Source organism: Hemiscyllium ocellatum, chromosome 32 (genome assembly GCF_020745735.1).
Source record: "Hemiscyllium ocellatum isolate sHemOce1 chromosome 32, sHemOce1.pat.X.cur, whole genome shotgun sequence".
Lineage (NCBI taxonomy): Eukaryota > Metazoa > Chordata > Chondrichthyes > Orectolobiformes > Hemiscylliidae > Hemiscyllium > Hemiscyllium ocellatum.
In genome coordinates this window covers 2,805,926-2,878,014 of record NC_083432.1, presented here as the reverse complement: position 1 = coordinate 2,878,014, position 72,089 = coordinate 2,805,926, and positions in this window count along the sequence as shown.

Genomic DNA, 72,089 nt, shown 5'->3' with positions numbered 1-72,089 from the left:
GGGAAAGTCAAGTGAACAGGATGGAGGTGAAATGAGGAGGTAGTGATATACAGATGTCAAACAAGCTGGTTTGAATGCTTAAGAATTGGTACCAGAAGCAAATACACAGTGATTCAGAAACACAAAGAAAGAACCAGGTCTGACTTATGTTGACTTTGAAAGCATTAAACACGGTAATTTTTAAAAATAGATAAGACTTATGAGGCTGTAAGAGAGATTATTCAGCAAGAGGAGTCTAAAAGCTCCCTCCTGAGACAATAAGAATTCACGTGGATGAACAGAAAGTTCAAGAATTGAGTAGAGCAGCAGAGATGGCGGATGAATATACATTGGTGCATAAGGCAATGTTTAGCTTCCAGCAAGAATTCCATCTGTGAGGGTGAGAAATTGGGAGAAGGGGAGGTCCTACACTACAACACACAGAGTAGAGAACATTGGGAATCATATACCACCGGTTAAAAAAGAAGCCCAAGAGGGTGGAAAGGAGGTGAAAGGCCTCATGTGTTTCCACTGCGGTAACGTGGGACACAGCAAGTCACAGGGCTGGTCAGTAAAGAAAGGCATTGTGGGAAAAGAGGCTAAGCCAGTGGCATTAGTGAAAGGAGTAAAGGAAACTCAGAACAATTTGAGGAATGCAGGAGAGTGCACAGCCTACGCAGGGGCTGGGTATGGCGGCTGTACCTGATCTCTATAAAGGATTCGCCTCAGTGGGTAAAGGTTACTCAGGAAGAACGGGGGAGAAAGGAAAGAAGTTATAATTTTGAGAGATACTGGATTTAACCAGTCCCTAATATTAAGAGATTTAATTACACTTTGTCTGACCTGTTACCCAACAGAATGCTACGTTGTGGTACAGATGGACAGAAATTTAGCATTTGTTGTGGAAGAATCACTCAATGTTGTATTTAAAAAAATTACCAGGAAATGCAGAAAATCCTTCATGAAATTAAACTTTAATCTTGCAAAATCAAAGCTGTGGGAACCAGCAAAATGTTTTCCTGACTTCCCACAATCCCTTTGATCTCCTGCAATTCATCCAGTTCTCCTTCCCGTGCTGATCTGAGAGCATGAGCATCCCCAATCACACTGGCTTGCTTCACCTTTCTAACCTGATCATCGTCTGCCACACTCGTTCCCTCCATCACATTTAACCCATCACATTACAACACCATCACCTTCAGCATTAGCTCATCTCCCAGTGATTTAACTAACCGATCACAATGCACTACCATTATCTGTTACTGGAGCCCTGTAACATGATCCCGGACATACATTGCAACACTAAGTTAACTACATAACTGCTAGAATAACGTCCATACCTTCCCCGATGTAAGATCAGGTTGGAGTGCCAACTCAAGGCTGGGCAATTTACAGTGGGAGTGATTGACAGAGTGTCAGTTCCAGGAATCCGGTTTGTTTTTGGGAACAATGTAGTAGGATCCAGGGTGGGATTGAGATTCCTTGTTGTAGAGAAACCCAAGGAAGACCAGGAAACTGAGGAATTAAAAGAAAAAATATCCTGGAATTTTCCCAGACAGTGGAGTAACAAGATCCCACTGTCATAAGTCACAGCACGAAGCAAAAACTAAAGAGCAAGATGAAGGAGTTGAGTTTCAGTGAGCGGACCCCCCTGTTTGAGGGAACGGTGCAGGAAAACCCTGACCAGGCAGAGGGTCAGGCAGAAGTGTTTGGTCCTGAAAGCCTCATGGCCTTACAGCAGAAAGGCAAGGCAATCAAAGTTGTTGCACCCTCTGAAAAGGAGGCAGAGACTATTCCTGAGGGGAATTATCTTAAAGATGACAATGGAGACCACGGCAGGTTAGTGTCGAGGAGAAATGGGCCGAAGTGCAACAGATTGTGTTGCCGGGAGCATACAGACAGGAAGTGACACGGAGGGTGGGGGGGTGAGGGGGTAGTACACAAATTACCAGGAGGAGGTCACCCAGGTGTATGGAAGACTCAGTCAAAGGTACAAAAGCATTTCTATTGGCCTGGAATGCACAAGGATGTGGGTAACTTTTGCCGTACGTGTCATACACGGCAAATGGTAGGGAAGCCACAGGCGGGAATAAAACCAGCAACTTTGTTGGCAATTCCCACAGCCCGAAGACCCTTTCACCCGGGTTATGGTGGATTGTGTAGGTCCCCTCCTGAGAACTGGAAGAGGGAACCAGTACTTGCTCACCGTAATGGATGTGTGTACCAGATTTCCAGGGGCAATTCCATTACGGAGTATGAACATAAAAAGGGTGGGAGAGGAGTTAGGAGCTGTCTTTGTGCAGTATGGGTGACCCAGAGAGATTCAGTCAGACCAAGGGGCTGATCCACAAGCCCAACTATCCTGCCTGACCTGTCGTTTTGGCACCGACCTCAACTCCATCCTCTTCCCCTTAGTTCAGGCACTTCCCACTTACATCCATGATTCCAACCATGCCCTTAATCTCTCCAGCAGCTTCCTGTTCCCCAGCCCCCAGCGCTTTATCTTCATTATGGACGTACAGTCCTTACATGCATCCAGACCTCACATGGAAGACCTCCAAGCCCTCTGCTTCTTCCTCTCCAACAAACCCATCCAGTCCCCCCTCCACCAATACCCTCCTCCACCTTGCTGAACTGTTCCCACCCTCAAAACACTTTCCTTCAACTCCTCCCATTGCCTTCAAATCAAGGGGGTGGCCATGGGCACCCGAATAGGCCCCGCCTACACCTGCCTCTCTGTTGGTTCTATCAAACAGTTCCTCTTCAGTACCTCCACAGTAACTGTGCCCCAACTCTTCCACCGTTACATCGGTGACTGCATCGGTGCAACGTCCTGCACCCAGGCTGATCCGGAGCATCTCATCGACTTCACCCACACCTTCCACCCCACCCTCAAACTCACTCGGTCCATCTCAGACACCTCCCTCCCCTTTCCTGACCTCACCATTTCCATCTTCTGTGACAGACTCCCATAACTACCTGGAGTACTCCCCCTCCCACCCAGTGTCCTCCATCCCATTCTCCTACTTCCTCTGTGTCTGCAGGACGTGCTCGGACGAGGAGACATTCCACACGCGAGCATCCCAGATATCCACATATTTTGAACAATGTGATTTTCCTCCCTTCATCATCCAGACAGTCCTCCTCCACACCACCTCCATTCCCTGTTCCACTGGTCCAAACAGCCTCTATTACATTAAAGACAGAGTCCCCCATGTCCTCACCCACCAATCTCCGCATCTAACGTATCATCCTTAAACAGTTCTGCCAACTCCACCTTGACCCCATCACCAAACACATCTTTCCCTCCCCCACCCCTCTCTGCCTTCCACAAGGACCACTCACTTCGACAATCCTTGGTTTGTGCCCACTCTCCCCACCGACACCCCTGAACCCCCAGGTACCTTCTCCTGCAACCAGAAAAGATGCCAAACCAGTTGGCACAGCACCCCCCTCACCTCCATCCAGGGCCACAAACACTCCTTCCAGGTGAGACAGAGATTCTCCTGCCTCTCTTCCGGACTAGTTTACTGCATCAGGTGCTCCCGATGTGGTCTTCTCTACATCAGGGTGACCGAATGTAAACTTAGGCATTCTGTTCACCGAGCATCACAGCCAGGCCCACAGGGGCCAACCGGACCCCCCAGTCACCACCCATTTCAATTCCCCCAACCACTCCCTTTTGAACATGACCTCTTCCATTGCGGCAATGAACCACAGCGCAACTTGGAGAAACAACACCTCATCTTCCACCTCGGCAGCCCACAGCCTGGAGGACTCAATATTGAGTTCTCTAATTTCAAATAACCTCCCTCCCCATCCCCCAACTCCCTTCCCAGCCTCTCCCCTCCCTTCCAATGGTTCCTGCCCCCACTCGGATTCATTCCACCCACTGACCTAATCAGGTTGTACCCTCGACCTGTCTTCACCTATCCCCACCTGCCACACCCTTTATCTGCAGCTCCTCCCATACCCACCCCCAGTCCTGAAGAAGAGTTATATCTGGAACATTGACTCTCCTCCTGCTGATGCTGCCTGGCTTGCTGTGTCCTTCCAGCCTCCTGCCTATCTGTTTTGGATTCCAGCATCTGCTGGTTTTTTTTGTCTCTCAGGCTGCTGAAGGAAGTCATGGATAGCTTCAGCAGACAGCACTTTAAATCAAGTGTGTATCCCCCTGAATCCCAGGGAGCTGTAGAAAGGTGGCATCACACCCTGAAGATCATGGGAAGACCATCCTGTCAGGATGACCTGAATGATTACCATAAAGGTATCCCATTTGTATTGTTCTCCATTCGAGATGCCCCAAATGAATCTGCACAGTTTAAACCCTTTGAGTTTATATTTGGATGTGATGTGACAGGGCCTTTGAAATTAATTATAGAGAATCTGACAGGAGCAAAGTCGAGATCTCACACTTGGATTATATATCAGAGTTGAGGGAGAGAGGAAATCAGGTTGGTGAGTTAGCTAAACAGCACCTGAAGAGGGCACAGTGTAGAATGAAGCAGGTGTCAGTGAACATTCTGGAATTTGAATGTTTTCCCGTTGGGATGACTTATTAATATTGTCATGGGTGATCAGAGATCCTTCCAAAGCAAGGTTTACCGATCCTGATCAAATTGAGCAAAAGCTGAGCCAGCTAAACTATCTGGGAAAGATGCTGGATCGGAAAAAAAATCTGTATTGAGTCTGTCATGTGAAGATGTTGAAACCTTATGATAATAGAGAGAAGGAAATGGAGGAACAGGTGTTAGTCACTATCCCACAGAGTGCGGAATCCAATCCAGATTTTGTGGAGTTTGATGTGTCTCAAATTACATTAAAGAATGAGGAAGTCCTTGAGGAGTGGGATAGGTTAGTGAGCTGTGTCTCAGGAGCAAAGAACCCAGTTGAAAGGCTTGTTGCAGCAGGATGAGGACATACGCAGGAATAAGATGGGGAGGACTAATGCTATTGTACATGAGGTAGATGTAGGGGATGCTGTTCCGATAAAACAACACCCCTACAGACTTAATCCTTTCAAAGACACACAGGTCCAGAAGGAGGTGCATGCGGTCCTCAATGAGGATATCATCGAACTGGGTCAGAGTGAGTGGAGTTCACCAATCGCCTAACTTCCCAAACCTGACGGGACTCAACAATTCTGTGTGGCTTATTGGAAGGTCAACGCCGTAACAAAATCAGACTCAAACCCAATACCGAGATTGGAGGACAGTATAGAGAAAGTTGGATAAACCAGTTACATCCCAAAGTCAGACTTCCTGCGTGGTATTGGCAGGTACCTTTCTCAGTGAGAGTGAAATAAATTTCTGTGTTTGTAACCCCAAATGGGCTATATCAATTCAAAATGATGTCCTTTGGAATGAAGAACGCACCTGCCACATCCCAAAGACTCAGGAACAGACATTGGAAAGGTGGGTTAACAAACTGTGCAGTCTGTCTGGATGGTGTAGTGATCTTTAGTGAGCCATGGAACGATCACATGGTACAGTCGGCAGAGCTCTTTGAACTGTTCTCAGGAGCAAAACTGATAATAAACTGAGAGAAAGCAGGATGAGCGAAGGCAAAGGTGATGTTCTTGGGACAAAGCATTGGTAATGGAAGATTGACCCGAAGGAACACAAGGATGAAGGATCCCGAGGAATTTCCACGACCAACCTTGAAGAAAGAGGGGCTTCGATTTGTGGACGAAGTGGATTCTCCCGGAAGTTTGTTCCAACCTTCACCAGTGTAGTCTCACCGTTAACACCGTTAACTGAAGGGGAAGACAACCTTTTGGTGGACAGAACAATGCCAGGAGGTATTGGACTATTTGAAAGCTGTATTAACCACCGCACCAGTTTCAGCGACACCAACCTTTTTGAAACCCTTCAAATTGCAATCGATGTCAGTGACATAGGATTTGGAACTGTACTGCTCCAGGAAGGTGTGGATGGAATTGAACTGCCAGTCGGTTACTTTTCAAAGAAACTCAACACCCACCAGAGAAAATACTCTCTGATTGAAAAGGAACTATTGAGTTTGGTCCTGGCATTGCAACGTTTTAATGTGAATGTCATGACAATGTGTTGGAGACGGTTGGGTACACAGATCACAATCCTCTTACATTCTTGGAATGATTTAAATACAAGCAAATGAGACCATTTCATTGGGGTCTTGTGTTACAGACTTTTAATTTCTACATTGTACATGTTGCGGGCTGTAAGAATGGGACAGCAGATACATTATCGAGAATTTAACGGATAAAGTATAGATAAGATTGAACAGATTCTGATGTTCTGTACATATATTATATGTATTTCACTGTAATTGGGTTAAGAATTAGGGGCAAATGAAAATCTTTTCATTATAATGGTTCATTTCTTTCTGAAGGGGGTAGGTGTTATGAAGCTGAAAGCATGGACTCTCCCATGAAGAGAGAGTGAGACTGTTTCGGCAGTGGGAATGTGCAGGCAGCTGTCATGTGACTGACGAGCTGTCTCAGAGTAGACCGGAAACTTGGAAATCTGTAACATTTGGCTGTAAACTATACCTAAGTTGTTTAGAGCACCCTTTGAATTTAACCAATCTGTTTAAATTATGCGAGGCGGAAGTGAGGCGTGCAGATGCTGGAGATCAGAGTCGAGAGTGTGGTGCTGGAAAAGCACAGCCAGTCAGGCAGCATCCGAGGAACAAGGGAATCATCAATTCTCCTGCTCCTCGGATACTGCCTGACCAGTAGTGCTTTTCCAGGACCACACTCTCGAGTTTAAATTATGTCCCAGGATACTAAATCCCAGTGAATTTTGAATTTTGAATTGTTTTGACAGCATCAAACCACTGAGATGAGTGATGTTTGGGGTAAAAATAATCTGGCATTTTGGAAGTTAGCCAGAGAGAGAGAACGAGAGAGAGTGAGAGAGAGCGAGCGAGAGAGAGAGCACCAACGGCTATTGAGAGACTGCATGAAAAACACTCAAAGGTATCATTTTCATTAGAAATATCTGTGCAGCAGAAGAGTGAAGATGATTCAGGATGATCTACAAACAGAGGAAGACGGACACTGGGGACCACAGCCACTGCCTGGTTTTGAAAATTAAGTTGCTGTAATTTTATTAGGGGCTTTTATTGGATCAGTATGTTATTATAGAGTGAGAGGTAAATAACAAACCTTTAAGGGAAAGGAGGTGGAAAGTTGTAAGTAGTTGTTGTTTAATGTTCATTTTTAGAGTTAAAGAATAAAATTGATATTTTTTTCCTTTCAACGGTGGAACTTGGGGAGTTCTCTGGATTTCACCAGTTTCCTAATTTCCCCTTCCCCCACCTCACCCCAGCTCCAACCTTCCAGCTCAGCACTGCCCTCATGACCTGTCCCCCACCCCACCCCAGCTCCAACCTTCCAGCTCAGCACCGCCCTCATGACCTGTCCCCCACCCCACCCCAGCTCCAACCTTCCAGCTCAGCACCACCCTCATGACCTGTCCCCCACCCCACCCCAGCTCCAACCTTCCAACTCAGCACCGCCCTCATGACCCGTCCCCCACCTCCCCCCAGCTCCAACCTTCCAGCTCAGCTCCGCCCTCATGACCTGTCCCCCACCCCACCCCAGCTCCAACCTTCCAGCTCAGCTCCGCCCTCATGACCTGTCCCCCACCCCACCCCAGCTCCAACCTTCCAGCTCAGCACCGCCCTCATGACCTGTCCCCCACCCCACCCCAGCTCCAACCTTCCAGCTCAGCTCCGCCCTCATGACCTGTCCCCCACCCCACCCCAGCTCCAACCTTCCAGCTCAGCTCCGCCCTCATGACCTGTCCTACCTGCCTATCTTCCTTTCCACCTATCCACTCCACCCTGCTCTCTGACCTATCACCTCCATCCCCACCCCCACTCACCTATTGTACTCTATGATACTTTCTCCCCACCCCCACCCCTTCCTCTCATTTATCCGCTCTGCAGGCATCCTGCCTCTATTCCTGATGAAGGGTCATTGCCAGAAACGTTGATTTTCCTGCTCCTCGGATGCTGCCGACCTGCTGTGCTTTTCCAGCACCACTCTAATCTAGACTCTAGTTTCCAGCATCTGCAGTCCTTGTTTTTACCTCGTTCTCTGTCACTCCTACTTTAACAGATGAGGCGGCATGGTGAGGTTTTCTGTGTTTTTTGTTTAATTAGCAGAAGGGTTTCCTATTGTGTGTAACATCAGTTTATGACCAACGGTAATCCACTGGAGCTGGAGTTTGGAAGATTGAGGGGAGTCGTTTCTGAAAGATAGAAGATTCTCAGGTGGAAGTGACAGAACTGGGTAGTCTATCCACCAAAAGCTGTCATACAGTGGACACAAACAAAATCAGAGACACCTGACTATCACTCAGAATGAACAATTATGTCCATACCGAAAGAAAACGGCACGACAAGACAAAATGACAAAGCTCACCAAAGCAGAGAAGACAACACGACAGACACCTGGGTAAGAACGCCAGTTATCATGGACCAGACCGAATATATTCAGAGAGCAGAGAAATTACTTGCAGATACCGACACCTACCTCCAGAGGGAGTGTGACCCCACACCACAGTAACCAATAGAATAAACAACACACTACGGAACCAACAAAAAACAGACTCATAACCAGAATTGACCGATAAAGGATGAAACCAGAAAGCAATAACACCCCAAGATTTTCTGGATTACCCAAAGTACACCAACCAGTCATCCCACTTAGACCCATTGAGGCACTCTCTCAAACTCCATCACATAAAATGGCAAAAGGACTTCAACAAAATCTGAAACATCTTATCAGCGGATCCAAATACTCCGTACAATCATCACAGGAATTCTGAAATAACATCAAGAACATAAACATTGACAAGGGCGAAGCAATGGTCTCATTGGATATAATGGCACTGTTCACTTCAACTGACATAACCCTAGCCAGAGAGATGCTGGAAAAGCACAGCAGGTCAGGCAGCATCCGAGGAGCAGGAGAATCAACGTTTCGGGCAAAAGTCCTATATCAGGATTTGCCCGCTCCTCGGATGCTGCCTGACCTGCTGTGCTTTCCCAGCACCACATTAATCTAAACTCTGGTTTCCAGCATCTGCAGTCCTCACTTCTGCCTTCTAGCCAGAGAGACAATAGCCAAACTCCTGGACAAACAGAACAGACAGCACGATGGGGAACCTATCAATAAGGATATCTCTCCCTAGTTACACTTTGGTCCTTAATGTATTTGTAAAAATCCTCCTTAACTCTATTTGCCAAAGCTATCTCATGTCCCCTTTATGTCCTTCCGATTTCCCTCTTAAATATACTCCTCCTGCCTTATTACTCTAAGGAATCACTCGATCTATCTTGTCTATCCCTGACATATGCTTCCTTCCTTTTCTTAACCAAAGGTAGAAGACAGAGGGTGGTGGTGGAGGGTTGTTTTTCAGACTGGGGGCCTGTGACCAGTGGAGTTCCACAAGGATTGGTGCTGGGTCCACTACTTTTCATCATTTATATAAATGGTTTGGATGTGAGCATAAGAGGGACAGTTAGTAAGTTTGCTGATGACACCAAAATTGGAGGTGTAGTGGACAGTGAAGAAGGTTACCTCAGAGTACAACAGGATCTTGACCAGATGGGCCAATGGGCTGAGAAGTAGCTGATGCAGTTTAACTTAGATAAATGTGAGGTGCTGTATTTTGGGAAAGCAAATCTTAGCAGGACTTATACATTTAATGGTAAGGTCCTAGGATCTATTACTGAACAAAGAGATCCCGGAGTGCAGGTTCATAACTCCTTGAAAGTGGAATCGCTGGTAGATAGGATAGTGAAGAAGGTATTTGATATGCTTTCCTTTATTGGTCAGAGTACTGAGGACAGGAGTTGGAAGGTCATGTTGCGGCTGTACAGGACATTGGTTAGGCCACTGTTGGAATATTGTGTGCAATTCTGGTCTTCTTCCTATCAGATAATTGTTGTGAAACCTGAAAGGGTTCAGAAAAGATTTACAAGGATGTTGCCAGGGTTGGAGGATTTGAGCTACAGGGGGAGGCTGAACAGTCTGGGGCTGTTTTCCCTGGAGTGTCGGAGGCTGAGGGGTGACCTTATAGAGGCATGGATAGGATAAATAACAAAGTCTTTTCCCTGGGGTGCGGGATTCCAGAATTGGAAGGCATAGGTTTGTGGTGAGAGGGGAGAGATGTAAAAGAGAGGCCTGAGGGGCAACTTTTTCACACAGAGGGTGGTGCGTGTGTGGAATGAGCTGCCAGAGAATGTGGTGGAGGCTGGTACAATTACAACATTTAAAAGGGATCTGGATGGGTATATAACTGGGAAGGGTTTGGAGGGATATGGGCCAGGTTCTGCCAGATGGGACGAGATTTGGTTGGGATATCTGGTTGGCACGGACCAGGTGGACCGAAGGGTCTGTTTCTGTGCTGTACATCTGTATGACTCTATGGGTGCACACTCAAACTACCAGACCTGTGCTTGATGACACACTTCATTTTCAACAACCAAATCTATGAACAGATCAATGGGACACCTCTGGGCTCACCCATCTCGGGGCTCACAGCAGAAGCAATGAGGCAAAGACTGGAACAAACAGCTCTCCAACAAATCCAGTCCAAACTCTGGATCAGATATGTGGACTGCACTTCCATTTTCATGAAGAGAACAGAAATCGCGAACCCACACCGGATTATACACATCATGTTCACAAGGATCAGATTTACAAGAGAGGGAAGAAACAAAATCAACTGCCATTCCTGGATGTGATGTTAGAAAGAACACAGAACAGTGAATGCACCATAAACCTATCCAGGAAAGGCACACACACTGAGCACGTCCTGAACTACAACCACAACCACCCGAACACACACAAACAAAGCTGCATTGGGACCCTCTCCAAAAGGGCTACAACACACTGCAGCGCTCCCCATCCACAAAGGGAAGAAGAAGAACACCTCGACAGAGTATTCCCCAAGAGCAGATATCCCTGTACCTTCTGTTACTACAAGGGTTAGCCCCACTCCGCCCCCGTTAAGGTAAACCTGCAACACCGAAATGATTTAATCCCTGCTGTAATCTGTTAAACTTTGAAAGGCAAGGAACTATTCCCAAAGTCACTATTTGAAGTAAAAATTAAGAATGCTATTTTTTAAAAGTCTAACAGAGAATAATTAATTAATAACTAGTTACAACTCCTTTCTCTAACCTATCTTTTACCTTCCCCTCCACAACATTAATCAGAAAAACCCCCGATTAAGATTTACCGGAAAATTCAAATTTCAAAACTAGCCAACAGCTGGATCTTCTCCTTGTACCTCCCTGTGTAGATTTGATCTCCAGGTCAGTGTTGATGTTTTTCTCTGTGCAAATTCCTTCTCTGGACAGGTCCCTCTCAGAGAGTTCTCACCAGCAGCCTACATGTGTTGGTCTTTTGGCAGTTCTCCTCCAACTGTTCAATTTTTGTTTCGGTTTGATACCCCAAATTATCGGATCATTTCATTGGTGTTAATGTTGTCAAAATACTAAATTCAAAATTGATTGGAGATTGGTATTTTGGAGCATAGTTTAAATTGATTGGCCGAATTTGTATTTGTTTTGTCTCATGGCAACCTAGGTACTGCTCGCTGCTGGACCACGTGTAACATTGTAAATTCTCCAGCAGTCTGTGTGCTTGCTAAGTCCTTCAACTCTCTTAAAGATATAGTACCCCTTACACCTTCATAATACTTCATCCAAAGATGCTGAACAGACAAACAACACAACAAGGCCATGAACTAACCCACTAGCCACGCTCCCCTTTATAAAAACCACCTCAGAACTGTCAGCCAGAATTCTCCAACCACTCAGATTCATGATAGGGCACAAACTGACAGCCACGCCCAATCAACAACTCACCAGGACAAAGGAGCCTCTACCCATCATGTGCAAGACAAATGTAACTTACAGAATCTCATGCCAAGCCTGCACACAACTCTGTGTAGGACAAACAGGCAGAAAACTAGCAATCCACATCCACCAACACCACCAAGCACTAAACGCCATGACTGCTGTCCCCAGTAGCCATACAGACAGGTGACAAAGACTGCAAACTCGACTGTGATAACACAATGATCATAGGACATGCTAAACAGAGGATAGCCAGAGAATTTCTAGAAGCATGGCACTCATCCATGAACTCCTTCAACAAACACATAGACATACACCCAATACACCGGCACTTCAATGAAAAACTGGAACTGGCATCTGGAAGCTGCAGGAATGGAACCAAATAACTTCCAGCAGACACATGACAGCAGCACTTCACAGGAGACTCCAAAGCACTGAAAAGGTCACTGAGACAGGGAACGAAACATCTGCAAATCACCATCCCATCTCAGCGAGCACACCCACAACCACAACAACTGGCACCCGAGCGACAATTCTTTACACAAGCCATGACCAGGCTGGGATTGGCATCTAGTCACATACACTAACACTTGGAATCTCTCAGTTCAGATCAGCATTCACTCTCTCTGAAAGATATAGTACATACAGAGTCACAAAGTCACAGAGATGTACAGCATGGAAACACACCCTTCGGTCCAACTCGTCCATGCCGACCACATATCCCACCCCAATCCAGACCCACCTGCCAGGACTTGGCCCATATCCCTCCAAAACGTTCATATTCAGATACCCCTCCAGATGCCTTTTAAATGTTGCAATTGTACCAGGCTCCACCACTTCCTCTGGCAGCTCATTCCATACACCTACCACCCTCTGCGTGAAAGCGTTGCCCCTTAGGTCTCTTTTATATCTTTCCGCTCTCACCCTAAACCTAAGCCCTCTAGTTCTGGACTCCTCCACCCCAGTGAAGAGACTTTGTCTATTTATCCTATCAATGCCCCTCATGATTTTATAAACCTCTATAAGATCACCTCTGACACTCTGCCTCTGACCCTCCAGGGAAAACAGTCCCAGCCTATTCAACCTCTCCCTGCAACTCAAATCCTCCAATCCTGGAAACATCCTTGTACATCTTTTCAGAACCCTTTCAAGTTTCACAACATCCTTCCAATAGGAAGGGGATCAGAATTACATGCATATTCCAAAAGTGCCCTAACCAATGTCCTGTACAACCACAACATGACCTCCCAATTCCTGTACTCAGTACTCTGGACAAGCATACCAAATACTTTCCTCATCATCTGATCTACCTGCGAATCTACCTTCAAGGAGCTATGAACCTGCATTCCAAGGTCTCTTTGTTCAGCAACACTCCCTCCAACCTTACTATTAAGTCTATAAGTCCTGCTCTGATTTACTTTCCCACATTGAAGCACCTCACATTTATCTAAGTTAAAATGCATCAGCCACTCTTCAGCTCATTGTCCCATCTTATTAAGATCCCATTGTACTCTGAGGTCGCCTTCTTCGCATTCCACTACACCTCCAATTTTGGTGTCATCTGCAAAATTGCTAACAATACCTCATATGCTCACATCCAAATCATTTATATAAATGATGAAAAATAGTGGACCCAGCACCGATCCTTGTGGCAATCTGCTGGTCACAGGTTTCCAGTCTGAAAAACAACCTTCTACCACCACCCTCTGTCTTCTACTTTTGAGCCAGTTCTGCATCCAAATGGCTAGTTCTCCCTGTTTTCCATGAGATCTAACCTTGCTAACCAGTCTCCCATGGGGGAACCTTCTTGAATGCCTTACTGAAGTCCATATAGTTCACATCTACCACTCTGCCTTCATCAATCCCATTGTTACTTCTTCAAAAAACTCAATCAAGTTTGTGAGACATCACTAATACCTTCAACTCCATAACACTGTGCAGCCTCAGAAATATGTTGAGCAGATATTTTGCGTCTGTGCAGACAAGAGAAAGGTGTTTTTGAACCAGAGTAGATCATTTATTGCAGTGAAAATGATAACCTGTCCCAAACTCTGTCACTACAGCCTCCCTTTACAAACCCACCCACCTGGATGAAACAGCAGCTGTTTGCTTTCCTTTCTGACTGACCGACCCTACATTTCACTGGAGAGCTATTAGAACCATCTTCTTTGCTTACTCTGGCACAGCCGCGTCTGGTGACCTGCCTGTTTTGTATTGAAATGCATCCCGGAATAAATAATCAAAAACAATAAATCAGCAATGTCACAAAGCCGATCCCTTTTTTTCTAAAAGCTGTTCCTTCTCTCAAGGATTCTGTGTCTGTGGTTTTTTCAGAGTGGTCGTAAACAGCCCTGGTTCCAATTCGACTGTTTTTTTTACAGAGAATAAAGAATATTGTGAGGTCTTTTTGTTTCTGTGTAAACAGATGAGACTTCAGGCCAAAGTGGTCATGTTTTAGAAGTGACCTGTAGAATGAAAGCGGCGTGGTCAGCTCTCGAGCTGAGCAGTTTAATCCAGAACAAGTTTGGAGTTCCGCTGTGTGGAAACAGGCTGCGAAAACTCTCTCTCTTTCTGCCCTCCTGGAAGCATTTGTTCCATTTTTACTGTTGTTTTTAAGGGGATTTGCTTATTGGGACTGTTATGTACGTTCACAACAACATAGTTGAGTCTAGTTTGGAGAGACTACTTTCTGAAGGGGATCTTTATTCTGTTCTATGTATTTCATTGTGGAATTTTGTAAATAAATGTTTGCCTGTTTTGAAACGTGGTGGTCAACATAGCTCCCTGACTCTGGGTAATGTTCACTGTACACGTACCAAAACAAATTGCACAGTTCTGGTCTGGGTTGCCTGCTTCAGAATGTTTTGAGTGGTCTGGCCTAGTCCATACCAGGAACATGTACACATAGAATGGACCAAACTTCACACTGTTCCCACTTCATCTGATGCTGAAGTAATAAGCATATGCCTCTAATATACCGTCATGTCCGAGCCCAGGTATCCTGTAAATGGGGCCAACAGTCATGTGGAACATTAAACAAGAACAAGATGTCCTGGCATGGTTTTAATAACAGTTTAACAAGACAGTGGGTGCAGTGGGAGAGTCGTTGGGCTTTTTTAGTTTTCTGCCGGACTGACCCTCCAACCCCTCCTTCACCCAACCCCCCACCCCCACCCCACGGTGGCTCAGGGGCGGCACGGTGGCTCAATGGTTAGCACCGCTGCCTCACGGCACCAGGGACCTGGGTTCGATCCCACCCTCGGGGTGACTCTCTGTGTGGAGTTTGCATGTTCTCCCCCCACCCCCTCCCCCCCACCCCGCCCCATGTCTGCGTGAATTTCCTCTGGGTGTTCCTGTTTCCTCCCACAGTCCAAGATGTGCAGGTTAGGGTGAATTATCCAAGCTAAATTGTCCCGTATTGTTCAGGGATGTGTAGTTGTGGTGTATTAGTCTGAGGGTAAATGTAGAATAATAGGTTAGGAGAATGGGTCTAGGTGGGTTACACTTCGGAGGGTTAGTGTGGACTTGTCGGGCCGAAGGGCCTGTTTCCACACTGTAGGGATTCTATGAGCTTTGCTCCCAGTGAGCGCTGCAGCTCCTTGAGCCTGGGACTGAAATGATCCACAGGAACCTCAGACCACAAGACCATCAGAGCAGAAGTTTGGCCATTCGGCCCATCGAGTCCACTCTGCCATTCGTTAGAGAGAAAGAAAATGGCAGATGCTGGAATCCAAAGTAGACAAGCAGGAGGCTGGGAGAACACAGCCAGCCAGGCAGCATCAGCAGGTGGAGAAGTTAGCGTTTCGGGTATTCACCCTTCTTCAGGACTGAAGAACGATTCCACCTGAAATATTGACTTCTCTCTCATAACAGATTTACCAGGATGTTGCTGGGGGTTGGGGGTTGGAGGGTTTTCCCTGGAGCGTTGGAGGCTGAGGGGTGAGCTTATAGAGGTTTATAACATAATGAGGGGCATGGCTAGGGTAAATAGACAAGGTCTTTTCCCTGGGTGAGGGTGACCAGAACTAGAGGGCATAAGTTTAGGGTGAGAGCGGAAAGATTTAAAAGGGACCTGAGGGACAACCTTTTAATGCAGAGGGCGGTGCATTGTATGGAATGAGCTGCCAGAGGAAGTGATGGAGGCTGGGACAATAAAAAGCATCTGGGTGGGTATATGAATAGGAAGGGGTTCGAGAGGTATGGGCCAAGTGCTGGCAAATGGAACTGGATTAGGTTAGGATATCTGTTCGGCATTGACGAGTTGGAACAAAGGGTCTGTTTCCATGCTGTATATCTCTGTGATTCTTTGACTGTAATAAAGGGGGAGAAAAAGACAGAAAAATATAGGATTGGACTGAGCCAGCCCTCTGACTTGGCAGGCTGTGATGAAAGTTTTCTTTAAAAAAATCAAATTAGTATGGTCATAATTCTTAAAAAATCAAATTAGTGTGGTCATAATATCACACAGAACAGTACAGCAAAAGGCCCTTCAGCCAATCATGTCTCTGCTGACAATAATTCAATGTTAATCTAATTCCATCTGCCTGCACAGGACCCATTTCCCTCTATTCCAGCCTGGGCACATCTCCATCTAAATGCCCCTCAGGTGTTACTATCACGTCTGCTATTATCATGGGACCTTCGAGGCATCTACCACACATTGCATGACAGATGATCTTGCCTCACACACTTCCTTTAAACTTTCCCCCTCTCACCTTATCAATAAAACCTTGTATGTGACATTTCCACCCTCAAAACATGACTCTGACTCTGCACTCTATTCCTGCTTCTCATAATGTTACACACTAAGCCTCCACGTCCTGCCTACCGTGTGATAACCAGAACAGCATTCCCTACTCCACTGGAACCTAACGGTTTACTCACAGCTGCCAACCGGCATCACTCGCCAACTTTTCTAATCAATGGCCCAATGAATAAACACAGACATGCCATACACCCTCTACAGCACCGTATCGACATGTACTTCCCCTTGTCGGGAGCTGTGTCCTGGCTCTCCGAGATCCCTCTGTATATTAATACTCCGAAGGAATCTGTCATCAACTAAATTATTTCCTTTTGCATTTGACATCCAAAAATAGAACACGGAACATGGAACTGTATACACAGGAATGGGCCCTTTAGCCCAGAACGTTGTGTTAAACTTGATACCAAATTAAACTAATCATTTCTGCCTGCCATAGCCCTCCATTCCTTGCATATTCATGCATATTTATATCTAAAAGACCCTTAAACTCCCCGATCATACCTACCTCCATCACAGCCCCCGGCCGCACGTTTAAGACTCCAACCACTCTCTGTGTAAAAAGATATTGAACTAACCCCCTCTCACATTGAATGCAGGCTCCCCAGTATTACACATTTCAACTCAGAGCCAAATACTGAGACGATCAATCCTATCTGTACATCCCATAATTTTAAATATTTCTATCAAATCTCCCCTCAGCTTCCACCACTACAGAGAAAGCAACCTAAATTTTCAAATCTCTCCTTATAGTTCATCCCCTCTAATCCAGACAGCATCCTGGCAAACATCTTCTGCACTCTCTCCAAAGCCTCCACTTCCCTTTTGTAATGTGGCGTGCAGAACTGAATGCGAAGCTCTAAGTGTGGCCTCTTAAGATACAACAGATGGGCTACAGTCCGATACACGCCCCTCACGTCTGAGTCAGAGACCTGAGGTGAGAACATCCCAGGAGAAGCTACATGATGAGGAACAGGCCTCCATCCCTGGGACTGGGGCCAGGTGGATTTCATTGACAATGCGATCTTTGCCTGGGCTTGTTCCCCTGGGCCAGAGAGCCCTGGCTAATAGGTACATTCAGGAGATTCAGAGAATCGCCTCATTCTAGGGCCTGGCTCTGAGCGAGGGAGGCAGACTCCATGTACCGTACACGTGTAAAGGAAAGGTGACTTGCTGACTGGGTCCCAGTCTCATTGGAGTGACGTCACCTGTCTAAATATTGATAATTATCAGGCACATCTATCAGATTGATTCTTCAGTTCCCATTTTGTCGATCTCGTCCTACGGTTCTCATTGGTTAGCAACTTATCGTTCTTGTAAATGTGTGGAATATCTATCATGCAGAATAGTTGCACATTCTGACAAAAATGCTTTCCATCGATATTCGCTGATTAAACACAATCTGTTTCTGACTTTGATTTGCAAAGGTATCATAATCCATAAAGAAAGTTATTTCATGAACATTTCACTTCAGCAATCTCGAAATATTTCCGTACAGATTCAGCCATGTTCATTTTCCATCTCCTGTCCACTCAGAAGGATTCTCACAGAGTCGAACATTGATCCTCAGCTGTACACAGGACGGAACAGAAATGAATGATCAAACTTGCTAATCTGACAAGGGAAGGAGGGAACATCAATGAAAGGAAAGGCCACCCATTGGTGCTTTCCATGTTTATAAAGACACGCTCTTTCATCACCGCAAATGTGTTCAGATGAAACTGGGGGAAAGACAAAGTAGTGAAGATTATAAAAGGGTGAGGCAATGTTGGGGGTATGTACCATCAAGTCTCAAAGCAGCATTGCATTGAGTGAGGCCTCTGGTCACTCATTTCACGAATGTTCATTCTCTGGATATTCTCCAGTGTGTGACTCAGCTCGGACCATGAATTCTGGCAACACGGCAACTTTGAGACAAATGTGGAACTTCATTCAAGGCTTTCGAGGTTTGAATTAAAGTTTTACAAAGCCCAATGCCTGAACCACTGAGGAGTATTACCGATCACAGAGTTAGTGTTCGGTCAAATCAAAGTCTGGTTTCATGATGTCTCTGAAATGTGTGCTGTCCATCAAGGAATCACCATGTAATTAAATACAATAAAGTAAAGCACTGCAGATCCGGGGAGTCTGAATAGAAGAATAAAGGGAGACACAGCAGGTCTGGCAGCATCCTGACCAGGAACTGCATTAATGTTTCAGAGACAGTGATTCTGCATGGAGTATCTCACGGCCAACTCAGCAGATAGCTCATCATTATGCTGTAGAGCAGCACAAAGACATTCCTGTTCACCAGATTGAGAAATGAAAAGTATTTTTTAATTAATCACGTCAGTCAAAAACTCCATGCAGTCTGAACAACTGCTGTGCTTTGATCTCCTTGGAATAAATATTTAAATCTATGTTTACATACCTTTCCTATTGATTAATTACTTTTTTTTTAATCAAGTAATTATTGATTGATTAATTTTGCCTCAGTCAGAGCTCAGTGTCTCTTACAGATTAAATCATTTCTACAAAGTCAGAATTCAGGACAGTTTTACAGAGCGATTTAACGCAGCACAAGAATGAGATGTGAAGGATAACATTTCAGGTATAAGTGTTACCTGCTGTGGCCCGATATACCTGAAGGAGTTTAATGCCTGGGTCCTGACAACAACATGCCAACCGATTTTCTCAGGGAAGAGATTTCAAACGAGAAGAAGATCAGTTTCAGGATGGACGGTGCCATGAGAGAAACACAGTCTGTGGCTGAAGTTCACTTCTTATGTTTGAGCTGAAAAGAAATATCAAAATGATTCAAGAAACAATCAAAACACAAACAGTGTAGGAAAGGTACAATCCAGTCAGTGTGTGATCTGTGTTTTGGAGGACTCTATTGTGATGATTGAAAAAGGCTGAGTTTCAGAAACCTGGGCACATTGTCTGATTTGGTGACCTGACATATTTAATGACTATCAGGTCCGATGGACCCAGGTGGAATATATGAATGTAACGTCAGGCTGTTTGGAATGAAACATCTCCAATTAACCAATTAGGTCATCAAAGAATATTCCAGCCTCTTATACAGTTAGATAAGTTGGTTGTCAGCCAAACCTAGATCAAAGTTCAGATATTAATTGTTCATTACTCCTGGACTTTATGTATTTTGATTTTTTTTTCATTTTTAAAAACGCCCTTTTACATTCATTACATGCCCAGACATGTGTTCCATAGGAGAATGTCTTGACCGACGATCAATTATTTTCCAAATGGAAGATGGAATCATAGAATCCCTGCAGTGTGGAAACAGGCCATTTGGCCCAACACGTCCACACTGACTCTCTGAAGAGCATCCTAAGTAGAATCATTCCCTACCGTACTACTCTACATTAACCCCTGACTAATGCACCTAACCTACACATCCCTGAACACTCTGGGCAATGTTACCGTGACCAATTCACCCAACCTGCACATCTTTGGATTGAGGCAGGAAGTTGGAGCACCTGGAGGAAACACACACACACACACACATACACACACACACACACACACACACAGAATGTACAAACTCCATACAGACATTATCCCGAGGCTGGAATCGATCCCAACTCCCTGACGCTGTGAGGCAGCAGTTGCTAAGTACTAAGCCACTGTGCCTCCCAAGGCAGACTCTTGTCTAACTATGGCAGTGCAGTATAGAATGGACAGGCCAGTCTGCCACATAGTGTTTCTTGCTGGAGTGTGGTTATCTGTCCATTTGATGCCAAGGAAACCCAGCAACACATCAACAATATCCTTCCCAGCATGCAGTTCACTCAGGAAGAAGAGAGCGACAACGCGGGTGCCTTGCTGGGTTGCTGGGGGTCCGTACTGGATCCACTGTTTTGTCTGTAATCGGACTCTCTTGGATGTACAAATGTCATTGTTACCGCTTTGTACTGATTGAAACGGGGATTTGAGGATTGTCCTCATTTCTTTAAACTGGTTGAACGGTTGGGTTTGAGGCCTGGCTTTGCTGCTCCTCTCCCTTGTAAATTTGCTGGTTTTTTGTATGCAGTGGTTAGTGTTGATTGTGTTGTAAACTGTATTGCTTAATAAAATAAAAATATAACCAAGAAAAATAAGACAGCAACAACTGTCTCCCCTTCCTGGAGATTATGCTGGAACGCAAGGCCAGTGGGGAGCTCCAGACCAACGTATACTGGAAGGGCACCCATACAGAGCAAGTATTCAACTACAACAGCAACCATCCCCACACCCACAAACAGAGCTGCATCAGACCATTGTTTAAGTGAGTCATAACACACTGCAGCACCCTGGAACTGTGCAAAGCAGAAGATGTACACCCACACATCGTCTTCAGAAACAAGGTGCACCCAAAATGTGTACCGACATGACAGGCTAGAACAGGAAGGTACAACACGTCCGGACCCAATCGCCACATTGCCATACATTAATGACCCATCAGAAATGACCACTAGACCACTCCGATCTCTGGGTATCATGGTGGCCCACACTACAACAGCCACTGACAATGAGAAAGGATCCCATACCCACAAACAACAGGACCAGCATTAGAGACAAAATACCACATAAAGACTCTCCAAAGTACTACATCAGGCAAACAGGAAGGAAATTAGCCACCAGGGTACACAACCACCAACCAGTCACCAAGAGACATGACCAGTTATCACTTGGACAGACACACAGGCAATGAAGGACCCCAATTCAACATGAGATATACATGCATTTGAAAAGGGAGGGTTTGATTAGGAGTCGGCAGCATGGCTTTGTGGGTGGGTGATCAAGCCTCACAAATTTGTTAGAGTTCTTTGATGAAGTGACCAGGAAAGTTGAGGAGGGTAGGGCAGTACAAATAGTCTGTATGGATCTCAGTAAGGCGTTTGATAAGGTTCCACATGGTAGGCTGCTCTGGAAGGTTAGATCGCATGGAATCCAGGGGTTGCTGGCAAATTGGATACACAATTGGTTTGATAGTAGGAAGCAGTGGGTAATAGTGGAAGGATGTTTGTCAGATGGAGGTCTGTGACTACGGAGTGCCTCAGGGGTCAGTGCTGGGCCCATTACTGTTTGTTATCTCCATCAATAATTTGAATGAGAATGGACTAGACATGATTAGTAAGTTTGCAGATGATAATATAATATCGTCGACCGTGAGGAAGGTTATCAGAAATTGCAGAAGGTTTTTGATCAGCTGGAGAAGTGGCCTGAGAAATGACAAATGAAGTTTAATAGAGATAAGTGTGAGGACTTGCATTTTGGAGAATAAAATCAAGGCAGGAGTTTCATGGTGAATGGTAGGGCCATAAGGAGTGTAGTGAAATAGAGGGACCTTGGGGTTCAGGTACATGGTCCTCTGGAAGAGGAGTCCCAGGCAGACAGGGCAGGGAAGAAAGCTTGAGGCACACTGACCTTGATCAGTCAGGGCACTGAGTACTGAAGTTGGGAAGTTATATTGCAGTTTTGCAGGTGATTGGTGAGGCTGCACTTGGAGTATTGTGTTCAGTTTGGTCACCTTGCTGTCAGAAGGATGTTATGAAACAGGAACGAGTACAGAACGAATTTACGAGGTTGTTGCCAAGATCCAATGGTCTGAGTTACGGGGACAAGTTGGACAAGCTAGAACATTTTTCTTTGGAGCGAGTAGAGTGAGGGGGGATCTTAGAGAAGGATCTTATGTAGGATCATAAGAGGCATGGACAGAGTGAATGCATCAGGTTGTTTTCCCCCAGGGTTGGGGAATCGAGGACGAGAGGGAATCAGTTGAAGTGTCGAGGTGAAAGAATAAAAGGGAACCTGAGGGACAACTTTTTTACACAGAGGGTGGTACACACATGGGATGGGTTACGCGGAAGGGTGTGAGGTGGGTACAGTAACAACATTTAAAAGGCATTTGGTCAATAACATGGGTAGGAAAGGATGAGATGGAGAAGGGTCCAGTGCAGGGACATGGGCTGGGTATTGATGAGAAGTTTGGTCAGCATGACCCAGTTTAGACCAAAGGGTCTCTCTCCATTCTGTCGGACTGTATGACTCTGTGACTGTATAACTGGAACAACGTATCCATCCTGTGACACACCAGTTACATTCACGGGAATTCCTGGAAGCCTGGCACCGAACCCGGAACTCCATGAACAAACATGTCGAGTTGGATCCCATTTACCAACCACTCATAAACAGAACCAGCAGCAAAGCTGTAAATGACACGACCGACCCCAGCAGACCCAGACACTTAAACAGCAAACAGGACAGAACACCAATGCTTCACCAGAGGCTCACTGATTCTGTTCCCTAGAATGGGGAGGAAATGTCTGAGAACAAACTTGCCAGCTCAGTGAGCAAGTCAACAACCTCATCCACAACCTGAGCTACAAATTCCCATGATACTGTGATCAGGGATTGTCTCGTGACTCTCCGTCTAAACTAGAGAATGACCATGAGGACATATTTCCTGCCACAGATGAGTCCAAAACAGGTTCCTGCTCCTCCCAGGGCACCATATTTACTACTTTTCCTTTCTGGAAACTTCAACATGAGGGTTGGAAAGATCTCCCAATTCTGGAAATGTCAGGAATACCCAACATGGCTTTGTACCAGGGAAATCATGTCTCACAAACCTTATTGTGATCCTTGAAGAGGTGACCATGAAGATACATGAAGGCAGAGCGGGAGACATTGTTTACATGGGCTTTAGCAAGGTCTTCACCAAGGTTCCACATGGTAGACTGGTTAGGAATGTTCAACCACATGGGGTCTATGGAGACCCAGCCAACTGGATCCAAAGTTGGTTTGATTGTAGGAGACGGGGTGGTGGGAGAAGGTTTTGGTTAAGGATGGAGACCTGCACCTAGCAGTGTGCTGCAAGGATCAGTGCTGGGTCTACTGTTGTTTGTCATTTATATAAATGATTTGTGTGGGAATATAGGAGATGTGGTGAGTAGGTTTGGAGATAACACCAAAATTGATGATATAGTGAACTGTAAATAATGTTATCCAAGCATTCAATGTGATCTTGATCAGCTGGTCTGGTGGGCCGATAAATAGCAGATGGAGTTTGATTTAGATAAATGTGAGGAGTTCCATTTTGCTCCGATAAACCAGGGGAGGTTTACACAGTTTCAGGCAGGGCCTTTGTCTTGAGGTGAGGGGGAAATATTTAAAACTGAACACGAGCTGCAATCTTTTCACACAGAAGTTGGTGCGTGTGTGGAACGAGCCACCAGAGGAGGTGGTGGAGACAGGTCCAGTTACAACATTGAAAAGGCATCCAGATGGGGAGATGGATGGGAAAGGTTTAGGGGGACATGGGCCAAACGCTGTCCAATGGGACTACCTCACTTTATGAAATCTGGTCAGCATGGGCACGTTAGTCTGAAGGGTCTGTTTCCGTGCTGTATCTATCATCCAGATACTGACAGACACACTCATGGAAATACTGTATAAGGTTCCAACAACTGAGTACAATAATCCAATGTAGTCTGACCAATAATTTGCAGGGGTGTAGTATTACTCCTGTGCTTTCATGTTCTATCCCTCTGTTTATAAACCCAACGATCCGATAATCCTTATTACCTGCTCTTGCCACTTGCCGGATAATCTCCGTAGAATTATGCACATGGTCCCCTCAGTCCCTCAGCTCCTGTATTCCCCTCAAAACTGGGACATTGAGCCTGTGGTTTCTGTCTGTACTTATTGGACCAAAATACACTCCCTCACATTTCTCAGCATTGACATTCATTTGCCAGGTATCTGTGCGTTTTGACCAACTTGTCATGGACCAATGGAGTTGATCGGTTTTGATAAGTTCCTGAATAAGAAAGCATTGGAGCAATATGGGCCTTAATATGGCAGGTGGAACTGGTTTAGTTTGGGAACATGGTCTGCATGGGCTGGGTGGGCCGAAGGGTCTGTTTCCATGCTGCATGACTCTATTCTCACAAGTCACAATTCTCCCTATCGCGGTAACATCGACACATTTAGAGAGTTTGCAACAACACCCATCTCTCAATCAGATGGGGCATGGGTCTGAATACCAATCCCTGGAAAACACTAATTCCAACTCAGCTCCAAACCGGAAAATGCCCACCTACAGCTCCACCCTGTCTCTTATCATTTCACCAACTCCAATTCCGTGCTGCCGAGGACTCACCAATCCCAGACATTTCTAATTTGGGAACCATCCTGCTGTGTGGCATCAAATGCTATTTGAAAGTTCCAATATATAACAGCCACAGGAGTACTCTCATTCTCTGCCTGTGTCACCTCATCAAAGAACTCAAGTTTCTTTCTAGACATGATCTGCTCTTGGCAAAGCCATGTTATCTGTCTGGTATTAACTTGTTTTTATCCAGTGGGTATTTACCTCAGTCCGTATTATATCCTCTATCAGTTATCCCACTATTGATGCTGAGCTAACATGTATACAGGTTGCTGTATTAACCTTTGCTCCTTTCTGAAACAATGGTGTCCCATTTGCAATCCTCCAGTTCCCTGGCACTAATCCTGTGTTCGGAGAATTTCTTTCAATGACCCTGCAATTTGCTCCCTTCAGCAATCCAGGCTGTATCCTGCCAGGATCAGGTAATTTCTCACTGGGAATGCTGCAGGCTTTTCAACTCCTCTTCATTAGCTGTGACTATAAATCCCAGCTGCTCAACGCTCATATTTTCCACAAGACCATTGTCACCATTTAGCAATTAGTAACGAATTTGGGAAGGACAGATGTAATGACTTCCTTTAGTACTCTCCCTCTTGCTTCAGTGAGCATCTTTGCTGTGTGTTCAGTCTGGGCCCTGCCAGAGAATTGTCCAATTTCAAATGAAGCCCCTACTCAGACCTTGTGAAATTGATCCGCTTTTTTATTTTACGATATCGTGGGAAGGAGCCAAAGATCGCTCACACACAGAATGGTCAGCACTCTACACAGAGGGGTCTCAGCCTCTTCCCCAAAGTACAGGCATATCCAGGTTTTAGAGGGATACAAGAGGTTGATGGCTGATTGTAAGACAATACAGTTTTAATTGCAGTGGACAGTTTTACTGTATTGAAAGAGAGCTAACAATGTTTAACCAGTATCCATCAGTTAAACAATGGCCCCAGGAGTGTCGCCCTGTCCACAGTAGGGCTCAGCTCATCCATGTTGATTAGTTTGGTGACATTTTGTCTGTGGAAGTATTGTGTCAGCTGGGGTCCCATAGAGACAGAGAGAGTCTTCGGGGCTTCTGGAAGTGCTGTGACATTATGAGGGAGAGAATCTCATTAGTGAGTTGTTTAGAGAATGTGTTCCCTCCGATTCGGTAATGTCCCATTCACAGTCAGTTCCTGGGTAGAGCTAACATGAGCCATCAATGGTATTATGGGAAGGCCCTCTTTTAGCTGGGGATAGACTGGCTCACAGCCTCACTCTATCCTTCACTAATATTTTATTATTTAAATGTTTGAAGGACATTTTACTCTCTATGTTGAGAACAACTCTCCATCCACACCTTCTGCTCCCTCTGAGCCTTCCTTGTTGTAGCCTTAAGCTCTCTCCTGCATTTGAGATTCCCTTTCTGATATTTATTGCTAGTTTCTATTCTGGTTTACATCATAAACCTCATCATTCTTCTTCATGTTCTTATCAATATCGTTAGTCATCCAGGGTCCTCTCGCTCTGGATCGCCAAGATTTATTTCTCATGGGGATGTATCAGTGATAAGTTGGAAATTGATATAGTGACCATATAGAAAATGGAGCTCAGAAATGTTAACTAAAATGGCCCCGGCATATTGGCTGTATTTCCCGGCATCCTAAGCGACAGGCTAAGCAAAACTAATTGCTAACATAGCAATTTGTAAGAAGCCAGCCTAGCAGTAAACAATCCTCCCCACAGGTCCAAGGATGAGATAGTACATAGCACTAGATCAAAGGGCAACCATCAGAGGAATACTGGAGCCTCATTGTTTTAGAGCTGTACTAATGAATACATGTGTAGTTTAGAGCAATTTTTGATATCTGAATGTTACCTTGAAAAGCAGAGTAAGAATAATGAGGGCTATGTCAGACTTTAGAGATCGTGTTAAGAGCTTAACCAGATGGCTGTTGGTATGTGTGTGTTAGATTTAGAGCACTTTTGATGTGTAAGCTTCCAATAAAGTATGCTTTGTTTAATTTTACACTGTGCGATAGCTTAATGATACGGGACTCTGTATTGCGTGAGAAGTTATGTATAAATGTAACAACTTTCCCTATCAACGGTGAGAGAATCCACTCTTTAGTACCCGGCATGGTCCAAGGTGGCTTTTCTCCCAAGCCTTGTTTGTATATTCGTATACTGACAGTCTTGAATAAAAACAGTGCTGTTGAAATGTGTTAATCAAGTGGTGGTTCTCTGTTCTTGGACAGGCATTCTCAAGAAGCCCAGGAGCTCAAAGCTGAGCTTCCACATCAGTTTGGACCCTATTCAACCCTCTTTTGGAAGTCTCCCATTTGACGACCCATCAAAGATATCATCCTTCCTCCCCACAATAAACGACGCCACAGCAGCCCTTCTACATTTGCATCCAGGATTGTCCTCTTGTAGATCCTGTACCTCAGAATGGGAAGTTCCTATTCCTGACCCTCTCTAGACCATGTCTCCCTGATGGGAACTACATTGCAGTTCCATGTAGAAATTCAAGCCCTTGGCATATTTCTATTAACTGCAATGCAGCAGCCAGTAAAGGAGAGGTTATCCAGCCTTGTCTAATACGGGTGAGAGGGATGAAGTATTCGGGAAATAATAGCTAAAATCCTCCACTTTGTAAGTCTCCTTTTCACAATAATTACTTGCCTTTTAAAATGGCCAAGCGCAGTGACCATGGGAATGGAATAAGGAATGGATGAATCTTGGCATAATCAAGTTACTGCCTGTTTCCCAGACAGTCACTATAACGTAATACAGATTGTAACCTCGGTATTATCTCAGTGACACAATAACACCACATTTACAGGGTTGTTTATTTTACATGCAAAACAACACTAGTGTATGAATTACCTCATGAGAATCTAATTAAAACGAGAAACATTATACAGTGGGAACTGGAGAAAAATGATATGATTGTGCACATTCAGGGTACAAATTATGCTGCCTCTTTTCTGAGAATTAGCGATAATCTATCAGTCATATCTGATTGATTACCTAGTCTTTTTGCCTATTGATCTCTCAGCTAGCTTGATAACAATACAAGAGGGCTACTTTGCAAACTCTGAGTGTTCCGAGAATTCCCAAGTTCACATCTGGTGCCGTGACTCGGTTCCCAACAGAGGGAACATCTCTCTAGGCTGACTAAACAACCGAAAGTTTGTGTCAGACGCAACCCTGTGGTGGGGTCCCTTCGGTATTTTACCTTCAGACCACTCCTTGTGTCCCAAGAGATGATCTGCCCCTTGCCGAGTGAGACTTGTCCCTTGAAGGGATCAAAAGGACCATGTGGTCTGTCAGTTTTAGATAACTTTAAGTCTGTTCTGTTTTTGTTTAATATAGTCTGTTGAAACGTGATATGTTTTGTTTAATATGGCCGTTTGAAATGTGAGACTTTTTGTTTATGTGTCCGGCTGAAATGTCTCTTTGTTTACTGTGGGGTGACCTTGGTGTTTCTGTGCTCCACACAGAGAACTGACTCTATCAGATATGGCCAGGGGAACCTTTTAGATCATTGAAGATGGAAGGGAGTCTTGGTCATTTTCTCACTCAGTTGTGTTAATATGGCCAGTGGAAGTTATGAGATATTAGATACTCCATTGCGTTAATATGATCGGTTGAAGTTATGAGGTTATAGAGAAAGGAGGACAAGGCCAGTTGGTTTTTATTTTGAAGAGCACGGAGTCACAGCTACAATGGGACAGCCCCTCGATGCAGTTGGAAAGACTTCTCCCTTTCAACGATGTAGGAGATGATTTCTGATCAGGAAAATGATTCCGAGTGTTTGGAAGCCCCTCAGAAAAATTGGACATTTTGTTAAATCCTTTTGCATGAATTGAGCAACTTGATAAATTTTAATTGACATTTAAAAGGACACTCTGTTTGAATCATTGAATGATTGTGACAGTGTGCATGTGAGAGACATGCATGGGGAAATGATTCCAAAACTATGACTTATTCAAAAAAAAGGGTGAAATGGACAGAATAAACTGAGAAGCCACTGCCACCTGATGGCACATTTAATTGCGATCGAATAAAACAATTGACAGAAATTTTGAATTCTTCCATTCGGCTAAGGGAACCAAGAGACAGAGACAGAGTGAGATAGAGAGACAGAGGGAAGAGAGAGACAGAGAGAGAGAGAGAGAGAGAGAGAGAGAGAGAGACAGACAGAGAGAGACAGAGACAGAGACAGAGAAACTTGCTGTGAAGTGTTAACTTTTTGTGGTCTGTTTTGAATGTACTTTCTGTTCGTTAGTGATTACTTGTGGTCCTCTGTAATTTTTTTTCTCTCCCCTGGAACTCCTGATCTTGGAACATTTTGATTTAAGTGTACGCTTTGGAATTCCTTGTTGATTTTAATATGTTGCCTGTGCCTTTTATAAGTTGTGATCGTGCATGTTTCATGTTTTTTTTTCCCTTTTGAAGGAATTTTCTGCACTAATTTACACCTGTATCTGCCAGGATAGGTTCATTGAAAGAGATTGGAGTGGAAACATTGGTTCAATTTATCTCTTGGAATTTGATTTCATCACATTTGGAATTTAATTTTCTGGCCAGAGTTAATTTCCAAATAGGATAAACTAATCTTTTATTTCCAGGAATGCAATCACTTTTGAACTAAATTTTGTTCACATTTTTGACTTTCTGAGAAAGCTGATGGAGATGTGGGGGTGAATTTAAATGATATTTGGATTTTGTGGGAGATGCAGGGACACCTGCCCTTGTATGTGCTGTTGGAGATTGATAATCAGTTATGCTTGCTTTTTAAGAATCTTTTAAGGCAATTCTTAAATAAGACTCTCCCTTCTCTGGAAATAAAATGTAGTCTTCTGCTGTGGAATTAAGATGTTGGCATTTCAGCCAGTATTCATGGTTAGAACAGGACAGGACAGGCCCTTCAGCACTTGATGTTGCACTGAACTGTGAGACCAATCTGAAGTCCATCTAACCTACAATTTAAAGCTATGCCCCTTAGTTCAAGCCATCACCATCTGAGGAAAAAGGCTCTCACTGTCCACCCTATCTAACCCTTTGGTCATCTTATATGTCTCAATTAAGTCACCTCTCAACCTTCTTCTCTCCAATGAAAACAGCTACAGTTCCCTCAACCTTTCCTCAGAAGACCTTCCCTCCATACCAGGAGAAAGTGAGGACTGCAGGTGCTGGAGATCAGAGCTGAAAATGTGTTGCTGGAAAAGTGCAGCAGGTCAGGCAGCATCCAAGGAGCAGCAGAATCAACATTTCCTGAATCCTCAAAAAGGGCTCATGCCCGAAACGTTGATTCTCCTGCTCCTTGGATGTTGCCTGACCTGCCGTGCTTTTCCACCTTCCCTCCATTCCAGGCAACATCCCAGTAAATCTCCTCTGAACTCTTTCCAAAACTTCCACATCCTTCCTATAATGTAGTGACCAGAACTGTACACAATACTCCAAGTGCGGCTGCACCAGAACTTTGTATAACTGCAGGATGACTTCATGGTTCTGAAACTCAATCCCTCTACTCATAAAACATAACTCATAACACACTGTATGCATTCTTAACAACCCTATCAATCTGGGTAGCAACTTTCATGGATCTCTGCACATGGACACCACAATCTATGGGCGGCACGGTGGCACAGTGGTTAGCACTGCTGCCTCACAGCGCCTGAAGACCCGGGTTCAATTCCCGACTCAGGCGACTGACTGTGTGGAGTTTGCACGTTCTCCCCGTGTCTGCGTGGGTTTCCTCCGGGTGCTCCGGTTTCCTCCCACAGTCCAAAGATGTGCGGGTCAGGTGAATTGGCCATGCTAAATTGCCCATAGTGTTAGGTAAGGGGTAATGTAGGGGTATGGGTGGGTTTCGCTTCGGCGGGTCGGTGTGGACTTGTTGGGCCGAAGGGCCTGTTTCCACACTGTAAGTCTAATCTAATCTAATCTCTCTGCTCATCTACACAGCCAAGAATCTTTCCATTAGTCAACTACTCTGCATTCCTGTTACTCCTGAGAGAATCACCTCACACTTTCCTGCAGTAAACTCCATTTACAACATCCATCGGCGCTATCCACAACTCTATCAAACTTAGTGTCACCCACAAATTTCCGTGCCCATCCTTCTCTGGCCTCATCCAGGTCCTGACCAGAACTGTATGCAATACTCCAAGTGCGGCTGCACCAGAATGTTGTATAACTGCAGGATGACCAACTGACAAACAGCAGTGGCCTCAAAACAGATCCTTGTGGTACACCCCTAGTAACTGAACTCCAGGATGAACATTTCTCATCAACCACCACCCTCTGTCTTCATTCAGCTAGCCGATTTCAGATCCAAACCACTAAATCACCCCCAATCCCATGCCTCCATATCTTTTGCAGTAGCCTACCGTGGGGAACCATCCCAAATGCCTTGCTGAAATCCATATACATCACATCAACTGCTTTACCCTTATCCACCTGTTTGGTCACCATCTCAAGAACTGAGAAAGCTTTGTGAGGCACGACCTACCCTTCACAAAACTCTGTTGACTATCCTCAACCAACTTATTCCTTTCCAGATGATTATAAATCCTAACTCTTATAATCTTTTCCAACACTTTACACACAACCGAACTAATGCTCACTGGTCTCTAATTTCCAGGGTTGTCTCTCCTGCCCTTCCTGAACAAGGGGACAACATTTGATACCCTCCAGTCTTCTGGCACCATTCCTGTGATATAGATGTTATCTTTTTTTGCTTCTTGACCCTATTCCTGACCCTTTCAGATAGTTTAACATGCAAATATGTCATTTATTCTAAATATTTAATTATGATCATTGGAGCCAATGAAGCAGCTATTTTGACTTTATTGTTATTTTTATACAATTCAGCATCTGGAATGTATAGATTGACCTGAGAATTCTAATCATTATCTGTTATATCACTGATTTAGTTTATTTTGTGAGAGGCACTTGCAAATGTTGTTTCTGCAAAAACCACAAGGCGGAATCATGAGGGGGGTGTGTACCAAGAAATAACTATCCGCAAAGGGAGGTGGTCGACTGGGAGTTAGTATGAACAAGATAACCAAATAAGGCATAAAATAAATATGAGTGGGGGGGCGGGGGTGACAGGCTGAGAGTAGTGGGAGATGTAAACAGAGGCGGTGTGAAGCTAGAGCTTGTGATAGGCTAGGCACAACAGCAAAAGCAACCAACGGGGTTAAAGGGGAGAACCGAGAGACTCATCTGAACTGTATAAACTGTAATGTAACCTTCTGATCGAGGTGCCTATTTGTTAGACACCCGTCTTGCAAGAACGTTTCAATAAAATCCGCTGCTTCAGAATTTGACTCGGACTGAAATAATTGAACAGTGAGCTTTGTTTCTCACAGCTGGAGCTCGTGTCCGGGATCCTGTTATCACCGGCGGAGTAGGCGACGCGACGGCTGGGGCGACGCATCCCGTTACCTTTTAGAATGGTCCTGTGTTTCTCAACGGTGGCTGCCCCTCCTGGTAGACTGACCAGAGTCCTCAGAGAGTCATTCTGAACCAGGAAGGAGTTAAGTGGGAATACTTGAACGGTGGGCTCAGGGAGACGCCAAGCCAGGCAACTCCGTGCACGGACCAAGGTGAGGAAACTGATTTTAAGGACTACTTTGGTGGCTGGGATTGAGTTACAGGAATTAATAAGGGACTAACGAAAGAGCTTTACATGGGTAGGGCCGGGAGTAAAGAAGGAGCCTCTAGGAAAAAGGAAATGGAAATAGAGGCGGGGTCCCTGGCAACATACCTCCAGAAAGTCCATTAGGGAGGATGTTGAGGAATTGGAAACATAATACTTGTACAAGGGAAAAGGATAAGAAGAAGATGATTAAATATTGCTGTTTTGTATGGACTAAGGAGCCCATTCTTCATCTCGCTGTCTTCTGGCCAAAGTACAGGTCGGACGAGGGCTGGGTTTATCAATATTTGAACTTATATGTCAACAGCAAACAGCCCCTCAGTCAGGAGGAATCAGATTATGCTTCATGTTGGAGGAGGGGTTCAGCAACAAATATTCATTATTTAAAACAGAGAAGAGAGACTCTCCCACGGCACTGCCTCCGTGGGAAGGATTAGATAATCTGCCGCCCCCAGATAACGAACCTGCAAATAGGGCAGAAGGGGTCTCAGGAGGAGCAGGGACAGGGGGGTCGGCAGCAGAGACAGGGCCAGAGCCAGAGTCAAAGTCAGGACCAGGGTCGGGGCCGGGGGAAACTAGAACGACAGGGATGATTACCCACAAACAAAAGGAAAGGCAGAAGGAAAAGTTGGACAAAAAACCCACAAGGAAGTTCCACTACGTATCCCCTCCGTGAAGTCCCAATAGGGGATAAGGAAATTGGGTTTGTAAATGCACCCCTAATGAGCGGGGAGGTATGGACCTTTAAGAAGGAAATGAAGGCCCTCATAGAAGACCCGGTGGGATTGTCCGAACAAATTGACCAATTTCTAGGTCCCAGTTTATACACCTGGGCGGAACTAATGTCTATATTAAACATTTTATTCCCTGGAGAGGAAAGAGGGCTCATTAGAGGAGCCGTGAATAAGATCTGGGAGAGGGAGCATCCAGTCAGGGACGGGCAGCTGGAGAAGGTGAAGCAAGGTTTCCTCTCAGGGACCCCGGGTGGGATAATCAAAGTGAAGGTCAGAGAGAGGAAATGAAAGAGCTCAAAGAATTAATATTAAAGGGAATCCGAGAAGTGGCTCCGAAGTCACAAAATCCGACAAAGGCATTTGAAGTGTGCCAGGGGAGGGGTGAGAGTCCCTCGGCCTTTCTCCAAAAGTTAAGAGATTCTATGGGAAAGTATTCTGGAATAGACCTGGAAGGATCAGTAGTGGAAGGGCTCCTGAGGGTACATTTCATAACAGAATCATGGCCAGATAACCAAAAAAAGATTCAAGAGATAGAGGGGTGGAGCGAGAAGCCCCTAGATGAGTTGTTGCGGGAAGCTCAGAAAGTGTTTGTGAGGAGAGAGGATGAGAAACAAAAACAGAAGGTAAAAATGCTGGTAGCCATGGTTGATCAGGTAGTTAAGAAAAGAGTGGAACCGATAGTAAGTGACCAGAGTGATGGCTGGCAGCTTGTTGTAAACAGAGGTAGGGGCACAGAATGAAGGGGAGCCATGAGGGGGTCCAGTTGACAGGGACAGGGATTAAGGTGGAAATCCCCACAGGCTGGATGTTACTGCTGTGGAAAGACAGGTCACTTTAAGCGGGAGTGTCTGGATCTTAAAAAGGGAAGGGATGACGATATCGCTTATGAACTTTGATGAAAAATCGGGGTGTCAGGGGTTCCTGTCCCCGGGGACCCACCAGGAACCCCTGATAAACTTACAGGTGGGACCTTATAAAGAGGATGTAGTTTTCTTAGTCGATACGGGGGCAGCGAGGTCATCTCTAAATTTCAAGCCCAGGGGAGTGGGAATTTCAAAGCAAATAGTAACAGTTTCTGGGGTAAAAGGGGAGGGATTTACAGTCCCAGTTTTTAAACCTATGATGGTTGAAAGTGAGAAGAGATAGTCAAAGGCGAACTGTTATATATCCCTGATTTTGGAAGTAATTTATTGGGGAGGGATTTAATCACACTCTTGGGACTGGAAATTGGAGTATGGGACCAGAGATTAGTGATATAAATGGCCATCCCGACCGAGGAAGAGGAGAGAGAAATAGAACCCATGGCATGGGCTCGGGAAGGGAATCGTGGAGGATTACAAATACTTCCTTTAGAGATCAGTTTAAAGAGAGAGGGAGACGTAGTATGCAAAAGACAGTATCCAATTTCAACAGAGGGACACAGGGGATTGCAGCCGGTGATTGAGGGGTTGATTGAAGATGGATTATTGGAGCCCTGTATGTCCCCTTACAATACCCCTATTCTTCCAGTAAAGAAATCGGACGGCACTTACCGTCTGGTACAAGACCTGAGAGCATTGACCCAACCAGTACAAACCCACCACCCTGTGGGCCCTAACCCCGATACACTATTGAGTAAGGTTCCCCATGACCAGAATTGGTTCAGGGTAGTGGATCTAAAAGATGCCTTCTGGGCATGTCCACTGGCGGAAGGAAGTAGGAATATATTTGCCTTTGAGTGGGAGGATCCAAAGACAGGATGAAAACAACAGGACAGGTGGACAGTACTCCCACAAGGATTCACTGAATCCCCGAATCTCTTTGGTCAGGTGTTGGAACAAGTCTTGGAGGAATTCAGTAATCCCGAAGGGACTACTCTGTTACAATATGGAGAGGATATTCTGGGAACAGGCAAGAGGAGAGACAAAGCAATAGAGGCCACAAACAAATTACTAAACTTTCTGGGACAACAAGGATTGAGGGTCTCAAGAAGAAATGACAGTATATAGAAAAGGAAGTTCAGTATTTGGGACATCTAATCAGTAAAGAAAAAAGAAAAATAAACTCAGAAAAAATAAAGGGAATCGTGGAAATGCCACTGGCCAAGACTAAAAGGGAGTTGTGAAAATTCTTGGGGTTAAGAGGGTACTGTAGATTATGGATAGACCCATATGCACAGAAAACAAAGAAATTCTATCTGAAACTATTGGAGGAAGAACCTAAGTTATTGAATTGGACGATGAAAAGAGGGAATTGGTTGAAGAACTAAAGAAGAGCCTGATCCATGCCCCTGTCCTTGCATTACCCTCCCCAGACAAGCCCTTCCACTTGTTTGTCACAGTGGATTGGGGGGTGGCTCTAGGGGTCCTACCCCAGCGATGGGGGGCGGTGTGGGGTGGGGGCGTGTGGGGGGAAATGAAACAACTGGTTGCTTACTTGTCTAAATTGCTAGATCCGGTCTCAAGGGGGTGGCCAGAGTGTGTGCAGGCAGTGGCAGCAACAGCCTTACCGGTAGAAGAAAGTCGAAAACTGACCTTTGGGGGAGCCCTAACAGTCAGCACTCCACACCAGGTACTGACCATAGTAAATCAGAAAGCAGGACGATGGCTCACAGACTCTCGGACCTTGAAATATGAGGCAATTTTAATAGAGAAGGATGACCACGTGTTCGTCACAGAGAGTTGCTTAAATCCAGCCACATTCCTGTGGCGGGGAAGGGGGAGGCCCCTGGTAATCCAGAACACGACTGCCTTGATATTATTGAACATCAGACTTAAGTGCGGATGGACCTAAGGGCCATCCCGTTCTATGCGGGAGTTCAGTTGTTTATCGATGGGCCCTTCCGGGTAACTGAGGGTAAAAGGCACAATGGATATACTGTAGTAGACGGGATAGTGGGAAGTTTTATCAAGGCTGGGAGACTGCCTAACGGCTGGTCAGCCCAAACTTGTGAACTCTATGTGCTAGAAAGTGCTCCCAGGGCCTTGGAAGACAAGGAAGGAACGGTGTACACAGACTCCAAATCCACATTTGGAGTGGGGCACACCTTCAGAAACATTTGTCAAAAAACAGGACTAATAAATAGTCGAGGAAAAGAACTAGCACGTGAGTAATTGATAGAACAAGTGCTAGAATCCCTGTTACTCCCGAGGGAAATAACGATAGTTCATATAAATGGACATCAAAAGGGGAATGATCCGGAAGTAAGAGGAAATAGACTGGCCGATGAGGTAGCTAAAGAAGCAGCCCTGAATCCACAAGAAGCAGCGATATCCTCCCTAATACCTATAATTCCGGATCTTCAGGGTAGCCCATTGTTTCCTGCAAAGGAGGAGGAGGAACTAAAAGATTTCGGAGCTGCGAAGACAGCGAATGGGCGCTGGACATTATCCGATGGGAGGGAGATGTTGAATAAAATGATGATGCGAGAGATTATGCCTGTCCTACGTCAGGGGAGTCATTGGGAGAGCAAGCAATGTGTGATTTAGTCTTCTGGAAATATGGATGCAAAGGGATATATACGATAGCCAAACAGACATGTGAGGGATGTATAACATGCAGGAAGGGAAACAAGAAGGTGTTAAGGAAACAAGTCCCAGGATGGAGAGAACCTGGGCTAAGACCATTCTAGAGTATCCAAGTAGATGATACCGAATGACCCCGAGTGGGAAGGCTGAGATATATGTTGGTAATAGTTGATCGTTTATCTGGATGGGTGGAGGCGTATCCTCTGGCCACTGCCACCGCAAGTTGGTGTGTCCAAGATAATACTTGAAAACATAGTTCCCAGATATGGGATAGTGGAGTGTATAGATTCAGATCAGGGAACTCACTTCACTTCCAGGTTATTCCAGGGAGTGATGAAGGGGTTAGGAATTATCCTGGGAATTCCACACCCCTTGGCACCCACCCTCATCAGGAAAGGTTGAGAGAATGAACCAAACACTCAAGAGGCAGCTATTTACATTAATAATAGAAACCAGACTCCCTTGGACTCAGTGTTCACCTATAGCCGTCTTGCGAGTGCGGATGGCCCCAAGGAAAGATTTGGGGATGTCCCCTTATGAGATATTGTTTGGCCTGCCCTACTTGGGAACAAAAGGGGAACTGCTAATCCCAGAAACTAAAGATTTGTTCTTAAAGAACTATGTACTGGGCTTGTTCCTCCTCTTTGTGTTTCCTCAGGAAACAGGATGTGTTGGCACAGACTCCGCCCCTTGTATTCACCGTCCATCCCACCCGGCCGGGAGATTGGATCCTAATTAAGTCATGGACAGAAACTAAATTGCAACCGGATTGGGAGGGACCGTACCAGGCTCTTTTGCCGACCGAAACGGTGATAGGAACGGCGGAGAAAGGCTGGACTCACTCCACCGGGATTAAGGGACCAGTGGAATCCCCGGTTGAGAAAGAAGCCTGGACAGCTGAATCAACGCAAAACCCACTGGAACCACTGAAACTCAGGCTAAAAAGACTTTAAGTGACTGATTATACGGTGGCGACGCGAGCGTTGGATGTTTTTTTCATAGATTACATGTAAAGTCTCTCTGTGCTTCAATACTATTATAGACTGCAGGGAATGCTTCGGATGATGATATCAGCTCTCTCAGTATTGGGATTTTGTCAAATATTGTCTTCATACTTGTTATTAACGGTCCCTGAGTCTGATAATCCACAAGGAATAGACGCCGATGCATGCAACTTAGTAAATTGTGGGGATGTAGATAATCAGAGACTGTACAGCATCTCAGAGATACACCTTAAGTCCTATGGGGATGGTCTGGGGGATGGTACTTGGTATAATGGTCTTGTCACAGTACACCGGGCCCCCTTCCAACCAGCTCTCGGTTGTCCCGATAAAAAATGTAACCCAATATACCTAACAATAAAGAAAACCACATGGCACGAAGCGATTCTAGGAGGGAGCACCTATCAGGTACAATTAAATGAAACATTTGGGATAGAAATGAAAACAAACGGGAATGATTCCTCGGGATGTTGTTTCCGAAATAGTGTAGGAATAGGAATAGGAAAGGGACAACGGGCAGAACAACTGGATGATAAGATACAACCTTTGACCCCTCCCGATGACCCAAAGGTGGTAAAAATTATAGAGATGAAGGACTTGAAACAGACCATTGAAATAGAACCTGGATATGGGGATACAGATGCCTGGGTTGAATGGGTAAAGTATACTGTAAAAAGTCTGAACAAGAGCAATTGCTATGCATGTGCCTCCGGTAGGCCAGTGACCCAGGTGGTTCCCTTTCCATTCGGGTGGAAGCGAGACAGGAAGGACATGAAATGTATGATAGCCCTGTACCAGGATGAGACTGCATGGAATGATAGGAACTGTACCTCCCTATCTCTGACGTTCCCTCCCTTGGAGAAGAAAGAATTAAAAGCCCCCCTTAGGTTTTCAGCCGCAGTTGGAAAGCACACATCGTGTGTATGTAGACAAGGTACAAATCGCTCCAGAGACTTGGGGAAGCTGAAATGATGTACAGAGATTGAGAATGTCACCGAAACGGACAAGGGAGGGAACTAGCTGGAAATGTGTTGCTGGAAAAGCGCAGCAGGTCAGGCAGCATCCAAGGAGCAGGAGAATCGACGTTTCGGGCATGAACCCTTCTTCAAGAATGAGGAAAGTGTGTCCAGCAGGCTAAGATAAAAGGTAGGGAGGAGGGACTTGGGGGAGAGGTGTTGGAAATGCAATAGATGGAAGGAGGTTAAGGTGAGTGTGATAGGCTGGAGTAGGGGGTGGGGGCGGAGAGGTCAGGAAGAAGATTGCAGGTTAGGAAGGTTGTGCTGAGTTCGAGGGTTGGGACTGAGATAAGGTGGGGGGAGGGGAAATGAGGAAACTGGAGAAATCTGAGTTCATCCCTTGTGGTTGGAGGGTTCCTAGGCGGAAGATGAGGTGCTCTTCCTCCAGCCGTCGTGTTGCCATGGTCTGGTGATGGAGGAGTCCAAGCACCTGCATGTCCTTGGTGGAGCGGGAGGGGGAGTTGAAGTGTTGAGCCACGGGATGGTTGGGTTGGTTGGTGCGGGTGTCCCAGAGGTGTTCTCAGAAACGTGCAGCAAGTAAGCGACCTGTCTCCCCAATATAGAGGAGGCCACATCGGGTGCAGTGGATGCAGTAAATGATGTGTGTAGAGGTGCAGGTGAATTTGTGGTGGATATGGAAGGATCCTTTGGGGCCTTGGAGGGAAGTGAGGGGGGAGGTGTGGGTGCAAGTTTTGCATTTCTTGCAGTTGCAGGAGAAGGTGCAGGGAGTAGAGGTTGGGTTGGTGGGGGTGTGGACCTGATGAGGGAGTCACGGAGGGAGTGGTCTTTTCGGAACGCTGATAGGGGAGGGGAGGGAAATATATCCCTGGTGGTGGGGTCCGTTTGGAGGTGGCGGAAATGACGACGGATGATATGATGTATATAGAGGTTGGTGGGGTGGTAGGTGAGGACCCAGTGGGGTGATGGGTGGAGGTGGAGCCTAATGAGAGAGTAAACCAGTTGACAGACAAAAGAATGAAAGTTCAAGAGTGTTTCACTGTTACAGACAGAACACAGGTGTTGTGTAAAGCAGCGACCCAGTCTGTGCTTCCTGTCCCAATACAGAGGTGACAAAACTATTCTCAGGGAATTCAGATACAGTGAGGTGCAGGGGAAATGCTGCTTGATGCAGAAGGTATGTGTAGGACCATGGACACTGAACAGAGACAGAGTTAATGGGTGGGTGTTACAGCGGAACCTGCAGTGGGGCTGTGGGGACCTGTTGAGAGTGACGAAGGAGGGGGCCATGTTTTCACGGAGGGAATGGTCCCTGCAGAAGGCTGACAACAGAGGCACCTGAATAGAGAATCAAACATAGAACATGACAGAGCAGTACAGGCCATTCGGCCCTCAATGTTGTGGCAACATGTGAAACCAATCTGAAGCCCATCTACCCTACAGTATTCCATTTTCAGTCATATATTTATCCAATAACCATTTAAATGCCCTTAATGAGATTTGAGAAAGGTTTGTAGCTCAGGTTGAGGTTCTTGATGTAAGTTTGCTCGCTGAGCTGGAAGGTTCATTTTCAAATGTTTTATCACCATGCTCGGTAATATCATCAGTGAGCCTCTGGTGAAGCACTGATGTTAGTGACCCGCTTTCTATTTGTGTTTAGGTTTCCTTGGTTTGGTGATGTCATTTCCTGTTCTTTTTCTCAGAGAGTGGTAATTGGGATCCAAGTCAATGTATTTATTGATGGAATTCCAGTTGGAATACCATGTTACTAGGAATTCTTGTGAGTGTCTCTGTTCGGCATGTCCGAATATGGATGTGTTGTCAATGACAACAGTTTTGCTTGTAGCCACCACACACTGCAGCACAGAGGGACAAAGTAGGGCAGATAAAAATCACCAATGCAGTGTATTCAATAAAAATGGGTACCCAATGAACTCAGTCCGCCGAACTTTGACAGATCTTAGACACAAAAGAGATGAATAAAAAACAAAAGCAGTGTTACAAATAAGATATAGTTGGAAGGTTGGACGTTCCAGTGAGAAAACAAATCCCCCATAAACATTCCATTGCAGTTGCTCAGCACAAGGCCTGCTGCACATGGACTGACAGTAACCCCTGGCCCCGCTCCAAACACCAGTCCAACAACCATTTCCTCTTTGCTCCAAGCCTCCAGTCCGCTCCATGCCGGCGAGCTGCTGCTCCAAGTTCAGTTTTCCCCGGGACAGCTTCCCATGCCGGCCTTCCCCCACGCTGCATTGCTCAGCCACTGGGCTTTGTCCGTGTGAGTTCCAGCCTCCCTCTCATCGCTGTTTCCCGAAATGGTCACCTGAGGGCTAATGCTCTGCTTTTCCCCAGTTTTTGTCCGAGTCTCTTCTGGTGAATTTATCCCAGCAGACAGCCCAGAAATATCTGTCCTGCAGTAAGACATAGAACAAATAATGCTATCGGTCTCATCAGCTTTATCAGAAAATTGATTCTTTTGCTTTGCAAAAAGGCACAAGAATATCCACTTTTCCCAGCCCCCCCCCCCCCCCCCCCACTCCCCCCCACTCCCACTACCAACCCCTTGCTTCTAAGATTAATTGATAAAGAATGACATTGAATGAAAGACAGGAGAAAATTAACAGGAAATAACGAGAGACCGGAAGCACATGTTCACCTTATGGAATATGTTTAAATATCACAAATGTTTCATTGCTTGAATGGACTCAGATATAGTTTGATTTCCGGGTTCAAACTGCACTGTTTGAGTTGGAACGATGTGTGTCCTGGAGAGGTTACTCCTTGTGAAGCAGTCACAGCCACGGGGCTGGTTCAATGGGAAACCTTCTCAAATTCAGCCTTTGGTTCGTGATTTCATTCCCTCACTTCGGTTTCTCACCTGAAAACTTTCCAGAAGGTGGTGATGGACTAAGGTTTGAATCTGTTTGGAGGCGAAAGTTAGAATCCCAGCCGCTGAACAGTTGTGTAAGTAATTCATCCCCAGACTCTTCAGACTGTCGAACAGACACAATCAGGTTATTCTTTGCTGTGTCCGAAAATGCAATCGCCTTGTCATTCCTGCTTCTGTTCCAAGTTAAAAACCTGGCTGTTTGGGGACTTGCTCGATCCCTTTGGGGCTGACAGTGTTTGGGAGAAATCTTCCTGCTGCCAACAGCTCCCTCAGAATCCAGGAGCATGTCACAGGGAAAGGTGATTGGGTAACAGCCTGGAGGGCTTCATCCGGGGTGGTCTCCAAACAACAAACTTCAAGGTCAGAGCCGACAGCACTGAGCCATTGCACCAGAATCTAGCACTTCCTGTCGAATTGATGAGACCAGGGCCCAGCAGCTTTCTATGTCTTGCTGTCCTTCCCGGCCAAGAATAGATACTTTTCAACAAAACAAAACAAAAAATTGACAAGGGCAGAGCGGTAGACGTGATCTATATGAACTTCAGTAAGGCCTTCAACAAGGTTCCCCATAGGAGATTGGTTAGCAAGGTTAGATCTCATAGAATACAGGGAGAACTAGCCATTTGGATACACAACTGGCTCAAAGGTGGAAGACAGCGGGTTGTGGTGGAGGGTTGTTTTTCAGTTTGGAAGCCTGTGACCAGTGGAGTGCCACAAGGGTTGGTGCTGGGTCCACTACTTTTTCATTTTTATAAATGATTTGGATGTGAACATAGGGAGCATCATTAGTAGGTTTGCAGATGATATGAAAATTGAAGGTGTAATGGACAGCGAAGAAGCTGACCTCAGATTACAATACCATTTTGATCAGATAGGCCAATGAGCTGAGGAGTGGCAGATGGAGTTTAGATTAGATTAGATTACTTACAATGTGGAAACAGGCCCTTCGGCCCAACAAGTCCACACAGATTCTCCGAAGAGCAACCCACCCAGACCCATTCCCCTACATTTACCCCTACACCTAACACTATGGGCAATTTAGCATGGCCAATTCACCGAACCTGCACATCTTTAGACTGTGGGAGGAAACCGGAGCACCCAGAGGAAACCCACACGGACACGGGGAGAATGTGCAAACTCCACACAGACAGTTGCCCGAGGCGGGATTTAATTTAATTTAATTTGGATAGACGTGAGGTGTTGCATTTTGGGAAAGCAAATCAGAGGAGGACTTATACACTTAATGGTAAGGCCCTAGGGAGTGTTGCTAAGCAAAGAGACCTTGGAGTGCAGGTTCATAGCTCTTTGAAATCAGAGTTGCAGATAGATTGGAAAGTGAAGGCAATGTTTGGTATGCTTTCCTTTATTGAGCAGAGTATTGAGTATAGGAATTGGGAGGTCATGTTACAGCTGTACGGGACATTGGTTAGGCCACTTTTGGAATATTGTGTGCAATTCTGGCCTCCTTCCTATTAGAAGGATGTTGTGAAACTTGGAAGTGTTCAGAAAAGATTTATAAGAATGTTGCAAATGTTGGAGGATTTGAGCAATAGGGAGATGTTGCATAGGCTGGGGCTGTTTTCCCTGAAGCGTTGGAGGCTGAGGGGTGACCTTAGAAATGTTAATAAAATCATGAAGAGCACGGATAGAACCAATAGATAAGGTCTTTTCCTTGGGGTGGGGGACCCCTGAATTAAAGGGCATTGGTTTTGGGTGAGAGGGGCAAAATATAAAAGAGACCTCAGGGGCAATATTTTCAAGCAAGTAGTGGTGTGTACATGGAATGAGCTGCCAGAGGAAGTGGCAGAGGCTGGTACAATTGCAACATTTAAAAGGCATCTGGATGGGGATATGAATAGGAAGGGTTGGAGGGATATGGGTAAGGTGCTGGCAAGTGGGACTAGATTAGGTTAGGATATCTGGCCTGTATGGACGGGTTGGTCTGAAGGGTCTGTTTCTGTGCTGTACATCTCTATGATTCTATGACTCTAATCACTTGCTCCCTTTCCTTGTCAAGTATTGTGTAGATCGATCAACAGAGAATGATAAGATTCTTAATGTCTGAAAATACTCATGTGAGTCTGGAACTTGACTTTCCCAGAATGAAGCTAATCCTCATTATTGTCCGGAGTGCACTCTGTTTGGACGGGGACAGCTTCAGTCATGAGGAGTCACGAATGTTGCTGAACATTTTGCAATCATCAGCAAAAATGCTGATCCAGGCACATTCCTGAGGAAACAGGCAAAAACGTTTGGGCTAAAGACATTACCCTGAGGAACTCCTGCAGATATGACTTGGGAGTTCAGATGACCACCTTGAACAACACAAGTATCTTCCTCTGCCAAGCACGGCTTCAGCCACTTGCCTGATTTTACTCTCTAACCTGTTTATTCACAACTCTCAGGATGCCTTGATGCAAAACTCAGGCAAATGTCATTCAATGTAAAGGGCAGTCACTCTCTCCTCACCTCTGCAGTTCATCTCTTTTATCCAGGTAGGTACAGGGTGCTGAAAAAGGTCAGGAACAAAATTGTTGAATCAATCCATACAGGGTGTAAACTGCCCATTTCTCTGAACAAGTCCACACTGGCCCTGTGATAGTTACCCAGTAAGATCCATTACCCTCCCACACTACTCTAGATTTACCCTGATCCATGCACCGAACCAACACATCCCTGAATAATCAGGGCAATTCAGCATGGCCAATTCACCGAAGCTGCACATCCCTGAATACTACAGACAATTCAGCATGGCCAATTCACCGAACCTGTATGTCTTTGGACTGTGGGAATAAACCCAGACAGACACCCGCACAATGTGCAAACCCCACAGAGACAGTCACCCGAGGCTGGAATCGAACCTGGGTCCCCGAGTGCTGTGAGACACTAGTGCGAACCACTGAGTCCCCGTGCCACCCACAAAGGTGAGGCTTTTGCTTGTTGGTGAGATGAAGAGTCTTCTCGAGATTATCCCCATCTTTCATGACCATGAGAAGTTCATGTACTTTGAGGCCTCTTGTTTCAGGACTATTTCCTCATGTCTCAATCTTTATCCTTTTCCTTTTTGTTTTAGTTTTCTGTTTGCAGTTCCAAAACAAAAATTAACCAAGACCTCATTATTAATTCAAAAACGATTTTTAAAATATAACATAAACGTTCTGTTTACTGCCTAAATAATTTTACTAAACGCTAATATTACTTACTCAAGCTTTCATTCCAAGCCGAGGTTTTAACACCTTCTTCTGTCTTAATAAAACAGACTTTAGGAAGAGGAAATTAATTTTCATTGTAACTGGGCTGATCCTGTCACTTTAGGAGATTATTTTGTTCTGCTTTGTTTTGAGGACAGGTGTAAGGCAGAGGCACTGAGCTGATGGCTGAAGCCGTGATGTGGAGGTGCCAGTGTTGGTCTGGTGTGGACAACATTAATAATCCCACAACACCAGGTTGGAGTTTTGCAGAATTCTATTTGCAATTGCAATCTGTTTTGTTCAAAAAATACACAACCTGGAACCAGTCAATATGTTTATAATCCAGGTGCAATTTTATGAATTCCTTCTTTGGAAATAGTTCTGGTCTGACTAAAGTTTGGAGTACATACAGACTCTAACCTCACGTTCATTGTCGGAGCTGAGCTGTCCTTTTTTTATGTAAAACCTTAATTCATCTTGAGAATGTGACTTGAAAGGACTTCTGGGATTTACATATTAATGATTCCAAACCTGCAAACCTTTCTAAAAGATGAAAGACTGCACCACAATCTAGGTTTGTTCAATATATTAGGAGAAAGTGAGGACTGCAGATGCTGGAGATCAGAGCTGAAAATGCTTCAGGAAGGGCTGATGCCCGAAATGTCGATTAGATTACTTACAGTGTGGAAACAGGCCCTTCGGCCCAACAAGTCCACACCGACCCACAACCCACCCATACCCCTACATTTACCGCTTACCTAACACTACAGGCAATTTTGCTTGGCCAATTCACCTGACCTGCACATCTTTGGACTGTGGGAGGAAACCGGAACACCCGGAGGAAACCCACGCAGACACGGGGAGAATGTGCAAACTCCACACAGTCAGTCGCCTGAGTTGGGAATTGAACCCAGGTCTCTGGCGCTGTGAGGCAGCTGTGCTAACCACTGTGCCACCGTGCCGCCAACGGATGCTCCTTGGATGCTGCCTGACCTGCTGCGCTTTTCCAGCAACACATTTTCAGCTCTTGTTCAATATATTGCATCAGTTCCATGACACTATGGTTTTTGCTATAAATTCTGTGCCCTATGATCCTGCTCCACTTGCTCCCAGATGAAGGGGCAGCGCTCCGAAAGCTTGTGCTTCCAAATAAACCTGTTGGACTATCACCTGGTGCACTGTGATTTCTAACTCTGACGACTGAAGCCCACTATAGTGAACAGCTGAGGAGGCCTTGGATTTTCTGAAATGCAGCCTGAATGTGTGTGACCAGCTCTCACAGACCAGGAGCTCGGAGTATCATCAGAATCGATTGGGATCTCAACAGAGTTGGAAGCTTCAGTGAATGTCTCCTGGCTGCTCCTCTCTCTGAAGTTTCTCTTGATGTTTCTTTTTCCCTCCTGAAGTGGAGAATTCCATGTGAGAATCTGTGTCTGAATTTTCCTGTTTTCCCCAAGTATGTGTTTATGGGATGTTACTATATTGACATCGCTAATTATAAATGGTTACTGTATTCATTATTCTGTGAGGTTAAGAGTTATGTTGCTCCAAATTTCGCTAACTTCACTTGTGTCTTAAAGAGTGTTTAAATAAATTGTATTTTGCTGAATATTCAATCCTTTAATAATTCACATTCCATCTCAAACAGCTGCTGTCGATTTGCCTTTAAAATAAGAACACCGTTGGGTCCCCGCTGTCCCCTTCATATATTTTGAGGAGGTCTGGTCTGGGCCAGAACATAACCTTCAGATTCACATTTGGCGATTGGTGCACAGCAAAAACAAGCCAACATTCTCTCTGTGCAAAGCTCTGAGCATCAAATGGACGGGTGTTGGCCCATCACTAAATGGATCAATAATCCATTTGAAATCATGTTTGCATTCCAAACTGTTTCAGGGAACAAGAGAGATTTCAGAGCTGAATTAGCGGAGAGGCTGTTATGTAACTGTAATATCTGTGTGTTAGTGACCCAGAGTGGCACTACATGATTCTGGACACACACATTCAAATCTTACCGGAGCATGTAGTGATTTAAAAACAATAATAATTTAATGAAGATGATTGGGAATTTAAAGCGGGACTCATGGTGACAGTGTAATAATTGTCGATAGCCAATAAAACTCCCTGGTGTCCTAATTGCCTTGAGGGCCTGAGCTGCCCCATTCTAATCTGGGGAATGCAGATCCCAAACAATGGGGGTGGTGTCACCGCTGGGCAGTTCCAGACAAGCGACCCATGTTCCCCTCGCCCGAAATTCACTGCCAGCTATTAATGATTGAGATTAAACAATGTTGCACAAAGTCATCACTCAATTCATATTTGTTGCCCGATAAATTGCACCTTGGGGATTGATAAAAAGAAGAATTGCAAATGTGTGAGTAATTAGGTGTTTCACCTGCTTGCACCGTGTGGGACATTGGGGACAATGACAGCTGCCAACTTCCCTTCAGTGAACAAACATTGTCAGGGCTTATTAGAAAAGGGAAAGGGACACTTCAGCTTAAAGGATATCACCTGCATGGAAATAGCCTGAGCAGGACGACAAAGAACAGATCAGATAAGGGGAAGGATTGATCCGGAGTTAATCCCAGACGATGGAGGAATGGCAGAAAGGGCATTGTTGACATGCCAATGTGAAGACAGACACACGATTTGGTAAAATAATGACTTGATTAATGGGATAAATCAAGGGAGATTCAGTAAATATCGATTTCAGATACATGGACTGGATTTCTCAAGGGCCATAATCGCCACTCTCAAAACGGATAAAAAGTTGGTCAAGAGATACTCCCAGTAGAAACGGCCATCCCAGCAGATAGAATGTGCTCTCTTGCCCCAGGTTCCCTCCTGTCAGGGGAAATGTGGTTACCAGGGGCTGTTCTCCCACCTTAGACAGCTCCCATCTCATCCAGCCACTGATGGGTCCGTTTCTAATCAACACAAAATGTCCACCGACTGTCTGGGTTTTACATTACTTTTCCTTTCAAAACTAGAAACAGTGCGGAAGGGTCGGGGGAGGGGGTGCATGTGTAAATTGTAGTTAATGTAAATGTAAGTCGCTCTAGTCCCCGAGGATCATTGCCCTGTTCTGTCCTGACAGAGCGAAGACTGATGGTTGGTTATCCTGACGGTCACCATCCCTCAGGGGAGGGGAAAGGTTGGGGAGGAAGGAAACTCATGGTAATACCCAATGTTGTTCGGGACAATGTGTTAGGGCAAGAAATAGAACTTTAAAAAAAAGCTTGTTTATGACTTTTTGGGAGCCCTGGTGGAAATGAGATGGAACTATGTTTTTAACATGGAGGTGTTCATGGGAATAGAGTTCTGCTGCTTGAACAGAAAGGGAAGGTGTGAGACAGGCAGGCCTAATCAGACAGAGATTTCCAAGGACCACGGAGAGCATCCGTTCGGGGTCCATCAATGTAATAAAGTGACATTCCGCCTGATGCTTTGAGCTGGAAAGTAATACTATCTGAGAAACGGAAATATGGGAGATCGAGTGTCTATAGGAAGAGGTCGATTGTATGAACTCCTCCAGTGTGTAGGAGAGCTAGGAACAGAAACAAACTTCAAAGTTGTTTGAATATTTCAGCTCAGTGTGAAAGAAACACAATCCCACAGACATCACCCGTGGTGGGCACGATGTAGATATAAACACAGGATGGTGAGACCAGGATAGAAACGATTTTACTGGAATGAAAGCGATTCCTAATCTCTCCAAACTTCCCAGTTCTGGAGGCCACACTGAAGGAACGGCTGAAGGGTTTCAGACAGTGCACAGAAAACGGGTCGGGGGTGAGGGCTGCATCAAGTTGATGGGTCGGATAAGGACAATGTTTTGCCCAGAGGGAGGCGGAACTTGAGAGGAAGTGTGATAAAGATCTTCAAATCATGGAGTCTTCAAACATTCAAAATCAACAGAAAAACAAGACAAGGAGTCAAAATAAAATCACACCAATTTGGGGATTGAAGGAAGAAGCAAATATATCAAAAGAGATGTTTAAAACATTGTATAAACTTTTGTTTTCATTGGATGCGGGGTCATTGGCTGGGCCAACATGTCTTACCCATTCCCCATTACCCAGAGGGCAGTTAGTGGTCAATCACATCGTCATGGGACTGGAGTCACATGTAGCCATAGACCAAGATGGAACAGCACATTTCCTTCCCTCATGGACAATAGTGATGATGTGGAGATGCTGATGTTGAACTGCAGTGGGGAAAGGCAAAAGTCAGACAACCCCAGGTTCTCGTCAAACAGATTGATTCAGAATCTCCCGCTTTGGGAACGCTGCTCCTCCATCAGTTGAAGCGTTTCCAGTTGTGATTTGGAATAAATCTGTCGGATTATAACCTGGTGCCATGAGACTTTTGACTTTGGACAGTAAGGAAGAAGATGGGCTGTTCTGATATTTAGAATTCATTTCCTGTTCAGTATCAGAACCTTAATTATATTTTTATTTAAATATTGATGTCAGAACCCTTGACAATGCCATCCCTGTATTTAAACTTGGATCTCTATGAAAACATAAACTGGTTCTTTTGAGCAATAATCTAGTGATAATAACATTGTAAAGTTGCCTCATGGCATTATCTGAAATGAAGGGGCTGATAACATTCTGAGGCCGGATTCAATCAGAAGCCAATTCATTGACAGAGAGGCAACAATGTCCCACAGGTCAATGGGGGCGAGGAGGGGACTGGTACTAATGAAGTTGTCCTTGCAGCAATTCGATAAACCCCATGAGAACATTGCGTTGCACCACCTTATCACTAAATATGTTCCATCAACAGGGAATTAAGGCAACAATTGCAAGCTGTTTGCTCAAATGAGGCGAAAAACAGGTTGAGCAATGTTGAAACCTCAGTGTCCCAGTGGATAACTTTTAGGGCATAAGATACATGCTCTGGAAATGAGAGTAATTCAGTGATTTGCCCATCAGCACGAAGGGACAGAATAATTCATAACGAAAATGCATCGACCAATTCAGTTGGTCAGAAAAATATATTACCTGATGCTGGCGGTCATTGGGGTACCTGGTAAGTGTCTGTAAACCATGAGGTTGCAGAATGATGTGCATGAGGTCATTGCTGTCCTTGCCCTGTGACTAACACTGGGACATGTTCAAGTCAAAGTTAACAATAGCTGATGTTGGAACTCAGACTTTAAAAAGAACGGTGTGGAATTACTCAACAGCTCAAGCTGCTTCTGTGACCGTGGGAATAGCTTGACATTCTCGAGTGTCATCTGTCTCTTCATGTGGAGCTGGTTGTGCCATCGATATGGACGTAGTCAGGAATATCATCACACTAACGCTGTCATCGTGAATGACTTGTGTGAATTAATCTGTTGGCTCAACTGCCTGTGTTTCAATTCTGTTCTCTGTTATAACATTTGATACTTTTTGGGATGTCATGCACGGTTAAATCAATGGTCCCTGTGTGAACCCATTCTTATTGGCCCCGTTGTGTATATTATAATTTGACCGAGTTCAGGCCCGAACGGGAATACAAACCTGACTGCAGTGACCCTTTGTGTTTCTGAAGGACCGTTCGGTCCAGGAGGCTTTTCAGAGCAGGGCAGAAACGGACATTTCTTCCAAGGAGTGTTCCTGTTGTACTCACTGCTGCTGCCTGAACTATTCCTTCCCCAGGAAGCTGCCAATTTGGGGCCATGAGCAAGCTGATGGAATGATTTAAATGTTATGTAAAATATGTATATTTGTGAACCTTTTGTATCGCAGTTTTCCAGAGTTTGGGAGATTTCCCATTGCAGAAACTGGGCTCTGTATCTATCTGGATCACACATTTTTTTAAATCCCCCAAATGAAGCCCCGTCCCCATGTGCTCATGTCGCTTCCTTTATACAATTATTCATCTCGTTTCCTGCACATGGCAGAAACTCCATTTTCTTACAACTCTTTGAGTAAAGGATGTATTTGAATTCCTTTGTGGATTTCTGAGAGACCACCTTTTGTTGGTGAAATTCAAACTGGGTGCCCACAATGTAGTAATTATATTACCCCACATTCCATTTCTAAACACTTTGTTATTTATGTTGTCTCTGTCGGTTCATGACTAACGTCTCTCGTATGCATTGAACAAAAACACAACTTACACAAAATGTCCTCATTTCCACAATCTCTCAGATATAATTTAGAATCTTGAATATGTGCACAGTAATGGACCAGACCAACCACCATAACCCCACCATCCCAAACCCCTCAAAATATACTCCGGAGACAGCCCTGAGAAGAACACTTTTATTTCTCTGAATGTAAGTGTAAGGTGCTCTGTTCCAAATGTGGTTCAATCATTCAGCTTGAAGCAGAACACACATTAGCCTCACAACATGGTTAAAAATCAAAGAAACAAAATCAAGAATAGACCTAACTTTAATTTTATTGAAATACTTAACAAAATAATCTGTGACTTAGCTGTAGCCGTGTCCAAATATATTTTGTTTTAAATCTCGCCCTTGTAGTCTCGGCTTCAATCGGGAAACTGTCAGTGATGCCACATCTCAGTTGTGCTTTGTTCTGCTTCTCTTTGTACAGTTAATGGATTGGCAATCGTGGTTTTATCGCAGGGAAAGTGCGGCCTTTCTCCATGCATCACTTTGTACCTAGTTGCCATGGCAGCGGCGGATCTATTGGCAATAATCACTGATGTCATACTTAATCGAATCAATAACTATTATTTCCCATTAAATTTCCTCAGAATCACTCCTGTATGCAGTGTTCGTTATGTCTTGCTCCGTGCAGCTATCGACTGTTCTGTCTGGTTCACCGTCTCTTTCACCTTTGACCGATTTGTAGCCATTTGTTACCAGAAGTTGAAAACGAGATATTGTACCAAGAAAACTGCAGCCGTGGTTCTAGCAACAACAGGCACTCTGCTCTGTTTAAAAAATATTCCCATCTACTTCAGATTTAAACCTAAAGTGATAATTGATAATGTACCATTTTTCTGCTCTAATAAGCGAAGTTATTTTACTGACCCGAGATGGATTGGATTTCGGAAGTTTGAAAAGGTTTTAACCCCATTGATACCATTCGGGTTAATTCTGTTCCTCAACATTCTGACAGTCGAACACATTTTTAAGGTCAGTCGAATCCGAAAGGGCCTAAAGTGTCAAAACAAGGCCCCGGACCACAGTGACCCAGAGATGGAAAACAGAAGAAAGTCTGTGATTTTACTCTTCAGCATTTCGGGCAGTTTTATACTTCTTTGGTTAGTGTATGTTTTATATATTTTTGATGTCTCTTCTCATCTAGACGATTATTCCTTCTATATCTTTGAAAATGTTGCCTATATGCTGCGGAACCTGAGCTGCTGCACAAACACATTTATTTACATGGTGACTCAGGCCAAGTTCAGAGAGCAGTTAAAAAGTTCAGGAAAATGTTGGGTGATGTCGATTGTTAAATTCTTTATAAAAAGGTGCAAACCGACAGTTTCGGTTTCTTCAGCAGATCAGGGGAAAACTGTCAAATAGAAATTCTGAAAGATGACAGCTGGAGGTACAACCCAATGTCAACAACACTGACCGTCCCAACTTCAGCTCAATCACGTCGATTGCCTATTCTTCATACCCACTCAGGGAAAAAATAATTAAACTCAGTACAAAATCAAATATTCCATTCATTGGTAATGTTGCCTGAAATTATTATTGTAATTTATTATTATCATTTCTCTTGTTATTATGAATATTAGGCTTATTATGAACAGTAGTTATGGTCGTGTTAGTGAGGATCGTGATGGCTGTGGATAAGGAAACATAATGTCTTGAATAATGTGAGCTGGACAAATTACTCATGGGGTACACCTCAGGGAGGATTCCCAGGTTCTTGGACAGTCAAACTGACAGTGGAGGAGATTTCTGTTCTAAGCCAACCAAACTGTGGGCTGTGTGGAAAAGAACAGCCCAGTGTTTTTAATCCAGTGTATAATCTAGAGCTATACAACAGTGTGCAACAAGGAATAAGGTGAAATGATGTAGCTGCTGTAATTACCTCCCAACGTACTGAAGCTATCCAGCCAGTGACAGCCAGTTACTGTGTTCTCCCAACACTCTCTTGTCACGTGTGAGTCTGAGAGAACTCTTGTCCAAAGCAGGATCTCACAAAGAGACTTAGATAATGTTACGATGTGTTACTCTAACCCCTCTGCTCAGGAAAACTAAAACAGTCAGAAAAGCTCACCTCACCTCGCAATCTGTTAAAAATGTCTGAGGGAAGGAAACCCTTGATTTCCGCACCTTAAGGGAAATAATACAATAATTTATCTTTTCTAATTCTAACAGTGGACCCTAATAAAAATAAACTTTTAACAAGCCCAAGCTCCCTTTTTACTTCAGTAATCATTGTCTGATCCCAACTCTATAAAAATGCTACTGCAATAACACAATTCTTAAACATTAAATCAACTTAATCTCTCAAAGTCCATCCAGTTCCTTCTGCTGTCTTCCTTTTGTTCTTCTGAATCTGCTGCTTCCTTCTGTCCATCCCAATCTGCTGCTTCCTTCTGTCCATCCCAATCTGCTGTATTCCTCTGTCCTTCCAAATTTGCTGCTTTCTCCCCGGGATGTCGGCTTGGAGTTTTTTTCTCTTTTCTGACCAGTGTCTTTGTATAAAATTCCTTGGTCTCTGTAATAGATGGGGCCTTCGGGGAGATTTTGTTTGAAGCTTTGAGAACCTGTTTCAGATGAAATGCACTCTCTGGTTCGATGAGCAGGTCACTCTCATTAATGTTCAAAATGTCCTTCCTTTCCATGTCCCCAACATTGTACCCTGTCATTGGTCTGATGTCGGCAATACTATAACATTTAAATTAAATTGGTTTTTCACATTCTGGGCATAATTTCAATTAATTGGTTAAATTCAAATTTGCTTACCTGAACATCAAACCCCCCCCCCCCCCCAAGCTGATTGATACATATTATCAATGTCGAGCTCTCTCTGCACCCGTCACAGACACATGTACTGTTACAATCTCTCAGCTCATAAAGCACAAGTCCCTCAATGTGACCATGCACACTTTCGACTTGGTAACAAGAATAACAACATCATCACCCACAGGTCAATGATCAGTTTCCATCAGAATGTGGCTCTCAGTGCTCTCTGCATTCACGGCTGGCAATATGTGGAGGTGTCATTGTTAGCCTGGGCTGGGAAAAGGCCAAAGTTACACAATATTAGCCGATAGTCCAATAGGTTTAATTGAAATCCCAAGTGTGTGAAGAGTTACCCTGTTAACAGGTGAAGTGAGATGTAAGCACACAGGCACACCATTTATAAACAGAGAGATTAATGACCAAAGAGAACAAAAGATCAGACAAATGGGGTGAGTGATATGTGGAGAGGCTGAATAATGGACATCTGCCAATAGCTGATAACTGGAATAACAGTGTGAGAGTTGCATGTGAATGTTTTAAGTAATGTAGTAGCTCATTCAAAACTGTACAAACTAATTCAGTCAGAGAGATCATAATTTATGAAGATGCTGGTGTCAAAATAGGTCAGTAAGGAAGATGTTACAAATACAGAGCAGTCTGGTAGTATCATGTGTATCACAACATCAACCCAGGACCACAGTTGAGGCTGTCTTCATGGGTACATTATCTTAGCTGTCGGTTTCTGCTCAGTGATTCTATGTTGTCATGTAACTCGAAGTTCTCAGTTCAATTTCTGCCTCACGGACAAAATGTCTGCCCCACTGGTCTCGTGTTAGACACAGAGGAATTCGTAAGGCAAATGAGGTTTAGGGAATTCTTCCACAAACCGAAGGATGTCAGCAGTCAGCCCAATGAGCGAACCAGTGAACCGGAACAGTTGACAATGGATGACTATTCACCATGTGACAATGGCCAGACAGGAATGGTCCCTCCCAGTCAGGGAACTATTCAGCAGTCAAGGATAATCAGCCTCTGATCTGTGTGTAAGCATCCTCTCAGGCTGCCTTCCAGATACACAACAACATAGAATTGACGAACAGAAAGCTCCCTCTCAACGAAAGCCATTTCAACTGTGATTTTGAGTTCATGTCACAGTACACATGTCACCACCACGATGTTCTGTGCTTGTAAAATCCTCCTTACTTTCTTGTTTTGAGCAGCACCATCATAAATTGTTATGATCGCTCTTCCTTAATTACTTTCTACAGTTTGCATTATTTATCATTCAGCCTGTTGACACTTTACTCACACTGCCTGACACTCTTGATCACCTGGAGAGGCCCATTATTCAGCCTGTTGACACACCATTCACACCATTTGTATGATCTTTTGACCCTTCTGGCCATTGATCTCTCTGCCTAGAAATTCTGGGCCTATGTGCTTCTGTCTGACATAACCTACCACATAGCAACGCTCTAAAACCTTGTGTTATGGACCAGGCCAGACCACTCAAAATATTCTGAAGCAGCCAGCCCAGACCATAACTTTGCAATTTGTTTCGTTAAAAATTACCCCGAGTGAGCTCGCTAGGTTGACTACCAGGTTTCAAAACAGACAAAAATCTATTCACAACATTACAGAATGAAACACAAATAGCAGATTTAAGAATATCTACAGAACCCAGTATATCCAAACTTGACTTAATTATGCTGTTCCAAACATACACAACAGTCCCAGTCCACAACCCCCTTAACCATCGAGTAAAACTTAAACCGAAGGTTACAGGTCAAAGTTCGAAGGGCAGAAGGAGAGAGAGTTTAGCAGCCTTTCTTCACACACGCCACTGCTGAACTGTTTCCACACAGCTCACTGCTGAACGGACTCTAACTCCACTTCAGTTTGCAGGGCTGACCACTCCCCTTTCATGTGACAGCTCCCTTCGAAAACATCACCATTTTGACCTGAAGTCTTATCTGTTTACATTTAAACAAAAGGCCTCTCAAAATCCTTTCCCATCTCTGTCCCAAACCAGCCACCTCGGAGCCGGGAGCTGGTTCACGACCCCTCGGAAACAAAACAAGGACACAGTCTCCTTGAGAAAAGGAACAGCTTTGTGACACCTCCCCCCTTCCAAATAAACGGACCATCAATCTCCAAAGATGGCTTCATTTTTAAAACTTACAGATAACTGGATAGTAGCTGAAACACATAGACACACAATACTAACTACACCCCTACAAACATACACAGGCACATGCAAATTCAGGCCAGGCTCACCCACCACCGAACACCTCCATGTCTCATTCGAGTCTCGATAACACATCAGCAATCCCGTTTTCCCGACCTGTCACCTGCACAATTGTCAAATGAAATGTCTGTGACCACAAACTCCATCGAAGCAGTCTGAATTTCTCCACAAATGGCAATGGGTTATGATCAGTGAATACGATTGGCTCAGATACATCGTTGGTAATACAGACACTGAAATGTTATAATGGCAACACCAAGCTCAAAGTCTCTTTCTCCACCGTTGAATATTTCTGTTGATGAATATTCAACTTCCTGGAAAATTACCCAATGGGTCTTTCTGTTCCCCCATCGCCCTCCTGCAGGAGCACCGCACCGACACCAACATCACTGACATCGATAGGCACCTTCAAAGGCTGCACGTAAACAAGTGTGGCTAACACCGGGGCAGTGACTCACACAGAATTTAGGCTGTCAAATACCTTTTGACAGTCTGCTGTCCACTGAAACTTGCCCGTTATTTAACAACTCAGTGACTGGATGATCCACACTGCTGAAATTCGATACAATCCACTCAAACCCGGTAATGGTCATGCTGCTCCTTTCATCAACAGTGTGAGAGATTTCCCAATTACTTTTGTTTTCCCATCCCGTGGGGCCATTTGTCCGTGTCCAGTAACAGGGAACCAGATTGTGTTGCCGGGAGCATACAGACAGGAAGTGTTACAGGTAGCATCAGGGGGCGGTCACCGAGGTGTGAGGAAGACTCAGGCTAAGATCCAAAATCATTTCTATTGGCCTGGACTGCACTAGGATGTTGATAAATTTTGCCGTACCTGTCATTCTTGCCAAATGGTAGGGAAGCCACAGGCAGGAATAAAACCAGCAACTTTGTTGCCGATTCCTGCATTCGAAGAACCTTTGACAAGGGTTATCATTGATTGTGTAGGTCCTCTTCCTAAAACTAAAAGTGGGAACCAGTGCTTTCTAGCCATAATGGGTGTGTCCACCAGATTTCCGAAGGCAATTCCATTGTGGAGTATTCACGCCAAAAGGCTGGGAGAGGAGTCAGCAGCTTTTTTTTAATGGAGTATGGGCCACCCAGAGAGATTCAGTCAGACCAAGAGTCTAATGTTACTATTAGACTGTTTAAAGAAGTCATGGACAGCTTAGACATACAGCACTTTATTTAAAGTGCATACCATCCTGAATCCCAGGGAGCTTTGGAAAGGTGGCTTCAGACCCTGAAGACCATGTTAAGAGCATCCTGTCAGCCAGGGCTCCCTGATGAGACCAGGTTAACAGCCCAATCAGGGAACTCCTATTCTATGAGATCCAGCTGGGTGACATCATAACAATCACTCCGCTCCCCAGAACCCAAATTAGGGCCTCAGTTTTCCATTATATATTTATTAATGACTGACAGTAATCCCTCAGTCATACTCCTTAAACAAAATTTGTTTTTAAAAGTTACAAAAACATATAAAAATATTCAGGTTCGAGGTGAAGACCAATGAAATAGCTCAGCCATTAACGGGTTAAAAGTAACCCTTTTTCCGATGGGTTTGATCCAGGTTCGGTTCAGGGTTGCTTCCCCTAATGGTGACCTGTTATTTGACCCCTTGCTCTATGCCTCAGCAGACACCTTCCCCTTTACTGGGTCACTGCCTGTTTCGGTCTTCCCCTTCAGCCCTTTGCTACATTCCCCTGGGACCTTCATTTGATGAGGGTACTGGCTGTGATGGGTAAAAATGGTAAAGTCATCATTATCCAGAGGACGGTAGGACTGCTCTCCCATTTGGGGGAGAAGACTGGTGATGACTTTAATCTAAAGGACACTATGCCTCAAATAAGGGTCTAGGTTGAGCAGACAGCTTGTTCATGGTGACCTTAGCTGGGACAGGAATTGAACAGGATGGGGATCAGTCAGCTCAGTTGGTTGAACAGCCTGTTTATGATGCACAGTGGGTTCTATTCCTGTTCCAGCTGACATTGTGTTTGTGCTCCCAGGGAACTGCCAATGTTATGGTGGGGGTCCATTCCATGGTGAAGAGAGAGTTCAGCTTGCCTCCCTGCCAACCTTCGACTGTGAATCAGAGTCAATACACTGAGATTGGAATGAAAGAATCATGACATCCAGCCTCCAGCTGCCGAGCCTCTCACAGAACACTCAATGTGGTCAGTTGGAAGGAAAAGGTTTGTGGGATATAGGTAAAGTAGTGTTACTTCTCCAATCATAATTACTTATGCAAGGTAAATGACCTCACACCAGTGTGTAATTGTTTCAACCAAGAGCTGAGTTCACAAGAATGAAAACTATGTGAAGGAAATATATAATTGTTTTTGCATTAGCTGAAATGTGCATACAAGAATAAAACTTGCCTGCAAACAATGGTAGATGTTACAGACAAATCGATCAGGTGCTGTGAGGGTGTAGGTTACAGACAAATCGATCAGGTGCTGTGAGGGTGTAGGTTACAGACAAATCGATCAGGTGCTGTGAGGGTGTAGGTTACAGACAAATCGATCAGGTGCTGTGAGGGTGTAGGTTACAGACAAATCGATCAGGTGCTGTGAGGGTGTAGGTTACAGACAAATCGATCAGGTGCTGTGAGGGTGTAGGTTACAGACAAATCGATCAGGTGCTGTGAGGGTGTAGGTTACAGACAAATAGAATGGCTATGAATACAATCACACATTTACCTGCACTACATTGTATCAACATTCTCAGTCATCTCGAACTCTGTTACGCTGTTCACCATTTATCACATTAGATGTTTATGGATTGTATAAAACTTGATAACTTGTACTGCCGAAACAATTCAGTTATTTACAAACAACAATCCACCGCCAAAAATCAAACCCTCGGGGAACATCATTCAGGTCAGTCAAAATTATTTTCCTTTGACAAATTGATACTTGGCTCATGTGAAAGCTGTCAGGTAAACATTGTTCCAAAATCTGGAACAGTAAGAAAACAGCAATGTTTCCTATCCTTTAGAAATTAAAGAGACAGTTTCAGTTCAGATTTAAATCTTAAATATTCACGGGAAACATATGCAGGACATTTAATGTTAATCTGGGCCCAATCAGGAAGCCCTGGCTGACCAGGATTACCCGGGGATTGAGAATCTCCTCAGTTCAGGAACCTGACTCCGAGCTGGCTGGTCACAGCCAGTGTACTCTGTCCAAGTAAATCAAGGGGGACATGGTGACAGGGGCTGGGGGCTCAGGTCCCAGATCGGGATGGATTTGGATCGATTTAAACAGACTTGGGGATTACTGTCCGAGACCTTACAATAAACCTTTGGTGGAAAGATACGGTTAGTTTTGGTGACTTGTGGTTGGTCAAATCAAAAGGTTGGGGGAAATGGCTTTTAACATTGCAAAAAACATTCTGGGTTTGAACAAAATTCCCAAATTTGCCGAGGAAATTTAGAAAGAGAAAAAAAAGAGTAACTTTCAGGATTAGCAGACAGGCTAAAATTCCCAAATTACCAAAATTCAACAATAAAGATGTAGAAGCCTTTTTGAATGATTTTGAATAACCGGTGAGGCAGATGACTTGGCCAGAGACTGTGGGGGTAATGGTCGTTCCCCCCAATGGTAGTTGGTAGGTGGGGCGAGTGAGGTGTTTGCAGCGCTGTCAGATGGGGGTGTGAAGAGATTGTGAAGATGGGAAACAGGCTCTCGAGTGGCTACAAATGGATTTCAGAAACATACAGGCAGCAGGTCGGCAACAACGGAACCAGGTCAGACATGGATCCGGTTTGAAAGAATTAAACATAACAACGTCCATAGACAGGGGAGGGCATTAAAGAGAGAGAAAAGACACAGGGATCTGAGAGAGATTATTCTGGAACTTAATGGGCTCATTTGATCCTGCTGTTGAAGACTGGGCCCAGTATGAGGAAAGAACGCAATATGTTTTCTGGGCAACTGACACTGCGGCGGGTGAAAAGCAATGAGCAATCCTTCGGGCTGCTTGCAGACCCACAGCATTTTCAGTCACAAGGGGCTTAAATGTTCCCAGAGGCACCAGGTACCAGAAACTTCCGAAAACTGACAGTTGTTTAAGGAATATTATGATCACCAACCATTTCTAGTCCTAAGACGCCATTGGCTTTCTTCAGCTGTTGGAGGACCAGGGAATCCATCACGATTGTTGACAAGGTTGAGGCGAGTGGCAGAGGCATGTGGTTTTGGGTTAATACTGAAGGAGATGCTGAGAGACCGTTCTGAGGCATGGGAGACAAGGGGGTGGGGCCAGCTTTCCCATTGTTAGTCAGTACGTGGGGATGGGGGATTAATGACATAACCACACAGAAGGATCTACCGGCTGAAGCCCAACTGGCCTTCAAACAGCTACTACACCAGGCTTTGTCATTAGAAACTGCAGCAAGTGCATCATGGGACCTGTCGGGCCATCCCAATGGAAGGGGACACTCACCTGTCTGACTGAGCTTGGGCAGCACCATTTGAGTGTAGCCAATCACAGAGCCTCAAGCTGGGCATGTCCTGAACAGAGGGCCCTAAGGTCAGCCCTCAGCAGGACCTCACAAAAATGCCCAGCCTCGGCCAATTGGCTGAAGAGTCCTTCAGGATCTGGCTCAGACAGCCATTGTAGTTGCTGCTGGTGTGTGGACTCAAGGCAGCAAAGGGTCCCACAAGGTCTGACCTGAGTAACAAACTTGTCGGCTGGTACCCAGGAGAGTGCCCTCCTCGCAAAGCCCCCTCCGCGGGGATTGGAACAATCCAATGGTTAGCAACATCCAAATCAGATGGAATTAAATACACTGTTTGGGGAAGTGGTCTCCCAGTTCCCATGGAAGGGTCTGTTCTGGTATAAAACAGCCTGGACACCCTTGCGGTCACTCCTGACAATATCCAACTGTGGGCACAAAGATCCTGTCCTGGTGAAACAAACAGCTGGTGGGAATGGGGGAAGGAGAAGGGCCATCACAACCAGGATTGAAACCTTTCTGATCCCAGCAAGACCAGATCACCGTCGAGGGCGGCAGATTACTATGTGGAGCAAGTGGGAGTGTCCGAGTAAAGGCCATCACCAGATACTGACTGAACCCCACCAGGGTCATCCAGGGGTTTCCAAGATGGAGATACAAACAAGGAATTATGTCCGGTGGCCGGGATTGGATGCTAACACAGCTGCATTGGTGGGCAGTGCCCACAGGGCCAACAAGGATAAAAATTACCACCAGCTGAGCTCCCACATTTGTGGGAATGGCTCGGTTACACATCGACTGAGCAGGTCCTTCCATGGGCACAATGGGCATTGACAATGACCAGGAACTAAGTGGTTGGGCGTGCAGAAAGTTCATTCAGCAAACTCAGGGATGATAACGATGGAGAAGCTGTGAGCATCGTTCACGATACACAGAGTCTGGGAAGTATCAGTCACAGACAGTGGAGTATCATTGACCTCAGGAAATACTCACATTCTGTGGGAAAATGGCATAAGGACAGCTCCATGGCAACCATCATCCAATGCTCTGGTGGAAAGACTGTTCCAAATGTTGAAGGCAGGCTTAAAGCAGCAGCCTACAGCGTCACTCGATACCAAACTGTCCCGGTTCCTGATCGATTCTGGGCCCAGCCCACACACAACAACAGGATAGTTCCAGCAGAGTCGGTGATGGGGAGAAGACACGGCACCAGGTTAAACCTGATATTTCCCAAACTGGGGGAGGGGTGTTGGGGTGAAACAGCAGCAGGATCACCAATGCCAGCCACATGCCTCCTCGAAGCGAGGGAGACCATTTCATTGAGGGGGATGTCGTTTGGTACCAGAACCATGGAAACGGCTCTGTATGGGGACGAGGGGAGGTCAGGTCCCGGGACTTACAAAGTTTGGGGAAAGTGAGGCAGTCCTGAACCAACACGTGGATCACCTGAAAGCTGTTCCCTCACAAACAGGGCAGGAGCAAAACATACTAGGCCCCTGTCAACAACCAGAAGGCCTGTCAGAAACCATGGGCTCTCCCCTCTGGCTGGTGTCGAGGAAACCTCAGGGTCCAAGATGGATGCAGCCTCGATACCATTCCCGCTGGGAGGAGGAGGAAACTCTCGAGATGCTCCGGATACAAGGAGAGGAACTACAGTCCGGTACAGGCCGTGTCAGAGTCCGCATCAGAGGGACCGGAGCTGGGGTGGACATGTCACAGGGAAAAGGTACAAGAGGAGCTGACCCACACCCCCCGGGCCAGTGGGGAGGGTGGGGGGATTTACGTGGTACAAGGTCCTTGATGGGTTCTTCAAGCTCAGGCCTATCAGGAGGCCCTCGTTAACAAAGATAACTAGGAGATTGCCCCTCTTCCGCGGTTACGTTAGGGCCCGGGTGTCCTTGGAGAAGGAGCACGCAGTGTCCACCAACACCCTGGAGTTGTTCAGGGAGAGGTGGGCGCCGCAGGGAGTGGAGTGCATTATTTCCCCCTCCAACTCTATTTTGATTTAGTCCCTGCCCTCCCCTTCACTGTTTTGATCACACAGCATTGCCCTTTGATGTGAAGGGCACTGCTCGTCACAGGCCACTCGGGTGTTTTCCTACTTTTCCTGGTGGTGGAAATTGAATAAAGATTTGTACACTTTGTGTCTCTCACTGTGTCTCACACCTGCACACACACACCATGGGTGCTGGGGAAGAAAGAAGAAAAAATAAAAAAATAAAAAAATAAACATGAGTGTTTTGCCCTTTGATGTGAAAAAAAATAAAAAAATATATAAACAGGGGATGGTGAAGGGCACTGCTAAAAATAAAAAAAAAAATAACTAGGAGATTGCCCCTCTTCCGCGGTTACGTTAGGGCCCGGGTGTCCTTGGAGAAGGAGCACACGGTGTCCACCAACACCCTGGCGTTGTTCAGGGAGGGGTGGGCGCCGCAGGGAGTGGAGTGCATCATTTGCCCCTCCAACTCCATTTTGATTTAATCCCTGCCCTCCCCTTCACTGTTTGATCACACAGCATTGCCCTTCGGAGAATGGGACTCTGACAGGTCCTGTAACAGTGGAAGACGTTAATCTTGCCATTAAGGCGATGGACATGAAAACTGCTACAGGGCGAGAGAGGGTAACGTTGAAGCAGATAGTCAGGGTATTTAATAAAGATAACACCATACTTCCTAGAGTATATACTAATTGGTTGAAATCAGGGATAATACCGGATCAAATGAAATGGAGTAGTACTGTATTGATTCCTGAAGTGAGCGATGAAGTCTGGTTGAGGGATATCAATAATTGGAGACCAATAACAATAGGGCCAATTATGCTCAGAATATTCACTAAAATTATAGCCAGGAGGTTGGGTAAAGTAATTAATCTGAAGAAAAGACAAAAGGGCTTTGTGGCCGGTGTAGCTGGTTGCAAAGAAAATATTAAAATCTTAGAAAACATTATGAATGGAGTTAAAAAGAACGAGAGATTTAGCGATAGTTTTCGTAGACTTAGCAACAGCGTTTGACACTGGGCCACAAATTAATTTTAACTGCTCTTAAAAGACTCCAGGTCCCGTTAAATATTTATTAATGTGATTAAAAATTTATATGATAACGATTTTTTACTCAAGTGGAAGGTTTTAAAAGTAAAACAGGTAAGATTAAAATTTTAAGAGGGGTTATGCAAGGCGATGCATTGTCACCAATTCTTTTTAATATTGGAATGGACCCTCTGATTAGTACCATTGAAGAAAAAGGAATATTTCTAGGGACAGATGGGAAAAGCTGTCACTGCGCAACCTTAGCATTCGCAGACGATATAGCGTTACTTTGTCAGTCTTACGAGGGTATGGTGTACAATCTGAAACTCAAATTGGAGGTTCATATAAAGAAAACAAAAGGTTTTTACTTTACACATAAAAATAAGAATTTTATAATGATAAAAGTAACTGGAAATTCAATGAAGGGAACATACAGTTTATAGATAAATATTTAGGGGCTAAAATAGATCCGTGGATTGGCGTAAGCCACTCAAATTGGGAAAACCAACTAGATATATGGTTAGGGAATTTAAAAAGATCCCACTTAAAACCGGTTCAAAAAAATAGAAATTTTAAAAACACTTTATTCCTAGATTATATTAGTTTTATCAGAAGTTTCCATTAATTATCTTAAATCAGATAATAAAATAAAAAGCGTAGTTAAAGAAATCTTACACCTCCCACAATCCATCAGGGATGGAGTATTATGTGCCAAGTCCCGTGATGGGGGCCTTGCTTTAAATAGGCTGTCGACATTCATCCCAATCTCGATAACGAGGAAGTATGGGACGCTACAGAAATCTGAGGATGAAATCCTGCACGCATCATTTCATTTTGAAGGTGACAGTGTAGCAAACTTAAAGTAATGGAGAACATCTGGAACCCGAGCATTAATCAGCGATTGGGTGAGCTGGATCCTATCAGGGAAGATAGTGAAGACGAATTGGAAGAATTTAGCAATTCCAATGATGCTAATTGGAGGAAAATGGAGATAGAGATGGATGGCCCTCCCTTGTCAAGGAGCAGGGATTCACTATTTATTATAATGATAGGATACCCAATGGTTGGTTGTCTAGAATACAATATATGAAGACGGTGAAAGTTATTAATTCGATTTTATTAAGAAAAAAATCTATATACAATAAGAGCGTCAATGTCATATGGAAGGCCAGGTTATACTAAGAATTGCAGAAGATGTAATGATTTATTAGAAACGTTTGCGCATATCTCGAGGTGGTGCCCCATGTTAAAAACACGAGGATCAAGAGGCACAATAGAGTTGTTGAAGAACGAGTTGAATATGTCAGGAAAAATGGATGGATAGTTTTTATAGAACCGAGAATTAAAGATGGAGCAGGGAAACTTTGGACACCAGACCGAATTTTTAAGGGAGAAGACCAGGTTGTTGTTGTGGATGTGACCATCAGAACTGACCTTCAGGTCAACTCGCTTGTACCAGCATGGGAAGGAAAGACAAACAAGTACAAACATCTCAGAAAAGGAGATCATGGAGCTCATCGGTGGAGGAACGATATCCTTTTCTGGTTTTGTGGTTGGGGCCCGAGGGAAGTGGTTCGAGAAGATCACTGAATTGATGAAAGACCTCGGGTTCGTGAAATTTAAGTCGTTTGCACAGAACATGACAACACTTGTTTTGTCTTTGACCCTTGAACTTTTGTGGATTTTTATGGACTCTTCGTTTCTCCCCTGCATGTTATTTAATAATGTTTTACTAAGTTTTAGGTATTTTAATAGTTTTAATTAAGGATTTTAATAGTTTTTAACAGTTTTATTAAGTTTAGTGTTTTAGATCACTTAGTTAAAGGTGGGGGGTAGATCAGGGTGTTAATAATAAAGAGCATGCTTAACACAACAAGTGATGAGTGGTCGCCTAGTCCCACGGTTGATATGCCCAGCTCATCCCTTGCCTCACCGAGATTCTGATTTACAATGTATTTTACCGTTCCCTTAAGATCGTTCCGGCTGTGGTTTCACTGGAGAGGGGTATCCAGGCGTCAACAAGCGACATTAAAATCTCAAAGGACACGATCCATCGCGTATGGTGAGTGCATAAAAATAGCCAAATGCTTCCTCATCCAATCAGTGATACGGATGAATGGATGAACGAGATTCCCACTGTCCCTACCTACTATCCAGCGAAACCACAGCCAAGGGAACGGGCTTGGCAGCATTAACGGGGAAAGAAGACCCTGTTGAGCCGGACTCTAGTCTGGAACTGGGAAGAGACATGAGAGGTGCAGAATAAGTGGGAGGCTTCGGCCGCTGGTGAAATACCTCTACTCTTATCGTTTTTTCACTTACCCGGTGAGGCGGGGAGGCGAGCCCCGAGGGGCTCTCGCTTCTGGTCGGAAGCGCCCGGGCGGTGGGTGTGACCCGCTCCGGGGACAGAGGCAGGTGGGGAGTTTGACTGGGGCGGTACACCTGTCACACCGTAACGCAGGGGTCCGAAGGCGAGCTCAGGGAGGACAGAAACCTCCCGTGGAGCAGAAGGGCAAAAGCTCGCTTGATCTTGATTTTCAGTACGAGTACAGACCATGAAAGCGGGGCCTCATGATCCTTCTGACCTTTTGGGTTTTAAGCAGGAGGTGTCAGAAAAGTGACCACAGGGAGAACTGGCTTGGGGCGGCCAAGCGTTCATAGCAACGTCACTTTTTGATCCTTCGATGTTGGCTCTTCCTATCATTGTGAAGCACGGCTTGTCACTGGATACGCGGGTGTTTCCTTTCTTCCTGGTGGTGGAAATGGAATAAAGATTTGTGCACCTTGTACCTTTCACTGTAAAAAGGAAAAAAAAACAGGGGGTGTCGTACATCGTGTCACTGAGAGCTGGATCTGAGGGAGTTGGATCAGTGTCAAGGCCTTGCCACCTACAAATAAAGGATGACTTGGTGAGGGAACACCATCCTTTGTGGAGATATTTCAGCCACCTGCGACATTTTACTTTCCTGACCCAAGAAAAAAAGAAAAAACCCTTAATTGATTATTATTCCTGGCAGAATTCATTGAAGTAATAGCAAATTTTTCCACTAATAGCACTAGAGTAGAAGGTCTTTGACGCAAAACCAACAAAATTGATATTTTCAATGAAGTATGAAGCAGGGAGATTCGTTGTCACCTATTCTTTTCAATCTCTCTTTTGACCCTCTTATAAAGCACACGGGAAGAGGGTAATAAAGGGATCTTTTTAAATCCCAATGGGGACAACTATCATTGCATCAGTAAGTTGTACGTACGAAGGAATGGCATTTAACCTTAAAATAGAGCAGAAATTCTGAGCGATTACAGAATTGGACGTAAACATCAGGAAAAGTAAAGGGTTACATTTTATTTGTAAAAATAAAATGTTTATTATATTACTGAATCCAATTATTCCTATTATAAAGTTCATTGAGCCTGGAAATGTAGAAAAGTAGTGTGGAGCTAAAATAGATCCATGGACGAGTATAGACATGGCCAATTGGGAAGGGGTATTCAGACATTGGGGAAGGAATTTAAAAAGATCCTGACTGAAACCAGTGCAGAAAGTAGACTTATTTCAAACAGTTTATCCCCAGGTTATACCACTATTTAACACTTAGTCGCTTCACAAAATTATCTTTCCAGATTAGATGGTGATCATTCAGGGTTTTATTAAAGAGAGTTGACATCTGCCAGTCGATTACGGATGCCTTTTTACATGCCTGTAAGAGAGGTGGTGGACTCGCGCTAAATAAGTTAGTGATTTTAATTCCAACAGCAGTAATACGAAAGTATGAGGCGTTTACAAGATCCTCCGACAAGATCCCTCACTCCGATGTAATGAATCTGAAATATCGGAAAGAATTAGGGAACTGAGTAGCTCAAGATTCTTACTGACATCTGGAATCCTCGAATTAGTGCCCAGTCAGATGGATCCGGGACTACGCAGCTTACAAATAATTGTGAAGAGATAGAGGAGGCCATGAGTAAACATTATGATAAATGGAGGGGATTAGAGGTTGAGAAGTGGATGGTGTTGCCCAGTCAAGGGGCTGGCGTCCACTACTTTAAAAATGATCGCCTAATAATTGGACTAGATCATAGTTATATATGATGATGTTGAAGGTCATCAATATTTTTCTACTTAAAACCAACTCCTATCCCACAAGGTCAACTCTATCCTTTCAGTAATAAGAATTGTAGGTGATGCAATGTAGCCATGGAAATGGTTCCTCATACTGAGATTAGATTCGATTCCCTACAGTGTGGAAACAGGCCCTTCAGCCCAACTAGTCCGCACCGGCCCTCCAAAGACTAACCCACCCAGACCCATTTCCCTCTGAGTAAATGCATGCAACACTATGGGCAATTTACCATGGCCAATTCACCTGGCCTGCACATCTTTGAACTGTGGGATGAATCCGGAGCACCCAGAGGAAACCCACGCAGACACAGGGAGAATGTGTAAACTCCACACAGACAGTTGCCCGAGGCTGGAATCGAACCTGTGACCCTGGTGCTGTGAGGCAGCAGTGCTAACCACTGAGCCATGGTGCTGCCCCTAAATTGGTGCCCCATGAAGAACATGAGGATTAAGAGCCATCACAAAATTGGAGAAGCATTCACTCAATTTACAAAGGGAAATGGTTGGACAATCTTTATTGAAGCCCATTTAAAAGAGATGGAAGGGACGCTGGGGATTCCTGACCTAATCTTGCATAAGGATAATGGAGCAGTATTGGTGGGCATCACTATATGGTGTGAAAATGAAAAGGATTCTTTACAATTAGTACGGGAAGAGAAGGTAAGGAAGGATCAACATTGAAAGGAGGAGATTTGGCACCAAACTAAAAGGTGCCAATGTATCCTTTTCCGGCTTCGTGATCGGAGCAAGGAGGTAGGTGGGACAAGGAGAATAATGAATTGATGAAGATATTAGGAATTAAACATGACAAGACATTTACCCAAGAGAGCATTCGTCTTACAACTTCCCTAACATAGTTAATGCGCATTGTTATGGATTCTTAATGGACATTTTACAATCGGCTCGCTAACTTTAATTATAAATTTTAAATTCTCAATTATATTTGTTTTAGTACATTTTAATATTTTAAGTTTAATTTTAATCATCAAGTATTATATTTTAGAGCACAGTTAAGGTGGAGGGTAAACTGGTGATAAATAAAATTAACCAAACACAACAAACACTGACAGCGAGAGGGAACTAATCTGTTGGTTTGGACAACGCTTGCTCAATCCTGGCTTGGTGTAACCGACACAATGACAGGAACCGTCCCTTTAATATCAGGCTGTGGCAACACCAGATTGGGGTTCGCTCTCACATCGACGAGAGACGACAACAAAACTCGGAACAGACACGACCCGGACAATAGATGGAGAGTGTTCAATGTAACCAAATGCCTTGCCATCTAATTAGTGACGCGCGTGAATGGATGAACGAGATTCCCACTGTCCCTGCCTACTATCGAGCAAAACCACAGCCAAGGGAACGGGCTTGGCAGCATTAGTGGGAAAAGAAGGTTTCTCACAGAATGTCTGCACTGTTTTAAGGTTAAATGCCATTCCTTGAGGTTGCTAAGGAGATTATTCAATGACCTGCCTATTGTCTAATAGAGATCTTGAAGAACAATTAACTCAGACAGAAGAATTAATCAGTTAAAAAGGATCCAGAAACAAGAGAGCAGGGTCTGGGGCTCAAAACATGGAATCATTGACTCAAGGAGAAACAACTTCAGGGAAAGGGAGGAAAGCAGATCATGGAAGGAGGTCACGGAGGGCTAGTAAGAGAAGGCAGAAAGAGGACACCAATAGTGTTGCCTGGAAACATTTGGCGAAGACATCCCATTAAAGAGACTCTAATAACACTAGGAGATAATGTACCCAGTAAACTCTGGGGCACTGACTGTTGCCCTCTGTCCTCTACCCAGTGAGGAGCTGGAAAGGGTATACAGTGGGGAATGATCCATTCCCAACCATGAAGCTGAGACGTTAGTTCTAGCCATATACCATCAGGGGGAATGGCAAGCTCCTGATGAGCCCCACAGAAGGAAGTGACATCAAGGCAGTGATTGAGGAGATCAATCTGAAACGTGTCCCAGGACTCAATGGGATGGACCTGGAGGCCATTAACATTCACAGAGTTACTCCTCACCTCAAGGTTCCCTCTGGACCATCAGGAGCGGGACCCGAGTCATTGACAAATCAAACTGTTTTAATTCTAAAGGCTGGATGACCAGGACAGCCTTCAAGTAAACGATAACCAGAGACCGATTACTATTGGCCTGGTTTTAGCAAGTCTTTTCCCTAAGGGTTTAAGCGAGGGGACTCAGTTTGAATTTTGGACAGAATGGTTGTATTGCAGCAACACTGGGCTGTAATGGAAATACAGCCTCCTTACAAAATATTATTCAAAAGATGCCCAGAGAAATAGAAAGGATCTTTCAGTTGTCTTGGAATTGGCTACAGCCTTCAACTCCATCACAAACTGCTGGTGTTAAACACTTCAGAAGGTTTGTGTCATTTATTCAACTAATTGTTGATTTATATTCTAAATCACACAGCAATTGCCCTCGAACAGGAGAGTAGGCTAAACCCATTTTGGGAATGGCGGGGGATGTGACTGTGGCTGTATTTGTGGATGGGGTTTCCCTGGAAGCCTTGCTTGTGTAGTCACCGTTGAGAGAGTGTTTGTTCTGATTTTTATCTCACTATGTTTGGTTGTACCTCATGGTTCCCCTGGTAACGGCAGTGGGAGAGTGTACCTGGGTAACTCTTAGTGCTTGTTTTAAGTTGGTTTTACTGGTTTTTTTTGACCAGAGTACTGGCTTTAGGTTTGTGGTACAGCCGGTTGGCTTGGTCTGGCTCAATCCAATGTTGCCCCGTGTGGATTGTAGACACTGCCATTGGATGGTGCTATTAAATAAATAATGGGTGATTTAGTCAATCAGTGAGTCCCTCTCTCACTCCACCCCCCAGGTCATCTCCTCTGCACAGAAGCTCTTCAGCTACTTTCTTAAACAGACTCGTTACCACAGCCACATCTCCTTCCTCAGCACCTGCCTACGGAACCGACTGATCCCGCACGGACTCCGGACTACATTCCGACCCACAAAATTTGGACCCAACCAGGACAACCTTTACCTACAACAAATCCGAAGCCTCCAGCAACGGACCTCCCTCCGGATCCTCCGCTCCACCCTAGCAGCCATGCGCCGCTACCTACGTTCCCTGCAGTCAGCCCCACCCCAGCTCAGGACAACACTCTCACAGACCTGCAAAGGACCCCTGCTGTTCTTCATCTACAGAAGAATCCATACACTAAACAAACAGTTCTTCCTAGCCATATCGGAAATTAAAGACAGTAAGTACCAAAAACTTTCATGTACTTAACCCCACACTCCGGATTCCTCAACTGTTCCAGAATCTTCCATCGGCCTCCGAAATCAGTCGGGCGCCATGAACCACGCGGCCGCTACAGCGCCCACGGCAACAACCGCCGCCGCGAACCATGACGTCACTTCCGTCCCCACCGACCTCGCAGCCTCCGCGATCGCCGCCCAGACAACCGTCTCCACGATCACCAGGAAGACCATCGCCAACAGATTCGAGGCCTCCGTGGCTATCGGGAATAACAGGGTTTCTTTCGTCGCCACAGCCATTTCCACTCCCAGTGACATCACTAACCTGCACGACCACAACGCCTCATGTGTCTCCGCCCCCACACCGAATTCCGTCACGTGTAACCCCACCCCCACGCCGATCTCCGTCACCACGCCAAACCCCGCCCCCATGCCGATCTCCATCCCCGCCCCCACACCGATCTCCGTCCCACCCCTGCACCTAACCCCGCCCCTGCTCCCAGCAGGTCCTAGCTCCCAGCCCTGCTGTGTCTTCACCATCCCTCCAGACCTCCCCCTCTCCGAGGATGAAAGATCAGTCCTCAGCGTAGGCCTCACCTTCATTCCCCTACGCCCCCAGATTAATGAGTTCAACACGTGGCGAGACATTGAACAATTCTTCCGCTGCCTTCGCCTCCGTGCCTACTTCTTCAACCAAGATTCTCGCCCACCCCCTGACAGCCCCTTCTCCCACCTCCAACACACCCCATCCACCTGGACACCCCGTGCTGGCCTCTTACCCGCCCTCGATCTCTTTATAGCCAACTGCTGCTGCGATATTAACCACCTCAACCTGTCCACCCCTCTCCCCCACTCCAACCTCTCACCCTCAAAACATGCAGCCCTCCACTCCCTCCGCTCCAACCCTAACCTCAACATCAAACCGGCAGACAAGGGAGGCGCGGTTGTAGTTTGGCGCACCGACCTTTACACCGCTGAGGCCAAACACCAGCTCACGAACACCTCCTCCTACTGCCCCCTTGACCGTGACCCCACCTCCCACCACTAAACCATCATCTCCCAGACCATCCATAACCTCATCACCTCAGGGGATCTCCCATCCACCGCCTCCAACCTCAGTCCCACAACCCCACACCACCCGTTTCTACCTCCTGCAAAAAAAAAAAATTCGCAACTACACTGGCACCACCCCCTACCTTTTCCTCCGTTACATCGATGACTGTATCGGCGCTGCCTCGTGCTCTCACGAGGAGGTTGAACAGTTCATCCACTTTACCAACACCTTCCACCCCGACGTCAAATTCACCTGGACCGTCTCAGACCCTCCCCTTCCTAGACCTTTCCATTTCTACCTCGGACAACCGAATCAACACGGACATTTACTACAAACCGACT